The following is a 72,089-nucleotide window of genomic DNA, read 5'->3' as shown; positions in this document are numbered from 1 at the left end:
TAATTTAGCTTTCATCGGGCATAACCTTATTGGAAACACATTTCCTCACATAAATTTACATCTCTGTACATAACACAGTTTAGACAGTTTAATGAAAGTACCAGTGTTACAACTGAAGAACATGTTTAGTGTGTCACATCAACACCTTTAAATTTCCTTTGAACTGGAGAAAATCTTGCACCAAAGTAAAACCTAACACTGAACTTTTCTGTCTAGACCATAGGTTATTACTTTGTGCAAAGACTTTTGGGTTTGTAATGAGAATTCATTTGCTCCCTCCCTGTCAGGTAAAGGAAGAAAAATAATTACCTTTGATGTGTACATATTGGTCAATAAATCTGCTTCTAATGCTTTCATTTCCTCTTCTGAATCTGGGTTTAAAGCAGAAACATATGTTTATTATTTGATCATAAATCATGGACATTTCAATTCAGTATACAGAACTTAGATATTTAAATTATTTTTAAAAAATAAACAACAAACACCAGTGACCTCGAGGGACTGTCGAGAGTCTTCAGTTAACAGCAATACTATTTAAAAATAAATAATCAATACATTTTTAAAAAATGATCAAGCTTATTGAACTGAATGGAACTGTTAATTTATCTCAGTTTCATAGCAGAAAGGCTCATTAAACTGCAATTCCTTCAGTACAAAAAAACTTGCTGCAATATCCTTCATTATTTTCTTAATAAATATTTGTCACCTTTGCTTACTTTGGAAGAAAAAAATTGAATATTTATTTTCAAATAATATTTATTTAAGTAGCAATTATTTAGATAAATGGCAGTCATGATTACTTGATTAATAATCAATATTCTTGATTATCTTTAATTAAATTAAGGGTATTTTTACTGATATGAGGGAACTGAGCATGACCAGTTTATGATACAAGCTCTTAACAATGTATGTACAAAAAGAAATTATTCTAACTGGAAGTGTAGGGATTTTCTTTACTGATTTTATTGACCTTTGATAGCTCAGTAGACTTGCAAGACCTGTGATTTGGTAAATAGACTACAAATTGCTGTGGAAAGAAAAAGCACACAGATACATTTCTACACACAGCATCACAAGATGAAGACTAGAATCACAATGACGATTGGGTTCCTTGGTAGCAGCAATCACAGCTCAAAGAGAAAAAATGTAAGGAATTAGTCAAGACTTTAGGTGAAATTGAGTTCCACATAGCTTTTACCTTTCCTGGAATACCAACAGTCCAAACCCAAATGATTCACTAATATTTCAAACCGTACTAAACCAAAATATATTCCATATTCATATAGGTCATATCTCACTTTCTTCAAAATAATCAGTGCTGTTGGCATGTAGGACTCTACCACTGAACCTGTGCATAGATTCTGCTGATGCCCTCATTTCAGGGGTTGTCACCATGTTGTGTCACTACTTTTCATGGAACATGAGACTGTAAGGGACCACAAGCATGTGCTAATGCATCATAGGTTTCTGTCAGCCACAAGCCACCCATTACAATGCTCTTAAAAATCAGTCATGTTCAGTCTTAATAAATTTCACCACTACTATCACTTTGTTTCATCTTTTGGAAATTCTTCTAAGTATCAATGCTTACTCACTTGCTTCTGATTTCAAGTCTAATTTGTTTCTAATTACAAATGTATCCATTGTTTGTAAATAAATTTCTACACTATAAATGATATCTTCCCATTTGAAATATTTATCCATAATGTATTTATTGAAAGGAATTTCATTTCTCTTCCTAGCTCAGTGTTTTTGTATGTCCTTTCAAGATTAGCAAACAAGTGCAAGGTCACTGTGTCTTTCTGGTCAAAAACCACTGCCCTGGAAATTCTATTAATGCTTCATTGAAAGGCTATGCCCAGATTTATTGGGCTCTCACCTATTTTCCTTTGTTGCAAAGGCTTGTATTCCCCAACTCATCAAAGCAGCCCTCTTCTGTCCCTGATGTGTTCTCAAGAGAGAACAGTTTGTTCCAGAAGCCTCAGTACTTGACTACCTTAGTGCTTACCATTAGCTACAGAGGGCAGCTGTCTTACATATCTTTTGGTTTTGTTTGTCTTTTGTGGCTGAAAACCCCCCAAAAACAGGTTAGATAACAAGATAATGTCTTTTATTCCTCAGATTTCCAACAGTTGAGCTTTGGTTAAAAAGGAGCTTTTAACTGTAATTTCTATTATTTCCTAAGCCACTGCATTTTGTGTTGTTACACTGCTTCTTATTCCTATTATTTAGGTTACCAAAAACTTCTGTGTGTCATGCATATTCCCTTCCTCTGTAGAGAAGGATTCTCCTGTTCACCTTTGCATTACAAACACAACAGATTCATTCTTTATTTGTAGCATCAAAGCTTTTGCATTTAAGTGACTTGCTGTAATGCAGATCTACAACCAGTCTTATTTAATGTTTAACTTTTTCATATTAAATAGGACTAGTTATAGAAGAGTCAACAAGTCATTGGCAACTGGTCTCAAACGTAATGCCTTTCAGCCCTTTCAGCAGGAATGGCAGTCGGTTTTATCAGCTTTACCATTAGCCAAAGTTCTGCTGGCAGCACAAGATCACCTCAGCTGAATTTCTATCAATGATAGCATCTCCTGTGAGCAGGGGATCACACACACAATGACAGCACCATGATTTGTGATGTCCTGGATCACACCAGCTGGGAATAATAAAAGGACTTGTGCTTGGTTAGCACCTGGATTTTGTTTCTATAAAGGATGGAAGATAACTTCCATACATCAAGGCTGGAAGATAGCTGCAGGCATGAAAGATGGGAAGAAAGGTATTAAGAAACACTTGAACTCAAAAAAAGAAATCCAGAGGGCATTATTTAGGAGTCAAGATTCCTAGAGTGAGGAATAAAGCAAGGCTTGGAGAGAGAAAAGAAAGCATATTCAGGTAAATCAGGAATGAAAAGAGATGGATGAGGAGCAAAAGCATAGAAAGAACACTCTCAGAGAGCAGTGTATAAAAAGCTTGGTTATACATTATTGTTAAAATCAGAGAGAAATTCACACAATTTGATGTATTCATGATTCTAATGACAAGAAAAATAGTTTCTGCTCATATATTCACATTTTACAGGAACAATTCCATTCTACAGGTACGTACTTTTGCCTGAAGACAAACATTTCCAAAAGAAAATTTAGCAATCATTTTCTTTCTCATTTACAAATAGTTTTAAATTTTCAAGCAAATAAACCATTGTGTTAATTTCCCAGATAATATGGCTTTGGGGGGGGCATGTTATGAGTCTATTTTAATTCCCACTTATTTTTTTTTTACTTTAGTGGTCTTTCATTCAGGCTCTATAAGGAGTTGAATCTGAAACTGCTCCACTAAAAATACTAGAGAGGAATTTTTTTAAAAACCTTAGAAATACATGGAGAGAAAAAAAAATTAAGCTTTGTCAGTAAGATCATACATTCTCTATAATAAACAGAACAATTATACTTAAATAAAATAAATAAATATTTTATAAATAAAATATATTATGTGGCTTACATTTTTGTTCTGCAAGGGAATACAAACTTCCATCTAAAGTGAGAATTAGTAATTCTGAGTCCCTCCAAACACTAAAGTTGAAAAATGAAGTTGGTTGTAAATTTACCTGGTAATTTAGTGGAGTTAAAATTAATTTCCAAGTTAGTTAAGAATGGATTTTGCAGGTTATTCTGCTTCATATATGTGTTTAACATAATGGCAGATGCTTAAGATGTGTCATTTTTCAAATAAGCAGGAAATACATTTTAATATATTGTCCTCCTTTTGAGCTTTCTACAGCAGCTGCTCTTGGAGAAATGCATTTACTTCAACCTTCTTACTATGTCATCTGCCTGTGCTTCAGCGGTTTTGGTTTTTTTTTTGGTCGTAATTTCAAATTGGTTGTTAGCAACTTTTTCTCCAGATAATAAAATTGTATTTCTCTCTCTAAAAAGTGACTGAATGGCATACATATTCATGTTGATTTGGATTACAGCAGCTATTCACGAGTCGCAGAAATTACAATTTGTATCTTAATTTGGAAATACATGATATTCAATGAAGCACAGCACACCCAAGCAGATTGTCTGCACTGATTTGTATTTCCAATGGCTAGTCTACACTAACTGCCGTGGTATGGATGCTGTGAGGAGGAACGGCTTGTGCGAAGGGAGAAAGTTAGAGGAGTGATATATATATAAAAAAAAAAAAAAAGATGCTGGCCAGAGCCCGTTATCAGAGCCGGCTCCCGGGTGCCTAATGGGGACAGCCGGCGGAGCCCGAAGCGACTTCACTGCCCTCCTTTAGGTGTCTCTTAGGGCTCCGGGAGGGAGCCGGTGCCCAGCGGGGTGAGGGACCGGGCGGTGCGGGGCGCGCCCGGCGGAGCCCCGGCGGGCACTTACCTGAGCACAGGCTGCAGGAGGCCAGGGCCAGCAGCACCACGCACACCAGCTGGACTCTCATCCTTGCCGCTCCACCCTCTAGAAAGTAAAGTCCATAAATCCTAGGGAGAGACGGAGAGAGACAGAGACAGAGAGACAGAGACAGACAGACAGAGCCGCGCCGCTCCTCGCCCTCCCGCACGCGTGCTGACGGGCGGCTGCAGGCACCAGACGGGGGACCCAGACCCTTCCCCAACTATATAAGCCGCGGGGTGATGTCACGGCGGTACCGCCATCGCCTCCTGACGAAGCTCGCTCCCTCCCTCCCTCCTCTTCCCCCTCCTCCCCTGCCCGCTGCCCGCTCCCCGCCGCTCCGCGCCCGCTGACGCCACTCGCCGCCTGACGCACGCGGGGCCCCGCGGGGCGCGCAGCGAGACCCCCACCCACGGCCGCGGGCACGGCTGCTCCCGAAAGGGAGCTATCCTGGCATTTTAGCATTATTTGCATTATTATTAAAAAAAAAAAATAAAAAGAATAAAAGTTTCCGCAGGTGCTCGGTCCCCCGGAGCGGGGCCGGGGGTGGGGAGCGACCGCGCCGCCGTCCTCGTGCGGTTGACGCCCTTTGTCTTTCGTCTGTAGAACCTTTCCCTACAGCGGAACCGCACACGGGTGGCGGCAGGGATGCTAGACCGGGAATGGGCAGGGAACGCCTGACACGGGGCACGGCAGGGATATAACCCTGACCATGGGTAGGAGTGTTGCATTGGGCACGGGTAGCAGGAAAAAGAGGGCAAGAAACAAAAAGGGAAGTCTGTATGTGTGAGAGATGGAGGAAGGTGACGGGAAAAGCCACTTGGTAGAGTGTTTCATAGATGCGCAAAAAATTGAGACCCGACCAGGCGAGACTTCTGAAGAGCGCTTGCCACAGCCACCCGCTGCGCTATCAAGAGAGCGAGCGTTCCTCAGAGGCATTTCTCTCAGGATGCACCTTTCCCTGTTGATTTTTCCACTAGGTATCCTTCCTCAACGACTAGCACAGGACAGGCTCCGTGGCAGCAGCCAGAGGTCGGAACGGAGCGGGACACGGCGGGACCCCAGGCGGAGGCAGGGCGGCGCCGGGACGGGCGCGCTCCGACCCGGGCGGGGTGCGGAGGGTGCGGGGTCCCCGTCTGTGCATCGCTTGCCCTGCCCTCCGGGGCTGCCCGGGAGCCCGCACCTGCTCAGGGCTCCCTTTCTGCCTCCCGGCTCTCGGCTCCTGAGCCGTAAAGCCCAGAAAAACGACCCGAAGGTGAGGGCAGGGTAACCTCCAATGTGTGTGTATCAAAACGTAAAGCTGAAGACTGGCGTCACCCTCCATCGCGCTACCGCTTTTGCTGTGAGGCTCATTTTTGTTTTTTTCTTCTCAGATACAGACGAATGCTCCATATGTTGAATACAGATACAATGCAGAACATTTCTGTCTCTCTGAATACATTTAAGGACAGATACACGTGTCACACGTAGCAGGAACACAGGCTGCGAGTAGATTCTTCTGTCGTGGATGTTCCCTTCACTGCAGAAATTTTCCTTTAAAATGCAAAAGCAGAGATGGGTGTTGTTTTCCTCCCATACCCTCTGTGACTGAATAGGTGTCGCAGAAACACGCAGAATTTTCGAAATCCTGCCGCAAGGAACACCTGGTAAGAAAAGTTTAATTAACTGAATTTTTTCTTCCCTGAAACAACTTTTGCAGCACGACAGAATTTAAATTCAAACGTTGCTTTGGTTTATGGTGAAATAAATACACACAAAAATGAAATAGAGTACACTGCTATGGTATTAGATGTTTTAAGAACATGGATTTTTGCACAGAGCTGGGAACACATCCTTCTGTGCTACTGAGAGAAAATAAAAAACAAACAAAACCCCCAAGTCCCTGAAACACATTTATCACATTTTATGGGCTGTGCTAGTCTACCAGAAAGTTTCAGCTATCATTCATATGCCTGAGAACCAAGGTTAGATGAGGTAGACACTTGCACTTCACTCTAGTCCTATTGTCTATTATTTCCATGATACAGAAAGACCAATCTGCAGCTAATTTTGTTCTGTGGGTGTTCAATAGTTCAGAAAGCTCTATGAATGGGAATCATATTTCATAGGTATTTTCTAGTGCCCACTTTCTGTCACAGAGTTCTTCAGTAGTCTAATTACCCATATTCTTATATAACTGGAATTTAAAGGAATGATTTTTTTGCCCCCTCAGGAAGAGAGTAATTGCCATTTTTCTTGCCATTAAAATCTGTGATCACCTAATTGCTGCCTTTTTTGTTTTCTTTTTTTTTTTTCCTGATCATTTTTATGATAAAAAAAATAATTTGCTAGTCATTTGAAAGGGACAAATACGTGGTATGTTTTGAACCATAATGGTTTTCTGCCATTGGTCTGTTTCCATTTTCTTTTTCTTGGAAACTGACAAGGCAAAAATTTCAGTGTTGAAAATCTTCTTTGCTTTCTTACTATGCTTTATGTTCCTGACATATTATCTTCAAGTTCCCTAGATCAGGCTCAACTGAGCTTGGACATTTTTGGGTTTTTTTCAGTAGAACTCAGCTGTCATCTTTTTCTCAGACATTCCTTTACTTATTTTTTCTACCTCTTTCCTACATTAGCACCTTGTACTGCTTCACAAAGAATTGTATAATAGGAATTTTAACCCTTTTAACAATTAATTTTCTTAATCACCTCAACTTCAAATCATCTTCATATCACATTTATCCCAATAAAGAAGAGAAGCTGTTATAAAGCAAAAAGCCAACCTCTCTCTTTGCAGATCTGTCTCTCTCTCTCACTCCCTTTTATTTTTAAATATTCTTAGCTAAAGAAAACGTCTCTAACTATTCATTAGTGTTGGTCAACTTCAGAAGCCCAGTTTATCTTTACTTGCTCTCAGCATGTGATTTATCCAGCCTGTCCAGGCCTAAAATTCAGGTCAATTCACAACGGTGAGGCACTGGAGATAACGAAACCATCAGGTAAATGGCAGACTCATGGAAGAGCAGATACATAAACCTCTGTTTACTTTGTCATAAAACTACCATCATAGCAATATGGATAACACCAAACACAAAAGCTGTAATCACCAAACAGAGGGAGAATACCATTCTGCTAATGCTCCTGCAGTAGTAGGTACTGGGGATTATAAGGAACTCTCAATATTCCAGTTACCAGCCTTATGCCTTTGGAACAGAAATAAACACAGAATGAATGGAACAAAATTCAAGATGTTCAATCTTGCCATTAAATATATTTATGTCTCAGAAGTTTTTAATGGGTATTTTATATTTTTTTAGCTAAACCTAGCAGTAGTTATACAAGTATGAAAACTCCAAGGGGATGGTCATCAGAAAATGTTTCATACAAACTGTCTAAAGATACTCAAAATCTTATACTTTATTTTAGTTGTGGTGATTAACCTGCTTTGCCCCTACAGCAGTTTGGCCATCAGCAGTTTAGGTTAAGATGCTGGGCAGAAAACTGATGACTAAAATTAATTTCTATCATGTCAGGTCAAGCAAAGCAACAGGACAGACAGGCAAGGGTATTCAAAGCACATTTAAATCATTAATGTAGTCAGACACTGCAGCAGAATTTCCCAGGCATTGTGAATTCTCAGCATCACTTTTCCTGAGCTGAAAAATAAGTTAAGGGGGTTTCTTGTGTTTGGTCAGCACAGTGATGCTCAAAACTTGATGGTGTATTCAACTGTTGAATGTCCTGGAGACCATCTCTGCTGCAAAGGATATCAGAAAAGAATTCACAAGTAAAAGGCAGATGGTGCTTTACACATTAGATCATCTTTAAGTAAGTAAAACATTAAGCATCCTCTCTACTTCAAAGCCAACCTCCTTTAGTCATTCTACGACTCAATTTTTTAGATTTATCAGGTTGTGCACTTTAAGGAATCCTTGAGAAGTAGACTGAGTAGTAAGAGCTTACTGATATAGAAAAAAACCTAAACATATAAGCAACCACATTATTGTCTGCATCAGAAGAATTTCTTAATATGCAACAAATTTCTGCTACATTTTTAAGGAGCCACAAATCCATAGAAACTTCCTGGATGTCCAGTGAACTCATCCTTTGTGTTTTAAAATTCTGGGGTCTGAAACTGTTAAAGTGGCATTCTGTGCAGCTTCTCCATATGAGGTGAACATGCATGGCAGAGTTTGGTTTTTTTTTTTGATGCTTTGGAGTTTCAAACAGCAACACCATCTCAGTATCCTAGGGAATCATGATCCTCAAATCACAGAAAACTTAAAACTATCATTTTAACAGAATAATCTGAAGTATCATTTCTCCTTTTAATTTTTTTCCCATTAAAGCACAGCCAATACATTTCAAGAACTTTGAGATTCTCTAACCCTTCTCATGAAAAAATAGATTCTATAATTATATTGCTATAAAAACAAAGTATATGCATCTATACACTAACAGTTAAAGCAACTGAAAATCCAAAATTTTAGGACACACACATACACACACACACACACACACACACACATATATATATATATATAACTATTTGGAAATTGTTTAATAAAAGTCAGTTTGGATAAAAAAGGTCATAAGTAAAAAATCTTCACTCCTACTCCTAATTTCCATTTCCTTTTAATTTTTTTCCCCCTTTTGCTAAAATCCTTCCATATGAGAAAGCAAACAGTGCAGTTAGAAGTGCCACCACAGTGTGTCATGGGAGTTATGCTTCGGGCACCTCCTCCTTTCTCTCACTTCTTAGCAATTCATTCCCAGGCCAGACTGCATCTTTCTCATTTCTCTGATTACACATTTTCCCCAAATACCTAAGTTAATCAATTTTTCATTTCTCTCCAGTGAGCTATGAATATTTTAATTTAGGTTCCAGGGTATAATATATACAAGATACATGGGTGAAAAGCCTGATATAACTTTGTAGAGTATTGCATATTCATGTAATCCACTGTTCATCAGACTGATCATGCTTTGAAATTTTGTGTTAAATTGATGAAATAGTTAAAAGGTACAAAATTGCTGTTTTAATACTGTTTCTGTTGGACTAATAACAATGCGTATTGACAATACCTGAAAGAGTAAAATGAAATTGACGTGAATTCAGAGGTTTGACTCTGTTTTTCCCATGATATTCAGTTTTTGTCAGCAATTATTCTTCAGCATTCTGTGGAACATGGTAACCGAAGACATAAGTATGCACTGTTATATTACACTGGTTCAATTATGCCATATAAATAGGATTTGGACTCCACACTCTGAAACTATTGAAATCATCTCTCCTGCCTCCTTCACAAATTTCTCAAAGAATTGTGCTTTTTCCTTGAACTCAAAAAAGAATTTACTTTAACTAGTTATTTAAAATCACACAGCCATGAAGGGATTTTGAATTAAAAATACTGAGGAATATTTCCTCTGTGCACAGTAAAGGGGCAATATGTTATTAGTACTGTAAATCACTGAGATTATACTGAGACCTTCAGCTTGATCAGATATGAGTTCTTCCCCAGGAGTCCTTAAGAAATTGCCAGCCAACCAGTAGCCTTTCTTTTTATTCTCTTATTTTTTTTATTTTTTTTTTAAATAAAGGTAGCCTCAGAGTCATGGAATCATTCCACACTTCTTCCAATGCAACATAAAGAAAGACTAATAATCACTTAGAAGTGTGTTCTTTTTTCAGTTTTTAGTTAATTTTCTTCTTCAGAAAATTTAGTTAATCGGGGACAAAACACCATTTTTAAATCAATTCTAAATATACAAAGTTTTTTGCTTGACCATTTATGAGTAAATAATTTAGAAATCATTAAATCTAATTGTTCTGGATTTGGGAGTGATACTCAGAAACAAAATATGGATTCAAAGAAGTGTGGTTTCAGTACTGTGCCAGAACGCACATACCAAGTGTAAACCGCTTCTGCAACTTCCAGCTTTTTTACCTAAGAGGGATGGAAAGCGTTTATGTAATTTGCACATCTGTGAATTGAAATTTGCATGCATAGTATTTAAGAAATTCCTTGGAGATTGAAAAGCAGACATCCCAATAAAGACAAACAAAGTGGTAATAAGTATACATGTTAGAACAGCAAACACAGGCAACCAATCATTTACAACATAAGCAAAAACATCACTGACAAATAAAGAAAGCACCCTTTTTGAAAAATAAAAAGAAGCTTTGCATCTGAAGAATATTTTGCATTTGCATAACACCTTCCAATTTAAGTGCTTTATAAACATGAATTAACTAGAGCCATGTCTAAACTAGAATGCGGCTTATAAATATACAGTGCTCTAGAAAGAAAAGTTTGTCATCTGTGGCAGCTTACAGATGCCTAGATTTTACTGTTAAGGCTTATCACAGGCAATGTTGAAGAGCTGCAGTATTTATCTCTATCCCATATCAAAGCCATCCAGCGCAGCACATCCTCCTGGGTAGATGTCATGACAGCAGTTCCACGTCTATGATCACCATCCGGATCATAATGGCACCAAGCCTTGGTGCACTCACTCCTCTCTCCCCCTGCCCCTCCTCCCAGCAGAAATATGTTACACTGGCAAGAGAACAGTTGTTAAAACTGCAGGTAAACGAAGGGATTCAGCGTGCACAGAGCGCTCACACCCCAGATTAACACGCTGATGTCAGCCATGCCTTGTGCTGTAGACATGATCTCAGCTTCAAATCACTATCCCAGTACATTGATTTGTGCTGCTGGAGCCATGTTTAATTGAGACCCAGAGGGGACTGTTTTCTAATCACTTGATGATGCAGCCCCAATCCTGAAAACACCTCCTTACATGCCTAATTTTAAGAAGATGAGCAGCATGACTCAAATGCTAAAACTTAAGCTTGTCTGTATCTGTAAATTTCACGTAGCCACACTGAAAAGAACATGGATTGTTGATTTAAACTGTGAGGCCTGAATTCTTTATTTTAGTTGAGATACCTATGGAATTCTTTGGACTTCAACAGAAAATATTTAGCAAAGATTACAAGCATATTTGAAAAGCATTATACTGACCTCAAGGTACCCTCTAGCATTTCCTATTGTTGATTTAGCTAAACCTAAAATTTTAAAAATCAGGAATAAATACTTAGTGCAGACATAAACTTCAGCTTCTTCCAGCTTTTCTCCTCACTGTCACCAATATCCCTTGGATGAACAAGTGGTCCAGCTGTATTCGTGGTAACTGATGAGACAGCCTTACATTCACTCTTAGGGCTAACAAATAAATGGTACCTTTGTATTCATGTAGTTACAATGGTCTCTCTCCATACTGCCATATCTGTAGGAGTAAGGTAAAGCATGGGAACTGAACTTCTCTGACCCTATTTCAGTGAATGTCACTAAAAGGAATAGGTTTATTTACACAGATGAGACCCCTTTGTTGTGTGAATAGCCAGCTGAGGTCTTAATGCAGAAAGAATAATGTTATCAACCACCCCTATATACCTAAGAGGATTTAGAAGGTGTGAAGGAGTTAAAAAATAAGCAGATATGGTGTGTTGCCTCTGGCAGGCTCACACAGGTCCATCAGGTAGCAGTAAGTCCCTGCAGCCTAAAGCTTCAGAAGGGGGATGCACATCACAGAGCAATGGCTCACTTCAGAGAATCAACTCTTACAAGAATCCTGGAATCTTTTAGGTTGGAAAAGTCTTCAAGTCATCAAGTCAAGACATCATCATCTCCAACCATCAGCTTAGCACTGCTATGTCAGCCATTAAGCCATGTCTCATATCCATACATCTTTTAAATACCCCCAAGGATGTTGACTCCATCACTTCCCTGGGCAACATGTTTCAATGCTTGACAACCCTTTCCATGAAGAAGTTTCTGTTAATATCCAGACTAAACCTTCTATGGCACAACTTGAGGCTGTTTCCTCTCATCTTGGTACTTGTTACATGAGAGAAGAGGCTGACACTCGCCTGGCTACAACCTCCTTTAAAGTGATTATAGAGAGCAATGAATGCTATTTTCTCAAGGCTAAACAGCCCCAGCTCCCTCAGCTGCTTCTCCTAAGACTTGTGCTCCAGACCCTTCATCAGCTTTGTTGCTCTTCTCTCAGCATGCTCCAGCATCTCAATGTCTTTTTGTAGTGAGGGGCTGAAAACTAAACACAGTATTTGGGGTGTGTTAAGTACAGGACAACACTGACAGAGTTTACCATTCAACAAAGTTTCTCAGGAACCTGGTTTAAACCCAGTCAGCAGCCAAGCCCCATCCAGCTCCTTACTCACTCCCCTTCCATTGGGAATGGGGAGAGAATCAGAAGGGAAAATGCTAGGAAACTCGTGGATTGAGATAAAAACAGCTTAATAGGGAAAACAAAGTCCACACATGCAAGCAAAGCAAAACAAGGAATTAATTCGCTGCTTCCCATGAGCAGACAGGTGTTCAACCACTCCCAGGAGAACAGGGTCCCATCACATGTGACAGTGACTTGAGGAACAAAGGGCATCACTCCAGATGTCCCCCTCTTCTTCCTCCCACTTTATGTACCTTAATATATGGTCTGTAATATCCCTTTGGTTAATTGGGGTCACCTGTCCTGGCCGTGTCTCCTCCCAGCCTCCCATGCTCCCACAGCTTCCTTGCCAGCATGGGAAAAGAAAAGGCAGAAAAGGCCCTGGTTCTATGTAAGCCATGCTCAGCAGTAACAACATATCTATATTATCAACTCTGTGTTCAACACAAATCCAAAACACAGCCTCATACCAGCGTAATAAGAAAATTATTCTTTCTGTGAAGAAAATTTACCTTATCCCAGCCAACACCAGCACACCTAGAGATAAGGAGTTGGCTATTATTTACAGTTTGTTTATAACATCTCGTTTCGATATAATGTTGATTTAATCAGATAGCTTGTGCTGGGTGATCCTGCTCACTATCTTTTTGTGTGACAGGACAACTGTGTTTTGAAATTCTTAGTGTGCAGACACCAGCATCATCATGAGACAGCCTACAGCCCTGATACCAGGGTGAGACTGTGTTTCTAACAGTAATTGAAGCAAGAAGAGAATAGTGCATTTCGTTGCCATGCATGGAAACCATTCAATTTCCCCTTTCCAAAGCGCATTACTGCTAGCTATCATCCATATTTGTAATGCAGAATATGTCTTTTTGCATATAAAATGCAATAGCAACAGTTTCTTGCCAGATCATACTCTTTGTGATTACATAGCTGATTTTATAGCAGTCCTGGTCACAGGTTTATACTCCCAACTGTTGGGGTCAGAGATGCAAGATATATGCCTTTATCTGTGATGCCTAACTCTGACACCCAAGAGAGCACTGAATTTCACATAACACCATGGAGACAACTGTTAAGTAGAGAAACTGAAAATGTGTGTAAGTTAGAGAGTTTTCTTAAGTCACTAGGTAGAAAAGTTAAAGTTTAAGCTAGTTTAGAAAATTGAGGCAAGATGGAGGACTTAAGGCGTTGTCTCTTTTCCTTCTTCCTTCTTCATCTTCTTCTTCTACAGGTTTTTGGATCATAGTAAGTGATTGGATAGAGAATGCTGCAGTGCAGCACACAGGTGTTGGGTCATTGGGTCACTAAATAAATAATAAAAAGAAAAATAATTTACTTGGCATTTGTTAATTGGATAAATAGACATGTAAAAGACCTTGAAGAAGATCTTTGTTAGCCATTTTGGACCTTTCTATCTTAGTGCATGTAGCTCCTTGTACTCTGTATACATGTGATATAGATAAGAGAAGAATAAACAACCAAGTCCTGAACAAGAGAAAACTGCTTCTCTCTCATCAGTCTCAGTCCAAGGGGGAAAGAACCCAGCCACCAGTGTCCCATCCAGACACCCAGCCAACTAGGTCCTTTTGGAGTAAGGCCTTGAAGCCATCACAAAAGCCTGCACAGTCAGCCAAAGTCACAGTCAGGGACTGCCTGGCTTCCATCTAGTGCTACATCTTTCAGCACAGGGGAGCTAGGCTTAAATAGTAAAAGTATTCATACATATTAAAATCAGTGGGAGTTAATTATCTAAACAACTTTGTGGATTTGGACTGAGTCAATACTAAGGTAAAAGTCTTTATACCTTTCACTAAATAACTCTATTTCCTTTATACTGCTTCACGATTTAGGATCCATCAGCTAGCAGAACAGAGAAGAAACCAGTGGCGTACATTCCTTTTATTCTCTAGAGTTTAGGTGCCTGGGCCTCAGGGAATAATTTTGCCAAAGTAATAATTAACAATTTAGCTGTGAAACAATATGTACTTGACCAAGAGGCACAAAAGAGTTTCACAGGAGCAACAGCGTAAAAGGAGCCAAGTGTCCTTCACTGTGAGGGATTATACTCCTGTTAAATACATGAGAATATCTTCAGGAGAAGACATATGTCTTGGCATGGTACCCCTGCTGTGTAAACTGTCTCATTCTGCTGCTTTGTGTTGCTCTATCAGATGCAAATATGCAGCCCACATGGTTTTCTGCCCTTTGAAAATATTTCTGGTGATAGTTGGTCTGAAATGCCATCTCTGGCATCTGCGTCAGAAATATTCAGGCATGTGAAATCCACCTAAAACTTTGATTGGAGACTTACGTTCCTTACTGGAACTAATGTTAAATGTTAATATTAAATGTTAATGTGAAAGATCATATTTCTGAAAGACTCAGTTTTGATTGTATCAGTGTACTTGAAATAACAAAAATTCTAGAAAATACCATATAAAATATTCTGCCTCATCGGGAGAGTAAGCTCAATACAGTTTTTTGTTAGATTTTGTTTGGGGTTTTCTTGTAGGTTTGTTTTTCTTTTTTCATTTCTGTGACAAATTATTTTTAATTGCTTCATTCTGAAGTTAACACCAGGTTTATTCTTAAGTTAATGTTCTGTGCAACAAATCTGCTTTCAGTTAGAATAAAAGTAAGAAATTATTTTGGATAGGAATTAACAAACTGTCTCAATAAATTTGGTTGGTATTTCTTTTTTTTACTTCTAAGGGAGACAAGCCATTTGTGATTCACTGCCCCAGATATCAGTTGTTCCTAACACATTTGCAGTTGTTCATTTGTGCAAGAAGACCTTGATCAGGCAAAAGTGCCACTGGTTTCAATGAAAAAGCTTCAACTAAAGCACATAGAAATGTGAATTTAATTATCTCCAGGTATTACATCATATGCAGATTCCTACTCTGCTGATTTTAGAATTTTATTATTAGAAATGGAGTGAGAGATAGATTTAGAAGCTGCTTCGGCCTAGAATTTATCCTGTATTGTGTATTAGAAGATTCCTTATTCTTCATGATGCCCTTACCACCTTTAAAAGTAACTTATGAACTGTTATAGTGCCCGTATGAGATTAGGAAACAGCAGTGTTTTGCCACCGTGGAACGTTCAGTGATGTCTCCATGCTTTCCTAGATGAGAAAAAATGAGTGGAGTACAAAAATTTGTTTCTGTTCTTCTGAGAAACAGGCTGGAGGGATGGACTTATTCTACCACTTAAGCAGGGTTTGAGTATTTTCCATGCCTGGCTGGAATCTATCAAAGGAAGAGGGCTTGTGTTTTAATGTGTGTCTGGCCCATTTGAGAGACGACATGTGGAGATCTCTGTCTCTCTATGCACAAAGACGAGAACAGGCATGCTGGAAGCTTACACAGGAAAACAATATCAAGGATTTTCGGTGTAAAGTTGCAAAGTGATAGGCTTAATGGGTGCAGGTACTGACAGGATCCCAGGGACTGGCATTAAATAAGAACATGAGTACTCCCTCCAGTAATGACTGGAATAGTGTACACCTCCAGGGGACATTTGTTTCAGATGTTTGTCTCTAAAAGATGTTCTCATTTAACAGATTAACACACTCAGAGGATTGTTTCTTTCTGAAAATCATTTTCAATTGAAAAGGTCAGTTCCTCAGATTTTAAATATTTAAAATCTACTTAAATTACCTAAGAATGAGCTCCTCTCTTGAAAGATTAAATAATGACCCAAAGTTAAACAATGAATCAATGGATCCATCTCAGTTGAGCAAAAGCTTCTGCAATACAGCAATAAGAAAAATGTTTTCTCTGTATGTGTATGTATTTAAAGAATCATATCTGACCATGAGTGTGTCAGCAGTTTAATTCCAGCAACAATGATAAGCAGCAATTTGAAAATATATCTTTCAAGAAGAGATGTAAACTCTATACACAGGGCGTGAAGGCTCCTTATCTTGGAGGCTGTCTGGTGGATAGGGGGTCCTAGTTCTTAAAGCTTGCTTATCTACAAATCCTGTGATCATATTTCCTCTAGTGCTGCAAGAACTCATTGATTATCTTCAGATGTAGGCAAAGTAAGTGGCTTTTCTCAGTAGATTACAGCACATTATGTAAATTTAGCATTTGTCTTTTGAAAGAAAAATATTTTTATATTTTTTATACTAAAGAAAAAGCTTTATTAAAGATATTCAACATCCTATATCATGCTTGAATCAGGAAAGTATTTTTGCCACAATTTTGAAAATAGGAAAAATATTTTCTTTGTGTCCCTTCAACTTCTAAAGCCTTCTAGTCATAGAAAGTTTCTTTGATGTACCCAGTATGTTTTCAGTGTGTCTTTCTCAATGGATGCAATTTGAGCTAGGGCTGCTGGAAGTGTACTCAGACCAGTTTTAGGTTTGCTGATAAATCCTCTACACCAAGCATTGCTGACCCAGGTATGGCAGCCTGGGACACAGCAGTTCATCTAAACTGCTCTCTTTGACTTAGATGCCACAAGACAGGCATTTAACACCAAAGAATATAGCCACAAAATACTATTGTAACATGCTGCAAAAACTATTATGACAAGTAATAGTATAACATATTTCATAGGAGGATTTAAAAAAAATAAAAAACAAAATAGGATATTAGGCAAATCATTTAACCCTGACTGCTGTTTCCAAGATAAATGAGGAAATCTGTAGGAGCTGAGAACTTAGATGATGTCTCTTAACACATTTTTATCAAATTTACAGTTAGGAAAAAGGATCTGCTGGAGAGATGGAGAAAGTACAAAAGGAGAATTAATTTTCATGTTAATTTGCATGTTGCATCCAATCATTAACAGAAGAGCTGCTCTAAGAGATCATCTCAAATACTTTGCTGGCATCATGTCCTGTTTGGTAGGTGAGCACTAGCACATGTTTAGAGAAGAGTGCAAAAGCAAGGCAAACATCAGGTAGGTTTTTTTACTTCCAGCATCAGCTAATCAGCAATTCAAAGATTTTGAGAGCTGAAAGCTTATTTGGACCAATATATCTAACAAACCCAACTACAGACAGAAGGATGTTCTACTCACTTAATTTCCTTCAGCCTTTTACTGCAGACTCTTCAAACACTTAACTGACAAAAATGTCCACCGTTACAGAAAGAGAAAGAATACATAAGGGAGGAGAGTTTTAGAAATGGAAAAATGGTAAATCCAGTCACAGAATATTATCCCAGCACCTAATGAAAACAAGAAGAGAGAAAGATTTGGGGCTGGAAAAAAATGGGCCAACTGTGACTGTGCAGACAAAGAACTTAACTCTGTATCTGGAGGTGTTCTCTTTGCCTATGCTAAGGAGTCCTTGGGGCTTGTAGAATATAAAAAACTAGTTCTGTATCTGCAACACTAAATAAAAATCTGTTTACAGGGGATCAGGGTGGCTGTTTTGTTCACTGTTGTATTTAAAGCACAGGGAAACCCTTACAGGGAAGCCCTCTACAAGAGGGCACAGCAGCCAAGGTGATGTTTCATGTGGACACAATCTGCAAGTCCAAAGTAACCTGTGAGGCTTACTGTACCTTAGGCTACAGTAGCTAGTGAGCTGTAGGGAAAGGAAAGGAAAAAAGAGTTTTGAGATACAGCTGGATGGAGGTGATAAAGACAGCATACAGTGATTTTTCTGACTTCTCTTGTTCTGTGAGATCCATAGTTTTGCCTAACCTTTCTTTTTAACTATTCCTACCTTTTTCCTTCCCCAAATTTGCAGCCAGATGAAAGTTCTGTCATTATTTGCAGTCAGATGGTACTTCTATCTTTAAGTAAAAGTAATTTACTTACAAGTACAATCTTTTTTATGTGTATTTAACTTTGCTTTATGATTGCTTCTTTCAGCAGGCCCTTGTATATACACTGTGAGAAATAATTGTTTCATGTTTATTTTCTGCATGATGTAGATTATCATAGAGTTCTTTTAAATTAATGATATTCACCTTTCTTCAGAGCCAAGTCTTATCTCACTACTTAAGTTTCTCCTCACATATTAAACTATTCTGTATACTAAAGCTCTCTTGCTGCCATGTACTCTACAACCTCTTTCAGATGGGCTACCTGTGTTATTCAAAATGTAGACTCAGAGTGAAAGTTTACAGTGGCATAACAACCTTTTCCAATTCATTCTGCATTCCTTTCTCATTAATTGTTAACTCTCTCTTTTTGTTTGTTTTGGTTCAGTTTTGCTTTTAACAGTATAGAACATTAACCTAAGGCTTTTCATGAACTGTTCCAAATAAATTACATTTCCAAGATGTGACAGTAAATTGAAAGGTTTATTTAGATTCCCTTCTGAGTATATTGCTCGTCACTCAACATGACCCTCACCTGCCATTTTATTATCAGTCACTAGTCCTTTTGAGTTTCTTATGGAAATCTTCTAAATTCAGTTGAGCAGGACAAATTCTCAATCTCTCTGAATACTGATCACCAACTTTTTTGACTTTCAGTGGGTTACAATCCAAATATTGACCTTTCCTTCTTACACTACTGGACCATCTGATCTAGTGTCTTTCATTCATATATTTGTCTGACTCAATCAGACACAAAATTGATGAGGTTTTAAATGAGGAAGCCAAGGCACCTGAATCAGCCTATGCACTGAGCAAGGAATGGGCAATTGTCCTATTCCTAAGGTACGTTTTGCTGTCTCCAGTGCTCACTGCTGCAGCCAGAATAAAGTTACACAATGTGGCTGAGCCAACCTGGCTGCTTGGGGCTGCTCAGACAAGACATCTTCCTCCCACATCTCTCTTCCCACATTCTTGGCCTCATCATCCTGTTTCTCTCCTCACATACCGGGCCTGCCAATTGTCTGATACCTCAATAAGCCAATTTAACTACCTAGACCACAAAAAGCTGTTTATTCATTTCCCTGTATCAAGTCCATTTTCCATCCATTTAAAAAGTTGAATGGTGTGAGCACAAAGCCTGCTGAAAACCAGAACTGGCACAAGGAAAGAGTCAGGAGTCTGTGGCTGGAGAAAGTAGAAAGACCTCCCCACTTTAAAAGACAGTGAGCCATTAGATGAGGTGAAGTCTTTTCTTGTAAACCCACTCTTAGAACAGTTTTAGCTGTCAAACTGCCCTACTGGTCGGCCAAAGGAGGTCTTGCTCCCTCCCCCTATTTCCAAGTTCTCCTTTGTTTACTCTCTTTTTTCTCTTAGTATTCCGTCCCTGCATCTGCTCTGGAAATCACACTGCCTGGCTGAACTTTTCTGATCCTGAGGTAAGTCAACTCATCTCAGCAACCAGCCAAAATAGAATAAACAAACTTTTTTGCTGGGTTCTAATTTGCATAGATTACATCAGTTTACAAGGAGATCAGATGAGATCCTGGAGACTGTTTAAGATAAACACTGGAGCTGAGTGGTGGGTAAGAGAGGTGAGAAAGGGCAAGAGGGAGCACTAGAACACCCATTCTTTGCTTCATTTAAGAAGTTAATTTGAAATTATAGCCATAGACTGATATGGTTAAATCTGGGTTCTAAATCTGAATTAAAGTTGTGGTTTAAAGCATTTCTGTGCTGCAGTATTTTTGCAGAGAAGAATAAAACACTCAGAGTGACCTGCTTTGGAAGATGACAGGTAATACTCTAGTGCTTAATAATTCCCTTTCCTTCTCCTTTAAATGTAGGAAGGAATTGTTGACATGTCTTTCTGAAGATCTCAAGATCCATACACATGTTTGGGGTTTTTTCCAAAATTTTTTCAAAAATTTAATTTTCAAAAAATGAGTCCTGCAAAATAGACTGCTTGTAATTCATTCATTATTTCTCATAGAGAGAAGATACTGTAATGGAGAATGATTTGGTCAGCTTGTGGGTGAAAAATGTGATGTTGGCAGCTAGTCACCTTTTAGATTTTTGCATGCAGAAAGTATGATTAGAAGGTGATCATTCTCAAAACTTGAGTGCTTTTAATGTCAATGTGGCAAGCTGGGAAGTGCCAGGGCCCTGGTCTGGAATGTTAGCACAATATTCCTGGAAGATCAGAGCTGCAGTTTAAAGAAAACTACGGACATGTACATACAGATACAGATAATTTGAGGCACTTTGGAAGTTTAAGGACAAGCTAACTGAACTGTTGTGTCAACACTGCCTACAAAATAAACCTGTCTGTCTACAAAGTTTTGCTACTATTCCCACTCTATCCAGAAACTAGCTTTTGTGCTGGGGAATGGAAATTCAAATCCCTTCATTTAATAAGACCAATATCCATGCATCTTTATGTGGTTTTGTATGTTTTTCTTTAAACTAAGTTGGTCTTTTTGCCCCCTATGTTTCTTTTTTTGGGTTCTACAGATTAATTGAATATTGGAAGAATCTGCTTGTAGTCACTCCTTTATGGTATACTAAACATCCTTTGCTCTTGTTTTTAGGAAAGATATATGTTCCTCATTCTTAAGATTCTCTCCTTCATTACTCTGTAAGACTTTATCATACACTCATGTACTTTCTTCCTGGTTTTAGCTACCCTAATTGTGAAAGTGCATAGACTGAAAGGCCTCTCTTTTCCCTCAGTTGTGGGGAATATGTCTGCATATTATGCTGGAGCCTTTTCTACAACTCTTTGCATAGCTACATGAATGTAACAAACATTTTGATTTACTTGTGTAGAGGGACCCACATTACATTTATTTGGTTGAAATTTATTTTGCATTTGCTAGGGGAAGAGGAACAATTTACATGATATTTTAATTTTTGAATAAATTAAAATTGTGAGATGACTATTCAGAAGTAATAAACCCAGCTACAAATATCTTTGAGTTCCCATTTATTTTCATAATTAAAAGCGAACATTATTTTGTAGATAAAGCTATTTCATTTTAACTTCCTAATACAGTTATTTGAATATTAATTATTCTCTAGGAAGTTCTACACTGGTTTGATTTTTTATGCCAAATATGCCTTGAACATCTCTTAGGGACTGAAAAATTTTCCCACCCCTTTAGATATAAGAAAATCCCCTCTTCGTGCTGTATATAAACTGATTAAAGCAAAAATAAAGACTTCTCTTAATGTGTGCTTATATTCATAATGCTGAAACAAGACCATTTCAAACCTACCCTGGCAGCAGGATAAGAAATCTGAGTAATTTCATTTCAGGTTCCCTATTTTTTGTGTTATTTGAATGAATACACAAACAAGGCTTTTAAGAGGCTCCGGTCCCTCTCTTTGTAGTTACAGTTCAGAGAATTCAGAGGCGTGGGACTGAACTGAAAATATGTGGGGTATTCCTAGAGCTGCCAGTAATAGGTAAACCATGAAATGGGCCTTTGCTTTGTTTTCTTCAGGAAAACTGAATTCTTGAACAAGGGAGGAAAGGGGAAATTTAGAAAAAGACTTTTTTCAGATAAGCCCTTACTTTGGTCGGCTCCTATGTAATCATTGCAGTTAGTTGATAAAACAATTCCCTATTGTGCTGTACCTTTGGGCAGCCACATAAGGAGTCGTCCCTGTGAGGGAAAAAAGAAAAAACAAAATTAAATCACTTACATCTAATATGTACTTGTTAAATTACTGCAGAAAGGAGAGGGCTACGGTGTGGTAGGGCTGTGCACGGGACTTCCCACCTGCCCTGGCACCTTCACCTGCTGGCATCAGCCTTTTGAGCACAGTGGGTTCTCTTTCCCTTGCTCTGCTCCGAAATGGAGGAGGAGGGAAAAAAAATAAAAATAGATTTTCCTTCTGAAGCTCTACTCCAAATCTCTCATTCCCAGAGGGTTGCAGTGAACAGGAACCATGGTGTGTGTTCACTTCCCTTCTGGCAAAGCCAGTTTAAAATAATAACAAGAAAGGTCGTGGAACAGCTTAGTACGAATCCAGTCTTTCGTGTTGCTGCCTCACTTGTTCTCTGCTAGGCCACATTTTCGAAGGTGCGTTTAGCCTGCCAAGCATGCAAATAGCTCTTTTACTTAAAAGTCCAGGGAGAGCAGAGGGGCCACAGCGGTCTTTTTCCCTTCATCTTCCCCTTACTCGTTCAACACCTTGTAAAGCAGCACCGAGGTACTGAAAAGGCAGGTTACTATGCCTTGAGAACTGGTGTGGCAGCTGTAGCTTGCCCTGCATTAATGCGTGTGTTTAACCTGAAGTGGCTGGAGCCTCCCTGGGCAAGTTTTCAATGCTTTTGTGTGTGTGTGTGTGTGTGTGTGTGTGAGTGTGTGTGTGTGTGTGTGTGTGTGTGAGTGTGTGTGTTCGCCTTTACAGAGTTCCACATGGGAGCAAACCCCCTCTTTCCCATTTGCTGCCTGCTGCCCTGAGGGAGACAAGGCTGAAAGTTTAGCGAGTTCTGTGCATAACTTCACATCACAGGAGCAAGTGCGTATTCCCCCCTCCCCTTTCTTTTTCCTGCTTCTAAACACCTCCTTCAAGTTCGCAGCTGGGCAGGACTCCAAAGGTGCAGCAGCAGCAGCAAGCTGGAGTTCAAAGTTAGCAGTAAATTGCACAACTTCCAACTCATCGCTACGCTCGGTGACTATTAACAAGCTGGAAGGCGCTCAGGCAAAAAAAATAGGGGAGAAGGGAACACCCTCGAATTGTTTGGGGATCGCTGATGTTATGCCGCTGGGATCATGGCTCCTTTTGGAAGGAATTTATTAAAAACCCGGCATAAAAACAGGTAAAGTGAGTGGGTATGTGGAGAAAAAGGTAGGGCGCTATGGGATGAATTATTTTTTATACTTTTTGTTTGGCTCTGGGGGCAGGATGTGTTATCCGGACCCTGCCGTTCCCGGCAGCCGGACTCCGGGGCTCACCTGCGGGCGGGAGCCGGGCCGGCGTGGGCCGAGGGAAGAGGTTTTTGCCTTGCTCCCTTCCCCCGGACCTGTCGTGCCCCTCTTCGCTCTGGCTCTTCTGAGTCCCGGGCAGTATTTTCCGTGAGCGGGAGGTACTTTTCCGGACTCGGAACCTTCCCCGGCTAAAGCCAGGCGGTGCCCCGCTCTCGGAAGGTGAGGCTCGCCGGGGCCGGGAGAACCGGCTGAACCCCGACGTTCGCGTCCCGTCGGCGGCCAGGGGGAAGCCGGAGCTCTTCCCCCGCCCCGGGACAAAAGTCCCCGAGTTTCTCACGGGACGGCCGGGCTCCGGGCCCCGCGCCTTAGCCCCGTTGCCCTGGGAGGCTGACCGGCAGCCTGCAACCCCTTCGGATCAATCCCGTCCCTTATCTCGTCCGCTGCTGTCAGCCTGGGAGGTAGGACAGCATCGTGCTCCCAGCGTGGGGGGTGGGATGGTTTTTCTTGTTTAGCCTTTAGTGCGGGATGGACTTGTACTGTATATACTTTTTTGGGTTTTGGTTTTTTTTGTTTTGTTTTTTTTTTTACTTTGAGTAGAAAATTCCTCAGAGGGACTGCTGTGGTCCTTGGGTCTGCTGCTGCGAAGTTTCTTTATTGGGACTTTGCCCCTTACTCTGTACATGCTTCCACATGCCCCACACACGGGCTGCAGAAAGGAGAAGGAGGGTTATGTAATCATGTTAGGTGCTAGGGTGGTACTAGATTTTTTAAGAGTAAATTTTCTTGGACCCTATGGAATATACAGTGGCTGAGCCCATCTAGCTAAAGCTGAACAGTAGCAGGTCACTGAAATTTTGCCTCAGTAAGAAACTAAAATCACTTGTACTCTCATCCCCATTTTACCTAGTGCTCTTCACTGAAATTTAGTTTGTATTTAAAAGAGTGGAAAGGATGATCTTTTCTATGGGGAATATAATTCAACGTACTCTAAGGAGTCTTGTAAAAATATCCCATTTCTTTTCCATGTTTGGCTTTTGGTTTTCACATTTGATTTAATGAAAATTATTTTGTATTTGTTTGGATTTTGTAAAAATATTAAGTTAGCATATTACGTGGAATATAAATTAGATTGTAATAGTTCATTATTTAAAAATTGGATACTATTTTAGAATTATTAATATTGTAGTTTACCAATTAAACAGCATATTTTGCTAATGTGTCTGAACACAGTAAAACTTTGACACAATTCTCATGTTCCCATTTTTTGTTTAGAAAATCTAGAAAGGTGGACGTGAATTTTTCTGTGAAATTGCTTTCACATAGAGCTGGAACTGTATTACTCTTAAAGTAGAAGTTTTGTTCCTGCTACCACTTAGCTGAATAAGGATTAAATAACAAAGCACAGTTCCACTGTGTTCAACGGTGAGACTGTTTCTCTTTTGGGTATTTACAATATCTTCACAGTAATTGCGTCAATCTCACTATGTTTGCTGATGTGCCATTTTATTCCTCAGGAAAAGAAAGTCATAATCCAAAGCTTTAAATAGGCAATAAAAATTAAAATACCAAAGGAACCATTACTGTGAACATCTAAGACTTTCTATTCATTTTATCCTCATATCCCCAAAAATAAATTAATGCCTCAAATGGCTGAGAGGGTTTGTGGCAATAAGAAGGGGCTGTGTGACCGCAGAAATGTAGGGGAAGGGGGGGTCAAGAACAAAGTAAACTACATACTTCTTAAGATGTGTTACTATCTATTCAGATATCTAAATTTCTGCATATATAATGTTAGCTTTGATATTGAATTTTGAGAATTAAACTTTGCTTATGCAGTTAGTAAAATGGTTTTGCAGTATGACTGAAGAGCTACATAATAATTATTTCTCATTTTCTTTGTATCTTGGTGAACTCGTTTGAAACCTTGAGAAGTGAGTTTAAAATCCTTCACTGTGTTTAGGCCAGTAGTTGGAATCAGAACTTGTGGCTCACTATTTTGTCTAACTACCTGTAAAGAAGGATTGAAAAGGGACATAGAGAAATGTGTATCTTTAACCTGCTGCTGCTTTTTAAAATAGGCCTAGTGCTCAGTCACATTTATGGGAAACACAGCTTTTTCCTTTTTCTCTGGAAGTTCTTAATGATCATTTGCTACATGCAAATATAACTCCTGAAAGTCATAAGATAAGCAAACGAGGAATAAAATCTATGTTAACATGAGGACATAAAGCTAAGTTGATGCAACAAAGGTAGGTGGAAGAAGAGCCAGAAGGAAAATGAAGGCGTTACAGTCATTTGCTCAGATAACAAGATGACACCACTGTAATTAGTGCTTGTCTTGCAGCATTGCCCAGAGGTTCCAGATCAGGGCCCTATTTAATAGTAGGCTCTTCACATCCAGGTTGTAAATTGTCAGCCTCTGCCCCTTAGACCTCAGAGTTTAAACAAAGAGGTTACTCCAACTGAGTCTGTGCCTGAGCAAGAGGCGACGGATGTTGTCCATTATGCCACGAGTCTTTTGAGAAAGAAACTGAGATTAAACTTCAGGAAAACAAAACCTGTCCTGAACTACTGTTAGTATTTGAAAGACTCTAGTGAATATTACTCTGTTGGGCTGATGAAGTGTCAGTCCCACAGAGACAGCACAAAGCCCATGTAGCCAATGGATCACTTCAGTCCTGGTTTGATTCAGGGGAGCGGCCTCTAGGATTGTGACTCCAACATAGATTTCTTGGCAAGAAAGATGGTAGTGATATTTTGATATCTTTTTCAAGAGCTCTAAGTAGTTTTTACACAATTCTTTGTCCTTCTGTGACAACCAGAAGTAATCACAGTCCCCAGAATGTGTATGTGCTTGTCACTATGTCCCCAGGAGAACAATACTTCCAAGATGCCCCACCCACTTACAAACCCAAATGTGCACAGCAGGGACAGGTTGTACCCTCTAAGGCAACAAAGGAAAAACGAAAGTTTCCTGCAGGACTAAGGCTCTGCAACATGAATAAACCCAAAGGGATTTTCTTCTTTTTTTTTTTTGATGCAAATCTCTTGTTGCGTACTTTGAGAGTGAGAGGAACGTTCAGCTCACATCACACTTCAGAAGTGTAGTGAGAGCAGGAAATGCTTAGCTGAAGGTGGAGGAAAAGAAAAGGCTCTGAGTTCTTTGCTCATAAGGTCTAGTATTGATCTAACACATTGCTCTGCATGGAGTCAAAACATCTCCCTATCCAGATATGACAAATACAGGACATATATACTTGCAGTGTTTAGGTACCAGGGGTTCCTATTGTATTCAGTTTCCTGGTTGCTAAGCAGAACAGGAATTTATGCTACACTGATTTTCGGTAGGATTAAAACTTCTCTGCTCTTGGGCACTAGATTTGATCACTTTTGAAAATGGGTCTTTAGGTTTGTTTAAATACTTCAAGGATATCTGGATCTGTGTCACAGTGATAAAACTGACCTCATTGCTATTTATTTGAGACCATTTCCTTGGGTTTTGCACATAAGCCTTAGACAAAATCGTTGAATCTCTACTGTTTCATTTGTGTTGTAGCTGGGATACTGAAAGGGAGAGGGTACAGATAATCTATCTTGGTGCTGTAGGGCTGTCCTGTTACACTCAGCACCTTGAAAAATACAATTTGCCAATATACTTCATACTGGTCCTATGTTTACTACAAAAGTTTGTACATTCTGTTGGCATGTAACAATTCTGAACCCAGAGTAGCGTTTCAGGATTAAACAATTGTGTTACAAATCTGTTAATATTTAAATGTGTTTGCTGGTTTTGTTTTTCCTTCCCGTATTTTTTTCTACCTTTTACTTTTTACTATTCTCCACTGTTTTCCACTTTTACTCACTGCCACAGGAGTTAGTGTTTCTCTGTAGGAGGGAAAGACTTACTTTGCCTGCTCCTTAATTCTGCCTTCCTTTCATCAGCTCATCTCTGGTCCAGAGGTAGAAAGAAAGACCATGTATCTCCATTCAATGTTACAGATATAAGAGAGAGTTCTTCCTGTCCTGACAGCCAGAGGCCCCTCCCCACTGAGACACACACTCAATTATTCTCTCAGTTTATATATTACAGTGCAGGGTAGTGAATTAGATTAGAGACTTCCTCTGTCTGATACTGACCTAGCATTTCCATGATCCCTCCCTTTCTCCCTCCCTCCAGTAGTTTCTCATTGCATCTAGTTAGCACAGTGATTTGTGTATTACTCTGAACATCTCTCCTGCTCTACCTACGGCTGAGTACACCGCTGTACATTTTAAACCTTGATGAAGTAAAACTGAAAATGCTCAGCATTGAGGTTTGGACTGGTAAAGCTCTTGGAGATCAGCTGCTTGTCTGAATGAACTGTGTATGACCCACACTGTAAGTCTCACGGGATCATGTGAGATGTCTAATACTTCTCTTGGATGAGCACACCCGGATAAAAGTCTGTATGAAGCTATAAAGGTGCTTTTTTGATACAAGACTACAAGGTATTTGGTATGTATATTGGAGGGGGTAGGTAAAAGTTTTAGAATCAGTGGTGCTACCTGTATTAAATTTTTAGGTTGAAAAGATGGTGCTTGTTTGGTAATGGTAGAACTCATTCTCTTTACATATATTTTTTTTAACTTTTCCCTGAGTTTGAGATGTATTAGTGAACTTTTAAGGAAGTTGTTCCTTTCTGAGACAGACTTCATACATTACAATTTATTTTCTGGTCTGCCTTGGAAGCTTTGTCTCAGGGGTCAAAATGGTTGCATACATTTTTTAATAATCTTTGTACATATTTGTTCACTTCACTTTCAGGAAGAGCTTTTCGTCTAGCAAAACACTAACCTTATTTCTAAAGAGTTAATTATCTACTATTCCAGGAGGGCAGGCAGCAATTTCATCCTGAAGGAGTAAATAAAATGAGTAATAGAAGTGTAATACTACACCATCTAAGAGCATGACTTAGGTTAAATTGAAGTTAATCTGAAACACTAATATAGTGTAGAGTCAGGCTGAGAGATACATTTCAGATGTAACTCCCATTTGTTTAGTAAAATATTAAAAAGAGGAAAAATCTTACTGGTCAATGGTCATTTCCTATTTTACTGTTGAAAATCTAGTATTGTGCATGAAGAAAGACACATTGCTAAATATGTAATTAATTCAGTAGACAGAAGTAAGTTTTCAGAGCTGGGCATTTTTTAGAATTCTCTTAACTTTAATAAAATCAGTGATAATCACAGAGTAGTACCTCCTGATTTACCTATGCTCAGAAAAGAAGGTTTTTGTTTGTTTTATATGATTAATAATAACAATTTAAAACTCTGCTCTGAAAGACTATTATTTGAAAACATTAACATCTCATATGCTGTACAGGCCTTAATTAGTTCGTCCAGCTTCTATATTTAGTTTGTTGGTAAATCCTTATTAATAGTGACAGAAAGGATGATGCAATATAAAAATGTTAAGACCACGCATTAAGTGAAGCCTAGAACCAAATGTTGGACATGGTGGTACCCAGTTGTGTGCATAGGTAACTGGCTATAATTGTCACTTCTGTTGTTCCCCTTGTGTGTTATGATACTCTTGAGATGATGACTCTCTCTCTTCTTCTGTAGAGTGTTTCTGTGCTGGCAGTCCCTCAGGTATCACACAGGACAAAACAGATAAGAGAGTTTCAGGAAGCTTTGTCCAAAAGAATGCTTTTTTTGAGCACGTTTCTGGAACTTGACTCAAATGAGCTCCAGGATTAACCACATTGCCTTTCCCTGGCTTGACCTAGCCAGAAATACACTCAGGGTGCAGGTGTTGCAACAGTGATAACGATACCGATTTGTTTGTGACCTCAAACAACCGATAAGCTTACTTAGTTTTCCTTAGCTGTAATTTGGGTGTTAATATTTACATGCCTCAGGAAAATAAGTAGGACATGACTAGACGGTGTAGAATGTGTAGAAGCGCAGAATGTGAAAGCCAGTTTGTGGGAGAGGCATGAATTGAATCTGTGTGCTATTTTTTTCTATTCCTCATACAGTCCACTAAACCTAGATGCTGTGCAGGAAAGTGAGAATACACTGTGGATTGTTTAGGTTTGATTTTGTGTGGTTTTTCTGAGGAATTTTTCAATGGCCTAGAATTTTCTATAATGTTAAAAATACCTTGTAAGAAGGGTTTTAATATCCCAGAAAGAAAAATAAATAAAGAAATACCATGAGCATCTTAATATATTTTGAGGTGGTTTTGTGAAGTGAGCAAAAGCAAAGAAAATTAATTGCAGAAACTAAGAAAAACAGAAAGGAAGGTTCTCATTGATAATGATAATAAAACTGTCATGTAATTACATTTTTAATGCTATGAAACCCAAGTCCTTATGCCATGTGGAAATGAGCAAAAAAACCATCAAACTTGAAATAAAAAATTCTAGTGCATATTTGGCATATCTCTCATCCACTTTATTTATACCCTTTATGTAAAGATGTGCTTCTGTCACCAACTTTATTGTTTCATTCTCAGTGCTGTCTGCCTGAGTGCATTTTTGCCTCTGTCAGTTTGAGAGGTTTAAATTGTAGTTTAGATGGTTCTAGACATGCATTTTTGAGCATCAGCATTATAAGATGCCAGAGTATGTTGTAATCTTGGAGGTGATGTAAACCTCTGTTTTTCTGGGTTGTGGTTGTTTTTTTATGATTTTTTTCCACATTAATTAGCAAGTTACAGAATAATCATAGGAGAAAAACATGTTTATAGAGACAGTAAGTGTTTGCTGTGAATATAATATATTGTTTATATCAAGGGTCAAAATCATGAATCTGATTAAGTTGCTTTCTTTATTCTTCACTCCTATTTGCTCTCTTTCATTGATGTAAAGAGTTCTGAGTTACAAATTTCCCATCATAATGGTAAATAAAGACATTTCTATTGAAAAGCAGAAGATTTTATTTTTTCCTCCTTTTAATAACACAAAAATATTGAAGCTTAAAATAAATATGCAAAAGCACAATATTCTCATGTTGAACGACAAAATCAGGTTTATGAAAATTTAATAATCTATTAGACCTTTGTTTTGGTCAGGTATAAATATGTTTACCTTACTTTAGCTTGTAAGGGTGTATGACCTCACTGGAATAATACACTTGAGTGAAGACTACTAATTTTTAAGAGAGTCTGCCCTTGGGTCTTGAACATGCAATTTGCTTTGTGTTAATAGATTCCATCATCCATATAGAACATCTTACTTTGCTTTCCCCAGCCTCCTTCAATTCAAAGGAATTGTTTCTACAGAGGTTATTTTCCACTGTGAAAGCACTTTTAACCTACAACATTTGTCAGAGCAACAGTTGGGACACAGTTTTGATGACCTAAAGTATGCCTCATTTGCCATAGGAAATTATCAGATTTTGCTCACTGATCAAAGAGTCATTCAGTGGTATTTATAAATGTGAAATCTTTGCAGATCTTGTTCAGCTGCTGGTGTTTTGGTTGGTAAACTGATGTTCTGAAGCAGTTTTGTTTGGACATCAGCTGTTGACAGACTTCCTCTGGACTGATTGCTAAGGCACTGGGTATACTTTTTAAACTTGTTTCTTGTCGGTGTCTCTCTCAGGGCCACTTCATTGTTAATATCCTACTTTACTGAAAAGCCTTACACAAATTTAGTTTTATAACAATTTAGGATGGGTATTGACTTTACTGCACTTTCCCAAACTCCTGGTACTTTAAGGATTAGGTAGATAACTAATAATGTTTGTTTGTCTATAGAAGTCCCCACAGGTGTCAAAGATCTAAGTTATTTTCGGAACTGCAGTTGTGGATGGCCACAGTACTTTTGCTGACACTCATATTGCTCCTGAGATTCAAGTACAACAGTAAAACACAAACGTCAAGCTCCATCTCACTCTACCTGCGCCACTGAAATTTAGGTATCTAGTCATCTAGGTACTCTTTGTAGTTAATGGATACATCTAAACACTTCCAGAGGGCAATTCATTCAGTCTTAGACAGGCTGTCAGTATGGGATTAGTCACCCTTTTGGAGGTGCCTATTTTATGCCACTGATTACAAGGAAGGTCAGAAAATTATCTTTGACTGCACATCTACATTTTTAAATAGCTTAAGGTAGATGATATGAGCTCCACCCAATCACTTTTCATGGAGCATGCTCAGATTTGTTGGGCAGGTTATTAACCATCTTTTGCACCACTCATTTTGGAAATTAAAAAGGGAAACATGAATGGAGGGGTGAATTACAGGTAGATAATGTATGATTAAGGAAGAACCATCCTAATAGCATGGATGTCTTCCATGACCCTGCCACAAAATTCCTACCTAGTTTTGGGCAAGACACATAAACCACAGTTTACAGAACTGGTTGTTCACTGTGTATTCCTCATTTGCTAATTCAGTGTCCTGTAAACTCTTTCACATAAGGGCTCAGCAAAGGAGGTTTATGGATGTCTTACCTTGCACATGGATATCAATTCAGTTAGACAGAGAGAATTTAAATGAGTGGATAGCTTTGGTTTGTAAAAAGGAGTTCTTTCCCTACAAGAGTATGTGGAGATAAATTCAGTAATGTCAGCCTGAAAAGCAATTGAACATCTGATGGTAAAGGACATATATTTAAAGATTAAATTTTGAAAAGTGTCCTCTAAGGGGGTTGTACCATACCTAGGAGAAAAGATACAAATAAAAATACACACATATTGAACAAAGGTAAGTAATAAGAGCTATTTTTATGGAGGTGCCTAAGTGGAATTCTAGTCACCTAAGATAATCTTTAAGAATTTTTGATATTTAAATTCTGACTGGTAGCACTCCCCAGCCACCTGCACTCCTATCATGTCTTACACTGGTCCTGAGCACTGTGCAATTTGTACTTCCCTCATTATTAATTTTCCAGGAAAGTCTTGTGAAGTTATTCTAAACTGAAATTCTCTCAGTATTTCATGTTGTGGCTGCTTCATTTTGTGCTGGCCTAAGTTACAGTAAGGCAGACAAAGACAAGGGTTAGTGCTGAAAGCTTCAGTGAGAGAAGGGACTCAGGTTTTGGGTTGCTGTTCTAATTAACATTTCTCTTTTTTTTAATGCGATGAACATTTGAACATGATCTAACAGCATCTAAGTCCTTCTCTTTTGTTCATGTTTCTGATTGCTTCAGGTCAGTTTCTGCTGAACTTGCTAGTGTCAGCAAACCCCATTGCTGGGAGTTCAGCTCTTCTGTAGTACTTTCTGTGGAAGTTGAGATGTCCAAGTGAGCATTACGAATTTCAGCAGCAAGGAAAATACTTGAAAGTTGTAACATTCAGTGTCTGCAATACCTCAGTACCTTTTATGTTTCTGACAAAACTGAGTACTATCTCTTATATTCATTTAAGTGAGGCAAGTGACCAGTGTAGCAGAGAATGAATCTTTCTATGGACACACTGAAAACTACTTAAAATTAATTTTTGTTGAACTAAGTAGCATGGAAATCTTTAACAATGGCTGAAATTTCTAAGTACTTTTCTGCATGTTAAACATATTTCTTTGTGCTAAAGCATTTGTGCCTGATAGGCATATATTCAGTATAAAAATGCATTTATGACAGCTTGTGTTGGATGTGATCACTGAATGCATATGTATAGCTCATAAGATATACTGCCACATATGTACAATAAAATATCTTACAACCCCCAAATCATTGTATATATAAACAATACATGCAGAAATAGCCACTTCCATAGATTGCATATTTATGCCTCTACATATTACAAACCTGAGTACACACCAGCCTGTCAGAAGTGACAAACAGAATGTGCACATATCACGGAAGAAAGCTAAATATGTGTATTTCTCCCAACATGACAGAGCTGCTCACATGGCAGAGGGAAGCATGCCTTCACCCAGCTGTCACTGTGGTAACCACTCAGCTTATGAAGTACCTTGTTAAAAGGCCTTTTTATCCTCCCTGAGCTAGGAAGCCATCTGAATGGCTCATATGTTGAAAGGATCCCCACCTGCAAAGACATTTGGATATGTGAAATAAAGAAACATAGGATTAATTTGAATGTTGACTCAGTCTGACTTTCTGTGAACTAAAGAAAACAAGTAGTTTGAAATGTCTTTCTGGTGTCACAGCCTGCTTGGGATAATCATTATCCTGCCATAGATGTGTCTCACAAAACTAACACCATTATTTCACAGGCCTGCCTTGGTCTTGGTCACAGTCACGCAGCCATGCTTAGCTTCAGCTATGCCCATTGCAGATCTTTGGCCTATTCCTGCTCTCCCTGTTCATCACAATTATTTTGCCAGGAATTACCACCTTTTCAGCTGTAATAAATTTTTGAAGTTTCTTCCTAACCGTTCAGTCACATTGGATGGCTATCTTAGATGGTTTAACAAGGCTTTTATCTTTATGGCTTAATTCATCATGACTCATTAGAGATCAGACAAGAAGCACAGCTCCAGTGGGAGGGTTATGATGGACAACTGATGCATTTATGAGCCTCTTCATATGGACCCAGCTGGAAAACAGTATCTGAGCCATAATACCTGTCATCGAACAGGTTTTGGGCTTAAGTCACAATTGTTCAAATATTTTAGTATTCACATGGCCTTTTCATCTGAGTCACATGGAATGTCTTTCCTCTGCAGTTGGCTTTTCTCATCTTCTTACAGCTAAAAATGGGGAGGAGGGGGGAGGCTACTATACACCATTCTCTGTATCTCTCGTCTTTCGCCTTTCTTCTTTGCATCAGTCTCGTACATTTCCCATTACTCTTGGTAATAATCTTTATGATCCAGCTTTAAATTTGCTTCCAGACAGAAATTCATCCCTTTTTGCCTCTCCTATCTGTATTGCTCAGCTGGCTAGAGCTAGTTTTGCAGTCTCCTATGCTCTCTTTAATATCCATTGCTTGGGAAGAGCACAGTTGGTGAGGTAAATAATTTATTTCATTTGTTCAGTAGCTTCTTCAGAGAAGATGTGGTTATGTTTCAGAGACCCTATCAGCCTGTGGCTCACTAACTACATATTGAAGCATTCATTGATAGGCAATTTTAGAAAATTACTTGAAAGCATAAGCTGCACAAATCTCTCAGTCTGATAGTGGACAGTAAAAATGCTTCAGGTTTCTTTTAAAAAAAATCATGTCCACTCTTCTCGTTAGCATAATTATCTAGCTAGTACTCAATTTAGCTCTTTAGAATGAACATTTATATAAGAGTCCACTTCATTATCTCTTTTTTTCCTTTCAGCTCTTCAAATACTAAAAGTAATGGAACACATTTGTCACTGAATTGTCTTTCAGAAAGTTCGAGGGAGAAATTTAAAAGAAAAAAAAAAGAAAAGAAAGAATTTATTGTAAATTAAGTCTTGATAGAGCATCCTTTGAGATGATATTTTTCAAAATGATTTAATGAAAGCAAATGAAATGGGAAAGATCACAATGTAGCTTCAGAGTGGGGTGGTTCATTCTGTAAAATTTATTGCAATATATACAGGAGAATATTAAAGCCTATCCTGTCTTTCTCACTCCTAGACAATCGTAGAGAAATACTCAGACTGGAGTCTATAATAAACAAAAAATCTGTGTTGACAAATCATTAGATTTTCAGAAGTTAGGAGAGGGTAATGATTGATGAAGTTGTTGATGAAGTTGTTGATGAAGTTGTTGAACTGCTCTAAAGGCTTGCTGTTGCACAAAGAACAGTCCTAAGCCCCCTTTCCAGGCTCCTGGGCATTCTCTATCATTTCCCTTGCATTGCTGCTGTTCTTGCCAGACACCACAGAACCAAATGAGTACTTTTTTATTTCGTTTCCTGAGCCTGAGTTTAACCTTAGGATTGGCAAAAAGAAACCAACTCCTTCTGGACATTCCATTCATTATGAATGAGAAGAGAACCTGTCTTGCATGGTGCCACCAAGAGCAGAGAAGAGGTGTAAAACATGCACAGCATATAAGGGTTCATAAGAAGGTAACCATCCAGCCTCCTTCAGATCAGGGAGTATTGGAAAAGCAGCAAGAAGTCTTATTATTTCCCTGTCGGTATTTTACTCCATTATTTAACTTGCCTTATTATCATCTGTCTACATAGTGTGCTTTGTTCGTGTTTTGGCAGCTCAGACCCAACCTCAGAATACTTTGTGTTTGTTTCTTCACTGGGCAAAATGTCAACAAAGGCAGGGGAGGGAAACAGTACACTTTTACCTTTCAACAAAAGCTGAACTGAATTTCATAGAACCACAAAAAAAGGGAAGAAACCCCAAAAAAACAAAAACAAACCAAAAACCAAACCAAACAGAAAACTCTTCATACTCTCAGTGCTTGGAATTCCCCTCACTTCTTTGATCTCAAAAGCTCATAAACAACCAGTGCTTCTAAAAGGCAGTTACAGAAATTCTAAGAGGAGAAGTTGGATAACACAGACTTCTGTAACAGCAACTCTATCATTTAGAAGCCTGTGTTCCAAAGGAGCTATAAATTATTCTGCTTCCTCTATCCTACTGAAAGTGATGGAGATTTAAACACATTCTGTACATTATTCATAGGAGCTCCAAAAAGCTTGTACAGTGTAACCAGTGCTTAAATATGCATAGGCACTTAAATTAGACACAGGAACAATTTAAAGAATTGTATTTTTGCAATGTAGCAAAATTCTTGTGGTAGATGAAAATTATCAGTGGCATTTTCATTTGTTCGCTAGTGACAACTACCCACTGCTCAAAATCAAAATGTAGCATTTACTGTATTGATATTTCTAAACTTCTCATGTTGCTTATTAACACAGAGGAATTTGAAAATGCCTGTTCCCATCCCCCCCCATCACGATCTAAAGAATTACTGTCACTGAATGTCAGTGTTTGTTTTGGCTCTGGAGTTTTTCCTGGATCTTCCATTCCTGTATAACAGCTGCTTCCTCAGTAGCAGTTGCAATATACACATCAAAGCATGTTTTCCCAGTAATGTAAATTGCTGATGTTACTGTTGCTCATCTTGGAAAATATTTTGGTGGAGAGCTATTTCTCCTCTTCTTTTCTCAAGCCTCCACCTCCACTATGTCAGACTACTGCAAATACAGGCCTGGTATGATAAACATGTTACCTGCCATGACATTTTGTGTACACACCATGCTTGCTGAAATTCCAAACATTTTTTTGACTAATATCCACTTACCAACCTTATGACTTTGACTATACAATGGAGAAATGATGATTAGTCTGACAGGAAGGCAGATTTAAAGCAGATGTAATTTATTGAGAATGCGTACCCTTAGGGGCAGAGGAAAATTTCAGAGGTAGGACAGGAGGAAAAGGCAGGGGTAAATTCAGTCTCCGCTGTAGCCTTTGCACTCGCCCAAAGTGTAAACATGGTATAGGACAGAGCTAATAAGTGAAGGGGAGGACCTGATAAACTTTTGGGCAGCTTTGCTGAACATCTGCACTCGGCCCTTGAAAATGAGGTTTTGCAAAATAATATTTGCCATTGTAGCAAGGAAACAGAGTCCTGTCATTATTAAATAGAGCAGCAGGGGAGTGTTCAGTTTAATCTTTCATAACTATCACTCTTATCTAGTGAACGAGGTGTATAAGTTCTCTTACAGTATCTCTTACTTCTGTCTTTCTGTTAGTACAATATCCTGAGCTAGTGAAATTTCCTGGCTAATTTTATTTGTAGTACAAAATCTGCAATCCATCCAATTAACAGATGATAGAATTATTACTGTCAGTCCTTGTTGGTCCTTCTTGTTGGCTGCTTTAGTTTCCTTTTTATCTGTTTTAAGTACTGTCAGGGCTTTTTTCCTTTTTTTATTTTTCTTAACAATTGGTCTCTGTTCAGACACCTGTTTTCAAGCACTACAGTTATTAGAATGAAGCACATGATTTCCCATGGGATTTTTACCAAAGTCTGACACAAGTCAGCAGCAGTCTGGTGTGAATGAGTTATTTGCAGTAAAATAATTATTAGACCATACCTTTCATATTTTTATTCTGTAAAAAAATACTATTCCATTGCAAGTCAAAGCTATTTCACTGAAATAACTGAAATAGAGCACCAGCATCATATAAAGTGTTGAAGTGAGCAGAAATTTCAATCACAGATCATTGCTGAAATAAAATATATGCAATTTTGTACAGTAGCTAAGATGATGGCATTTCTCTGAAGAAGAGATGAAGGACCTACTTACAGTTTTAAGTACATAAATTTTAATTTATATAGAACATAATTTGCAACAGCTGTTTCTAATTAAAATGCTTCATAGAGCCTTCCTGACAGTATGGGTATCTTGTTGAATTAAAAACTTTTGCCTTTAAAAAAGAGCAGAAAAAATGAACATTAAATTTATACCAGGAAAAAAAATATGTTGTAACTAGCTAGTAATAAAAATAGTCTTTCTTTAAATTGTTTTATTTTTTCAGATATCTGAAATATTGCAATTAGAGCATCCAAACTACTGTGTATATGTGTATGTTTGAAATATATCACATGGCTCACAAGATGCCTAATTTTCTTTTATTTTTAGTAAATGCCTATGTACATTTCTGTAAAGGAGGTAGTTTTATCATAGAGCAAGATTAAATGGATACAGAAACAGATGGTAGAGAGAAATTTTTTTCTCTTTATAAATAATAATTATTTTGTTTTCAGAAGTTCTGTGGTGTTCTTTCCAAGTCTTCCTGCAGTGTTGGGACTGCACTGATGATCTGTATCTAGAGCTTTATTCTCACAGTTAAAGTACTAGTTCTGCCTTGCCATGATACCTTTCAGGTGACCTTTCCCTGACTTTCATATGATGCAAAAGGCAGGAGGAATCAAGTTTCTGACGTGTCATGTATGGATTTTTTGTGTCCTACATGACAGGAATATTAACTGTGCCTGCATTATTGTTTTTAGGGACTTGTGAAGGGGAATGGGAAGGCAGTCGGTTAATAGGCTCACTTGAATCCCTAAGGCTTTGGAGTAATTCCAGCTTCACTGGGTAGTGAGAGAGTAGCTACTTCCTCATTGCTGCCCTTAGGAAACTCAGAAGTGAGTAATGTACTTAGGCAGGAGGCATACCAAGTATAAGATTTGGCCTTTATTGCTTTTTGAATAACTTTACAGAAGGGGACAGAAAGTTAAGAGAAAAGGTGGTTTAAATGTGGATAGTCTGAATAAATGTAATAAGGACTTTCAACATGAGCCATTTATTCCTGAAAGGTTGAAATATTTCTGACCCTCGCTTTTATATGGACTGTGTATTCTCTATACATGTAATGTTTTAACTCACTTTCAAAAATCACTTTGGATCAAATTAAGTTAGTTTCTTCCACACAAGAGCTTCAATACATGGCCCCAATAGCTTTAAATTTCACAGATAAAAATCACAAAAAGCCAAAATACGTTTTGATCTTTTCTTTCATAATGATAATCTATTGTCATATTTATATTTATATTTATATTTATATTTATATTTATATTTATATTTATATTTATATTTATATTTATATTTATACACATATACATACATATATATGTGGTAACATGCTGAAATTTTGAAAAAGAAACAGTAAAAACAATAACACAATAAAAACAATAAAAGCAGTGTTACCTAAATGGTATGTGATGAAGTATGTATTTTCTGTGCTTCAGCTTCATATTTGGTTTTTGATTTCATATTAGGTCAGAGGTCTGGTAGAAACAGCATTCCTGCACCATTTCCACAAATCATTGGACATTAGGAAAGGTTCTTCACTGGGGGAGAGGTTGGGAGGAGAGCAGTCTTCCCAAGGAGTTGGTCATGGCACCAACCTGTCAGAGCTCAAGGATGATGCTCTTAGTTATATGGTTTAATCTTAGGTAGTTCTGGGTGTTGGAGTGGATGTTTCCTATGTGACCCTTTCAGTTTGAGATATTCTGTGATTCTGTGACTGATATTTGTCCTTATATACCCTGACATGTAAGAGTCACTGATATCAGAAGCTCTCAAATTACATGTAGCATATGCCCTATGCTACAAATGTAAGCCATTTGTGTCAAGTAGGTATCCTACATTGGCTTCTTATTGTTTCCATCAAGTAAATATCATTACAAAACATCACATTTTTGTTTGATAGTCAGTCTTATCTTTGATGATAGTTATAGCTTAGGTCTAAGAGGTAAAACAGGATAATAATCTTGGCACTAAAATAACAAGATTTTTAGAAATTGCATGAAAACAAGGCAAGTGCTCTCTGGGCCCTTTCACATGGATAAGCCTCTGTGGGTATTGAAGAGAGAGAATACCGTATCACAAATTCATACTTCCCAACAGGCGTTTTTATGTGCCCCAGCAGCACGCTCGAAGACCAGCCCCTTGAAAACACTGGACTATTAAATGTTTAGTGTCTCTTGTTTTCCCAGGATGATACATGCCATTGTGACACAACATTTTCAAAGGAGAGCAAGTGGCTCAGCCACCAAGCAGGCCTGGCTGGGAGGTTGTTCCCCCTGTGCAGTGGGGCAGGTGGGAGATGCGGCACCAAGCCTCTTGTTGAGAGCTGGGAGCGTACGGTTTAAGGAAAAATTTAGGGACTGCTGAGCAACACGGGGAGCAGAGCCCTGCCTGGGTCTCCCTGAAAGCATTATGTTCCTTAGTGGACTCTAGGAAAGCACCTTGATGGTGAACACTGAATCTCTTAGCAAGGATTTTACTGCAAAGATGCAGTAGGCAGAAGCGAGATTGCCTCTTAGAGCCTTTTTGTCTGATCCATTGAAGAAAGTAAATTATTCTGGGTGGTATCTTGGCCTAATGTAGGGATTTGCTTAGAAGTTTAGGAACATTATGATCCTACTTTGGGGAGGTCAGGGCAGTGACATAGCTACATACCTACATACTCTGGTCAGCTGAGGACCCCACCACAGAAGACTGTCAATTATAAAACACAATTATCATCTGATATTTTGCAGATTAGGCTGTATGTGCTATTGAGAGAGATTAGGCTGTTGTAGAATAAAACATGGTTTTCCCAAAAAATTGGTGAAAAACGGCTAAGATATTTTACACAAATGGCTCTCTAGCATGAGATCTGATGGAAAATTTATAAATTATTAAGAGTTCTATTCATTTTCAAGAAAAGTTTAATGTATTGCTTGGTGTGCGGTCTATTTTTGCCAACTGACATTTATTCCATATAAATTATTTCAATGACTGGGAGGAGGCAACCAATAACATTTTTGGTCATAAACATAATCTCGGGATTGAATACCTTTCCTAAGTATTTTTTAGTTTATCAGTTTGATTTATCTTTGCAGAGGGTATGTCAAGAAATATGGTAATATTGAAAAAAGAGATAATTTTTTTTTGAGGGGGGAGAATTCTAGAAAGAATTTATTGTAGCAAAGGGAGATAAGGTTTTTATATATGTTTCCTCAACAAAGGCAGTTGTTGGCAGTATTCTTTTAGTGTCCATTATATTTCAGAAACACTGCATTAAGTTGCTAACAACATGATATGAAAGTGATCTAGTCCCAGCAGAAAGTTTGCAGAAATTAGTCAAGAAAAAGAAGTATCTTGTTCACATGAAGATGAAATTCTAAAAAGTAGGGGGATACCTTTATTGGATTGGCATGGTTTGTTGTAAAACTGATATATTACAAAATTAGGGAAATTGTTTCTGGAAGGCAAAGAATTATGTTTGATATGTATATTATTGGGCCAGACATACATTAAAGTCAGTGAATATCAAAAGTTCCCCTTCCAGCATTTAAGCTATCTCATATTTTGACTTTGTGTGACATAAGTAAATGTTTTTGTTTTGTCTATATGTTGCTGGAATGTATTACCTTCCCCTAGGCCTGAAGAATAAATTAACAAATTATATATCTGACAGACAACAATCAGTTTGTGCTGATGTAATTAAGACTGTGTGAGGTCTAGAGCATGATTGAGACGGTGTCTTGGGTCAACTTGAAGAGAAACAAGGAGCAGAAGGCATGAAAATAGCAGCTGAACCAAGCAAACAAAAAGATTGGAAATGTATTTTGACCATTATTAAGTTTAAATTCCCATCTGTTCCTAAGTTATTAATTAGTGTCTTTGTAAAAAAATATAGACTTGCGTATTGTTGTTGTCATCAATACTTTATAGTCTTAGACGTGTAAGTAGAACATTTCAGTGATCAATTCAAAGAAACAGAATTCAAGCCAGAACTGAAAGATTCAAGGCCTGTTTGCTGCAGCATTTTTTTTTAAAAAAGCCTTAAAGCCTTCTGATAATGTTTTCATAGTTTAGTTACTTCCCCATGAAAGTTCTATAAACATAAGTTGTTTATCATATTCCATCTAAGAAGCATCTTTTGATGGATATTTCTCATGTCCAGTGTGCTTGGGAAGGTGGTAACTTAATTATCCAATCCCTGGTCATTGTTGAGAATCTATAAATACTGGAGTCAGAGAATAAAGGTGCTTCTTTCCTGAAAGGTGAAAGGTGTTCATGTGAAACATTTCATGTCCTTTAGCGACAGCCTAGCTAGTTTTGAAGAAATTGTTATTGTGGTCTTCAGGAAACACTTTGGCAGTTATACTGCTATTAACTGCTAGATTATTAAAAATGTTAGTTCTTTTGTGTTCTTCACAAAACTGCAGGGCACAAAATTCAAAGAACCTGTATATTTGAGAAGATTGTCTCTGTGTTAAAACGACTGTTTAAAAGCAGATCTTGCTCCTGAAGACCATGTCATTTCTAATGACCAAAATTTATTCAAGACCTCTTTCTTAATATTGAAATGAATTCATGGATTTCCTTATAAATTACTTGCTAAATTGAACAGTCAAGGTCTAAACTAAGGTGAAGTTATGACGTGTAGGTCCCACATTTAGTTGTCTGTACTAAATCAACTGCTGCTGTAACCATTCTTGTTCTATTTCTCTCAGATAAACCAGAATCTGGATTTATCTCACCTGAATGAATCTCATTGGAATAATCTCACCTGATTTTATTTACCTGAAAGTGAGCTAATTGATTGAAGGTGGTCACATAGGTCTATTGTAGTTAATGAAAGAGAAATAGCTTCCTCTGATGATAATTCCCAATGATCGAAGATGGGCTAGGCAGTAGGGATTCTTCTTGGAGATCTCCTCTCTTCTCTTTATGAGGAGGAAGTTTTGATGGTAAATTTATACTGAAATCTTAATTTTCATATTAATTCCACTTCATAAATGCAGAATCTGCTCTTTGCTTTTTATAACAAATGCATGGTTTAACAAAAGATAATTCCTAGTACTGCCATCTTCTTGCCTCCTGAAAACAAGGTTTTATTAATTGTTATTTTGTGACTGACACAATCATGCTTCAGTTTTGTTTGGAATGACCTGAATTAACGATGAATAAAAGAATTGTACAATAAATTTTACTTGAAAAGTCCATGGTGAGGTTCCAGTTTACCATTTTTAGTGAAAGATAATGAAGAGCTACTTTTGATATTTTAGAATATATTAGAATTTCATGGTAGTGGAAGATTATAAGCATTCTTTTTGCTTAGATCTAAACATCAAAAATTGAGTGAAGTGACTGAATAAAAATTAAGATAATATATGTTGGGACAAACACATAGAAAAATTAAGGATTTTTTAGTTTATCAATATAATGATATGTATAAAATGTATAAAATTAATTTATACTTTCTATGCCACTTTGATCCAAGAATTACAGAGAAATTCAGAATTTCTTTTAATTTCTTCTCTCCTTTTCTGTAAAATGTGGCAATATAATTAAAAGAAGTAGGGTACATACATTATATGCATATATATTTTTTTCATGTGTAAGCTACTTGATTTCTTTTCATACCTGGGTGTGCATACATTATCCAATTGTTCTACAAATAGTTATATACTATAGACAAAATAAAGAATAATCCTTCCCCAAAAAAGCTGAATGTAGAGCAGATAGGTGCATCATAACTGAAAATGTTACAGGGGGCAATAAACAGCTAGGAAAGGGTTGAAAACAGTAATTTAAAGATGTTATTTTTGTGTCCATATTGTTTTCAGGGATCCCGTAGAGATTGCTTTGCAATATACAGTGTGTTTCCATCAGAAGTTTGCCTAACTCCTGCTGAACTCTGTGGGAATCCCGTATAAGACAGTATAGTAAAAGTATTTATCAATACAATAATGATGAGATGTCTAGGGGTCTGTAGATTTATCTGAAGATTTGCTGGTAGCACTGAGAGAAACTGCTTTCATAAAGAAAACTTTAAAGGAGCCCGGAATAGAAGAGACAGTGGGCTTCTGCTTAATCCACATAATCATTTACATTCTGAAAATATTGACTAGGAGAAAATATGCCAATCAAACAAAATCAAGGAAAAAAATACAAGAAGAGTTTTGATTTGAAAACAAATTGTTTAAGACACTTAGAAGAATGCTAGAGAAGATGACATTCCTGAAATGTATTTCTTGATTGCAAAAGAAATCAGGAAAGATATAGCCTGAATTTACTGCCTCAGGGTCCCCAGTATGGGATTTCTTATATTTTTATGCTTTTTTTTTTTTTTTCCCAGTACTTTTATAAATTTAAATTCAATGGCTGGTAATACACTTATATTTGTAAATCAATTACTAAGGTATCGTTAGTGAACGTGGTTTGAGACACTTTATTTTTCCTTATTCATTTCACATAATTTTATGCATAATAAATTACTTGTTGCTTTTTTTCTTTTCATATCTGTAGTGTAAAGCAAATACTGAGTTATTTTAGTCACAGCTGACTTGGGTTGCAGCTGGCTATTTACCTGAATTTCACTTTACTGTCAATCTGTCAACAGGAAAAAAAAAAAAGAGCATTCTGCATATTGTAAATCTCAAAGGACTTAGAGATATTGATTTTTTAGCATGTGATATACTTCCCAGTAATGCCATTTAATCTAATATCATCCTCCATTCTTCCCCCCACCTCTTAAACTTGAAAATCACCTTTTCTTTGTGCATTTTAGCCATTTTCTGTGTCTGTGATATGTGCTTTTTTATTTTGGGAAGTAGTCTATGGAAACATTATTAACTTTTTGAACATCGGTTTCAAAGAATAATTACTGTAAAACTCTGGTCTATGAGGGGGAGCTATTGGAGAGGGAAAATGATGTTATTACTCAGTCATCTACCAAAACACACATTTTACAGAGAATGTTCCAAGACCTGAAGCAATGTAGTTGGACAGAGCTCTTCTGCGCAATAATACTAATAAACTTACACTTGTCAGTTTTATTAGTATTCATTTGCAGTTTCCTTTCTTTTAAGGATTTTTGCCTCCTGGTCAGAATGGCACCTAGAGCTGAGTCAGTCATAGTTCAATTCATTGGATTGCAGTGTGTCTGTCAAGTTGTGTAATAATTAAGAAAAAAGAACAAGTTGGATTGCTTTACTAATCATAGGGTATAACTGTAATTAAGCCAAATAAACCTCCATGCTTATTACAACTCAGAAGACTAAAAAAGTTCTGCTAGTAAATAGTCCTAGATAGAAACATATGCTCTATTGCACCCTTTGAATATAGTCTGAATAGTTATTTTCTTTTTCAAGCCTTCTCTGTCAGACTAGGTTAAACCTCATTCATTCAAATTAACAGCAAGGGATACCAGAAAATCCAAAGACATTTTTCCTCAGGGAATTTGCTGTTTTATCATTTCATGCAAGAGGTCAAATCATCAGGTCTGGGCAGGAAGTGGAGTCTTTAGGACAAGAATATCCAGGCAACTCTGCCAACGTAGGCCCACAGCAGCCCAGGGACAGATGGGGGCAAACTGAAGAATTAGCTGTAAAGCTAACTTCTACCTTTGGCCAGCTGCATTGCTGTCTAGGCACTAGTGATTGTTCTGGAGCTACAGGAGCCAAAATGGGATCTCAGACACCTGGAGTTAGGTATCTCAGTGCATAAGGAGGTACCAGGTTAATAGCAAATTAATTATAATTCATAAAAAAGCAAGTAAATAAACAACTCAATAAAATAACTTTTTTTCCTTTTCTTGCATTTCATATTATTTCAAATAACAAAATAAAATGCAGATGCATTCTCTTGCAGCTGGTATCCTCTCACAAGTCCCCAGAATTCATGCTATTTGGTACTTCAGGAAGAGCAACACATATCTTGATCATTATTAGTGAAAAAAAGAAGCAAGGAAAAACAATTGTTTATATGCTTTTGTGGGTGAAGGTGTGGCAGAAGAGCTGCAAATACAGTTTCATTGGTGTTGTTCAGTCATCTTTCTTCAGTCCATACATGCTCATTCTTCCCTTCAGAAGCCATTTCTAAGAGCTTAGAAATGTCTGTGCAGTTTTTGTAATGAGAACAGATATGAAGATCTGAAAGCTGTGCTGTCCTTGGACAGTCTAAAAGTGTAATGCAGATTTCCAAACTTTATTATTGTTTATTAATACACTCTTACTATGTATACAAAGCCAAGATTTGATAAAAGACATTTTTAGTGAGATTGTCATTCAGCTGGACTAGTAATAATATTAAAACCACTAGTCAGTTAAAGCTGTTACTTAATCCAAAGACATTTCTTCATACAATTTAAACAAGTATATTGTCTTGTACAATACAGGAGTTTGTCAATGTGTTAGCCACATCAGAATTATAATAATTATCCATACTGTCTCTGCCATTGATATGTAATTTATACTTGGTCCCTTGTTTTTCAGATCTCCCAGCAAGGACATGGCTTCAAATGAAAGAGAGATTGTGGTTTGGGTTTGCCAGGAGGAGAAGATTGTGTGTGGCCTGACAAAGCGCACAACTTGCTCAGAAGTGATTCAAGCACTGCTTGAGGAACATCAGACAACATTTGGAGAGAAAAAGGTCCTTTTTGGAAAACCTAGTGATTACTGCATTGTAGAAAAATGGAGAGGCTCGGAGCGAGTACTGCCTCCCTTGACAAAGATCCTGAGACTCTGGAAGGCCTGGGGGGAAGAGCAGGCAAATTTGCATTTTGTATTGGTAAAGTCAGATGCTTTCCTCTCATTTCCATTGTGGAAAACGGCTGAAGCCAAGGTAGTACAAAACGTAGAAAAGCAGTGGGACCTCAGTCCAGCAAACTACATGAAGATGTTGCCAATAGACAAGCAAAAGAAAATTGTGAGGAAGACTTTCCGGAAACTGGCCAAGCTTAAGCAGGACAGTGTTCAGCAAGAGAGAGATAATATGGAGACACTGATCCATCTGATCATTTCTCAAGATCACACCATTCATCAACAAGTCCTTAGAATGAAGGAACTAGATATGGAAATTGAAAAATGTGAAGCAAAATTCCATCTAGATCGTGTAGCAAATGATGGAGAAAATTATGTGCAGGACTCCTATTTAATGATCAATACAAGTGAGGCTGAGCAGCAAGGGAGTAGGCCAGATGATCAAAAAGAGATGCATGACTATCTGAGCAAAAGTGAGGGAATTTTACAGGTTGAAGAGAGACTGAAACATCACAAACAATTAATAGAGAACCTCTGTGCTGAAATTGAAAGAGAAGTACACGGTATATGCGTAGAAAAAAATGGAGAGGATGTTCACACAGAAGGAGCAGCTAATGCTGAACTGGAAACCTCGGATTTGGAAAGTGTGAAATACGAGCTGGAAAAAAGTATGAAAGATGGTCTGAGAATTAACTCATACCTGAGCTGCATCCAGAAAGAACTTACATACAGGGACTCACTGCTTCAAAAGAAGGAAAAAGAATATGAACTTCTTACAGAAGAATTTAATTTACTACACGTTAAAGACAACATTGAAACTAGGCTTCAACCAAATGAAGAGCCATCCAAGGGCAGTGGCATCTCCAGTAACAGCATTGCTGCTCCTGACTTTGTTCATAGAGTGACTAATCTGGACATAAACGATACAGACTCTGACACTGGAATCAGCTCTACACACAGTCAGGACTCTGAAATAACTGCAGGGGACATGGTACTGCTGTCAACATAGTTGAAAACAGTTATGCATTTTTAAAAAAATTATTTTGGAGGGTATTTATAAGAAGTAGTAAATCTGATGTCTTGAAAGTTAAGCTCTTCAAGGTATTGAAGCTGTGGCATTGCTTCAGCAAAGTAAAGAGTGTCTATTTATGACCTTAATAGTATACTTGTGCTCGAATGCTACGTGCTAGAATGGATTAACTGGTAATAGGTGTAAAGCTATTGGCTGTGCTACGTCAGGACAGACTGTTCAGACTTCGTAATGCTGACACTCAGTGAAATGGGAGCATTCTGACTGGCTTGGACCTAAAGTTTGGAGATTTCTTATCATTTGGTCTTTGGGTCCACTCCTGTATCTCCCTAACTTTTTAGGAACGAGAAGTAGAGACTAGAGAAAGCTAGACCAAGAGCTTGATTTTCTGCTCTGTTACATTAGCTTTATGCAGATGGAGTTTACTTGCTATGAAGCTGCTGTAAAAGATGATATAATTGAGCATTTAAGCTGTTAAAAAATAGTTTTTTATGATAATGTAGAATAGAAGAAAAGTAATTGCATTTATGCTGTATTTTTAAATTTAGTTTATACATATCAGGATTATATTTTTAAAAACTCCTAAGTCCCATTTAAAAAATTACCTTCCACACATGGGTTTTTAATTTTGATGCTCTTTCAGCAGCTTTTATCTGCGTTTAAGATCCTTAAACCCCCTACTTATCTGCTGTTACCCTGTAGTTGCCCCAGTGATGTTTCAGTCCACAGAGTTCGTGCCAGCAGGCATGTCAGAACTGCTTACGTCCTGCTGGTGCGAGACGCTCAAATCCCAGGCTCACACCCAACCCGAGAGGCATTTTCAGCAAGACTTTCTCCTGCCTATCTCACTGGTTGGATCCAGTGTCTTAAGCCTCCTGAAATCATCACTACCGAAAAAAGCATAGCAGAAGCAACAGGTAGGAGCCAGACATTTTAGTCTCTGGCTAGACACTGTTTCCCAACAGCCATATAGCAAGTTGGTTTTCAAATCCCATCTCATACTGTTTTGGAGCAGGAACCTGTAAATCCTGCTTCCTCAGTGAGGACTTTGGGATACAGCTAAAACTGATCCACTTTCTATAGTTAATAAAATATTGGGCTCTAGGTAAAATAAAAAAAAAAAATTAAAAAAAGGAATGCAAAACCTGAGAGTTTTACAACTATGTGGTTAAGTCAAATTTTTTCATTTTTTCATTTAGGATGTTTTTCTCATGCCCTTCTCCAGTATATTGCTGTAAGTCCAAAACAAAGCTGTAGAATTGAACTGTCTCAATTACCAAACAAGACTTCAAACTGTGCTAGAGGCTCTGCTAGCAGAGAGCATGTACATAATTTCTGGGTTGCCATGTTCATATTTTGCAGATCAATCTGTTTAGTACTTCAGATTAAAAGAATTGAATGGACAAATAATTAAAACATTTCTGAATAAAGTTTAGTTCTGCAAAATTCAAAGCAATCCTGGAATTAACAGCCTACAGAGTAAGCAAATGGACAGTACCTAGAAAGTGTAAATGTAAAATTCTTTCAGATACACTGCTTTGTTTTTCTATAATTTTCTTCTCCTAAGTGTCTGTCAACCATATGTTTTCTAAAATGACCAAAGTGCTAGGACTGCTGAGTAGCACATATTTAATGCAGAAAAACAAAACAAACAAAAAAAAAAGTAAAAAACAAAAAGCCTTTTCTAAAAATAAATTTTTTGTGGTTTATTTGTTGTGGGTTTTTTCCCTAATCCTGGATATTATAAATAGTTTCTGTTTCAGCAAAGTGTGTTAGTTGCCTTAATATATTTTATGTTGTATTTTTTTTCATACAATGTTATTTGAATGCTTCAATAATAATGTGTAATATTTAGACTCATCAGCTCCTGATGGAATCACATGTATGAAATATATTATCTTATCTTTGTAATAATTTATTAACGCAACTCTGCATCTTTTGACCTCTGTGGTATCACTGACAAGTAGTTAAACCCAGAGCTCTGAATGCTGAGAGTAGACTAATGTGTTCTATGAGTTTAGTTACCAATAGCTGCAATTTCTATTGAGTCATTTTTTTATACATAAATACTTAGAGGCTAGAGAATTGAAACAGAGTAATATACACAGCTGTGCAGGCTAGTACAAGACCCATCAGGGGAAAAATTAATTTCCACTCATAAGCTACCAGGTTTATTTTACTCATAGGAATTTGTGTGGGTTCTCTCAACTGATCTTTATCCACACTTGGTGGTTGTGCCTCCCCTGTGACTGGTAGGTCTTAAGGGTATTACTGTGTTTTAAGAAGAAAATAAGAAAAATAGGTTGAGAGAGAGTATTTCTTTAAAAATAAAACAATATTAAAAATCCAGTGTTTTGAAGCATTTTTTTGAAGTTTATACTACAATATCTCAAATAAAATTATTTTCTTTCAGAATTTAGAATGTACAAGGTGATTAAAGACTGTGTGCACTCTTTGCTGTTTATCTGCCTCTAGACTTCCCATATATTTGTTTGACCTAGTTTTAGGATGCTAAAAGTATTCTTTATGAACCTTTATGCCCCTTACTTCCTCCTTTTTCACAGCTGTCTATATTTTATTTAAATTTTAAATGTCCATAATTTAAAATTCACAATGAAAATCTTTGTATCGTTTCCTGTCATTCCATTAAGCGAGTTACATATCCATCTTCAAATCTGGTTTTATTTTATAACATTTTACGTGGACAATGGAACACTTACTTACAAAAAGGCAGATCAAGTAAGTCCTGCATAAGAGAAGTGACAAGTTCTACTCAGGGAGTGGAAACGTGACATTTCAAAGTAAAATGAAATCAGAAGGGCAGTTATTTCATAGAATCATAAAATTATTTGGGTGTGAAGGGACCTTAAAGATCATTTTGTTCAACCCCCAGCCAGTAGGGATGCCTTTCTTTACCCCAGGTAGCACAAAGGTTGCATGCAGCTTGGCCTTGAACATTTCCAGGGATGGGGTATCCACAGATTCTCTAGGCAACCTATTCCAGTGTCTCACCACTATCACAGTAAAGAATTTCTTCCTAATATCTAATGGAAACCTACCTTCTTACAGCTTCAACGCATGCCTCTTTATCCAGTCACTACATGCCTTTGTAAAAAGTCCCTCTGCAGTACTCTGTAGGCTCCAATTAGGTCCTGGAAGATGCTATAGTGTCTCCCCAGAACCTTCTCTTCCCCAGGATGAACAGCTCCAACTCATAGCCTGTCTTCAGCCCAGAGCTGGACACAGCACACCAAAGGGTCTCACAAGAGCAGAGGAGAAAAAGCCCCTCCCTTTGCCTGCTGGTCACCTCTTTTTTGATGCAGCCCAGGATGTGGTTGGCTTTCTGGGCTATGATTGCTCATGGCCAGGTCAAGTTGAGCTTCTCATCCACAACCCTCACCAAGTCCTTCTTTCCATGGCTAGTCTTGGCTCCATTCTCTGCCCGGCCTGTATTTGTGCTTGTGATTGACCCAGCTTAGATGCAGGACCTTGCAGGCTTGGCTTTGTTCAACTTGGTGAGATTTACATGGGCCCAGCTTTCCAGTCTGTCAAGGCCCCTCTGGATATCATTCCTTCCCTCCAGCATGAGCACTGCACCACAGAGCTCGGTGTCTCTTGGTCAACTTCTCATCTGTCCCCAGGCAGTCAGAGCATCGTGCACTCCAGCTGGTCACTGACATAGTGCACAACATTCCCTCCTTTGTCTCCCCTGCTAGTCCTTCCTAAAAAGCCTGTATCCTTCCAGTCCAATGGTCCAGTCATAAAATCCATCCCACCACATCTTTGTGATGCCAATAAGATCACAGCACACATCTCTAGTTCTTCTTATTTCCCACACTACATGCGCTTGCATACAGGCCTTTAAATTAGCTTTTGATGAAGACTGTTTTCTGACTGAAGAGGCAGGAATTCCTTTGTGCTGCTCTCCTTCCTGACCTGTGATCGCTTTCCAGGCTCTGGGCATCTCTTGCTGGCACTGGCATCAAACTGGTAAGAGTGGGGTGAATGGAGGTTCCTCTCCCTCAGCAACTTTAAAATACAGCCCTTTTCACCAGCTTGGCAAGCCAAGCCAAGGGTGGTCTCCCACTTCTCTGACAAATGTTCCCTGTCAGCCCTCAGCAATTTTCTCAAAGTTGGTCCCATGGTATAAGTAGCTGAGCCCTGGCTCACCACATTTGACTGTCCCTTTCAGATCCTTGCCCTCTGAGTGGGAGGACTCATGAGAAAAGTACCTGTTCTCCAGATTCCATTACCACCACTCCCAGAGCTCTGTAATCCTTCTTGATTGATGCTCGGAGTGCTCCAGGCTGCATCAAAGGTGAAACATTCCCCCACCTGAGCACAGCTTTTGCAGGCAGGTCTGTTGCCAGTCCTCAACCCAGCAGAATGGTCGAGGCTGGGTTAAAGTCTGAGATCTGCAATGCAGCCTCTCCTTCCAGCAGCTCGGTCCCAGGGCAGGCATTGGCCAGCACCGGGTAGGTGGTGCAGCCCTTCCAGCCAGAGCACAGCCTTTAGGGGCAGGTAGTGCCCTTGGCCTGTGCAGATGGTTACAGAAGGGTGCCATTGCCTGGGCTATGTGGACATCAAATCTCTCCACACAGCCAGTGGAATGCAACTCCTTCAAAGAAATGTCCTTCCACACACACCATTGTGCTAAATGCCCCATTTGTCTGCCCTGGTCACAGTGTTTCTGCTTTTCTCCAGCATTAGAGAGGTGGTGAAAGGTGCCAGACAGCCAGACTCAGACTGGTTTGGGGTGGGATAGGCTAGTCCCCCATATAAACCTAGGCAGAGACTTTCAATGACTGTCATCTGGGCTAACATTCCTGAAGTTCTCTGGATTCTACATACATCAATAGTCTCACATGTATATTTATAAACAACATAATTTAAGCAATTTCCAGGGAACAGTGTATACCCCAAATTACCCCAAATTCATGTTTCTGATAGACTTTATTACGTACCTTTACAAATTTGATGAAAGCGGATGAGTCAATTTAATTACTTGCTTCAGTTCCTTGATGACTATTTCAAATATAAAATATAATTATCATTTGGTCATATAGAAATTTGCAGTATTTACTATCCTTTTATGGTCAAAAAAATTACAATATAATTAGAAAATTATTGTATTTCTTTTCCTGCAAAAGTGAGCACTCCCTAAGAGTTGCTATCACTTCAAACTTATAGACTATATATTCAGACTGTGCATTCAGCAGTTGTTCTACTGGCTGGCTTGTGTTCTATACATACATAAATGCTTATGAATTACTGACACAGATTCAATTGTATGATACTGACAGATTGAAATTCACAGTTTAGAGCTTTAACTTACAACTTTAGACTGCTAAGATAGGCTTTACATTCCTCTACATGGGCAGAATCATTATTTTATGCATATTTCCAATGGTGTAAGGATATAAATAAATGCAATTTAACAAATCAGTATTTCAAAGTCATATAATTTCTATTTCTGATAATCTTTGCTTTGAAGAGAGGTTCACATCCGTGCACCTAATCCAGCAAAGTGCTGCTGTATCTAGTGTTAAGCAAATAGTGATTTGAATGATTTTGTGTGATTGCATTAAGTTTGTGTGCCAAAACTTCGGCAATGGTGGGACTACAAGGGTGGCTTTTGTGACGAGCTGCGAGAAGCTTCCCCCATGTTAAACAAAGCCTATTCCAGCTGTTCCCAAGACTGCTACAAGGCCATGGCTGGCCAAGAAAAACTGCTAGGCAGCAGTGGCTGGAGAGAGGAATGAGAACACATGAGAGAAACAGCCCTGCAGACACCAAGGTCTGGGTAGAAAGAGGGGAAGGGGTGCTCCATGTGCTGGGGCACAGATTCACCTGCAGCCCATGGGAGGGTCCATGGTGGAGCAGATACTCCCCTGCAACCCATGGAGGACCCTGCTAGAGAGTAAGTGGATGCATCCAAACAGGTCAGTGTCTCCTTGGGATGTCTGGATCAGGCATCTGGCAGGACCTGTGGCCCTGTGGAGAGAGGTACCTGTGCTATAGGACTTGGGACCCCATGGGGGACCCATGCTGCAGCAGGCTGTTTCTGAATGACTGCAACCTATGGAAGGCTGCAACCAAACTGGAGAAGTTTGTGGAGGAGTCTCCCATGGGAGACACCCCATGGTGAAGCAGGGGAAGAGTGAGAGGGAAGAGACAAGCAGAAAACACGTGTGATAAACTGTCTGCAACCCCCATTCCCTGACCCCTTGCACTGCATGGACAAGAGGCAGAGCCAAATCAGGAGTGATGTTGGCCTGGGAAGAAAGGAGGGTGGAAGGAAGGTGTTTTAAGGTTTAGGTTTTACTTCTTATTACCTAACTAGGATTTGATTAATATACAAATATTATGCTTAATAAATTAAAATAATTTCCATGAGTTGAGTCTGTTTTGTCCACAACAGAAAGCTCTTCTTGTCCTTCGCCCAGCCCAAGAGCCTTTGGCTGTATTCTCTCCCCAGCTCAACTGAGAAGGGATAGAGCAACCTTGGGCAGCTAGTGTCCAGCCAAGATCAACACAACACAGTGGGGCATATATTTTCTTTTACCTTGACTGAACATTTCTTGTTAAATTTCTAGTATTTCTGTGACTGTTCATTTTGCTAGAAAAAAGAAAACAAAGCAAGCCTAAGGAAAAAAAACCAAAAAAAACAACACCCCAAACAACCAAACCAAAGTGTATTAATTTCAATTTTCATCCCATTAAACTCTGGTTTTGTAATAAAAGATCTTTAGTAATTATAAGCATTTTCATTTACACTGCAAGTGAAATATACATTTTAGAACAGAATTCTCAAAGGACTTTTTCTTTAAACTTACCTTAGACCATCTCTTTCTGTCTTACCAGTTTAATTACCTTGAACATAAATGACTATTTTTCAACAGGGGCATGCTCAAAATTATTACACACAGAGTATTTTTCTTTTCCTGGAGCTCTGGTGTTTATCTGGTGTAAAATCCTTCTGGGTATTTTACTATGTCATTTAAAAGACATCTACATTATTTTGCCTTTTATAACTTCCAAAAAAGATTGCTACTTGGTATCTTTCTCAGGGCCCTATCTGACAACATAAACACAGTTCAAAACAAATATTACTAAATTTTCAATGTCTGTAACAGAATGTTTTTTTCTATATATTAAACCCATTAATATTTCCTGAAAGGATTTGAAATGAGTATAAGGGCAGGTGTAATATTATACTGCCTTTGTGATATAGTATTTTGTAAAATGTAATAGTCTCATCCTGAAGGCTGCTGTTGTTGTTTGCTTCTTTTTTTAAAAAAAAAATATTAAGCAACACAGAATATATTATGCTATGTCAAAATCTCAAACAAAACTGTCTATGACTGAAATTATTGTCTTCCGAAGACAGGACTGACAGTGTTTAAAGTACAAACACCAAAATTTTCTTCCTAATACTTAACAGATTCTAATATGCCTTACATCAAATATAGCATTTCAGACAGATGATTACAGACTGATTTTCTGAAATTAGTTTTGTAGCTGCCTTGCATTGCTGGCAGATCAAGTCTGACTGGAATCCAGTAACTAATTTCAATGGGAGCTGTGCATATGTTTTACAGACCTCCAGGTTTTGTTCGAGAAACCTTCACAAGAACCTCTGGCTACTTATGGCTGGGTAGTGTATTGCTTTTTTTGAATTATTAATTATATGCTTACATTTTTTACTACATATATTTTTCAGGTTAAAAAAATCTGACTAGTATTCTAGCCAGTTTTCTATGATTCATCTGGAATTTCAGGGGATTTGCATTAATTATTTGTTTAAAAAGCATATGATCATTAAATTTTCAAAAATCTTTACAGCAAGAATTTTGAATTTGCTGTTCTTGTCAGCTGAATGCCACATAAGGGTGGGAAAATGTAATCTTTGTGCATGCAAATGAAGGTTTTTGCTTATGCAATGACCATATACATTTGGCTCTACTAGCTTGTTGGTTGAAATTTTAAAATATTTAAAAGTTGTGATGTTCAATCCATTCTTCAACATCCATTTTAGGATGTTATCCCATTTTAGGGGATAATAATTCTGGGTAGAGAGGAATTATTTTGTTGAGAACAAAACAGTGATTGTTTTGTTAGGATGCAGTTAAAATAAAAAGTTTAGCTGGTACAAGAAGTTCATTTCATTAACTCAGTGTAATCCTAAGCAGCATTGAGGCTGGATAAATAACATAATATTAACTATGGAGAAAGTCACACAGTCACTTGCTATGATTGTTCCACAGTGTAAAACTGTTCCACAGTGCAAAAATTTATATCCAAAAGTAATTGAGCCCTTTACCTGTGCATTCCTAGGAATAATACCTGCCAGCAACTCTGTTACAGATTATAGGGGACAGAGTTATTTAGGAAGTTATTTACTATGAGGAAGTAGTTGTTAATACCTTTCTATCTGTATTCAGAAGTTTTTCTAGGCACAGAGAGGGACCTTCTGATTTAGAGAGCTTTTTTTATTCATGACCTAGAAGTAATGTGGACTTCTTTTGTATTAGACTATAGTGACAGAAAAATACACATGGTAATTTTAATTTTTTTGCAAATTGCAACTGATTGCATGAATGTAAACCTTATTTGCCCATTTTTTCCCATTCTGATTTGACTTTTCTCCATAAACTACCTTAAATAACTGCCTATCTTAAGTATTTTCAGCTCCACACAACATTTCATTATGTTTCTGTCTGCAATTTTTTGAGTTATTCAGTGGTCAGATCAGATTTTATTAATAATTTCTTCCAATATCAAAAATCATGCTCTTTTCTGTTATGTCCATTCTTATTTTGCTTCAGAACAGCTATATTTCAAGTTCTTCCTTCTGAGTTCATGCTTTTGCTTTAAACTGTAGATTAAATAGCTTCATATCTTATTTGGCTCAAGTGGCCACAAAATAGATACACATACTATCTTGGAGAAGGATGTTACTACTTAAATCTCAGTTCACCAAGGTGAACTGACTTTTAATAGTTTGTATATAGTAAATTGCCTTAACTCTTGCTCATCTTTATGTGTGAAAAAAATAATGTGAATCAGAAGATGATCTTATGTAACATAGGAATGTCTTCATTAAAATATTTCCAACATTATCTATATTTATAAAATAATGAATTCTGAAAGCAGAGGAGTTATATGAAAAAAAAAAAAAAATTGAACTGCTATTTTTGTCTGGTATTTTCATGTCAAACAGGGCCAGGTCAATCATAAACCCAGGACTGTACTGCAGTCACACCTTTCTAGAATTATGGATTAGCAATACAGTTTGGCTAAAGTTCACTAAACTGTTTTGGTATCCTTACAGCTGAGACCTTGTAAGAGTTGCTATGAAACTGTTACTGATGATGACCTCAAGAAACATGGCCCTCATCTTAACATTTACTATTTTCAGGATGGGTTCATTTTTGCCATCTGGATGATTATTTTACTATGCAAAAAAATTTGGTTTCCCTTTTCTTTGGGAAGGACTTAGCCTTAACAAGCAGATCTTGAGTTGCTTTTCATTTCTTTTTTTTTTTGAAAAAGGAAAAATTATATAAATGAATTTTAGCTCAAGTGTTCTTTAAAAATATTATTCCTTTCTGTACAGAATAGTCACTTATGCACTATTGCTGCTTTCAGTGTTTTTTCCCTAAGACATATTTCACCTATTTGGTTTTGATGTCTAAAATTACAGGCTGAGGGTGTTTGTAGTTAAATCAATATTTGAACTACGCAACATAGGCATTTAGAGAAAGGCCAAGTCCTGTTCTTGTGTAACTGTTTCATTGCTGTAAATTCCTCAGTAAGTGTTGCACCCCATATATCGAAACAGTGATACAGTAATTCACATTTGTGCTATAAGAAAATTCGGTGAACTAAAAGAATATTTTCATCTGTGTTCTAAGAGTAGATTAATATCCTGATATTTCTGCATAAAAGCACAACAGTTGGTTGTGATTCCCTGCTAATTTTCCACAATTTCATAGCATTAACTACCTCATATCCATTTTCTTATTTTAAACATACTATGGGGTTTCATACACTACATATTAACTAATGTTTATGTTGCTAATAATCTTACCATTTGTTTCAATATGTACTTTATTAATTAACATTTGGTTTTTCTTCTGTTTAGACTTTAACTCTCCAAAAATAGCATTTTGACCCTCATCAATGCACACAGATTTAGACACTTTGGTTTGTTAATACAGCTACTACACTACTGAGATAGACTTAGTAGCAATACTTTAAAACATCTTTTTCTAAGGCAAATACATGATTTTGCCAATTACAGAAAAATAATAATGAAAATGGAAAGTCACCAACTCATAAAGAGAATAAAGAAACCCTATCTGTAGGATTTCATCGTGAGAGAGTTTAGGGGATTTGTTCCTTTCTTTTTTAAGACAGAAAAGAATATGGAAATAGATTGGGAATGGATTTGTTATGACTGTTGCATTTGGATGTATCTTTTTCAATTTGAAGTTTCCCTGTTACAACACGAATAATTCTGGAATCCACCGTGTTGAGACAGTGCTGCTCCGTGACCCCCTGTGTCTGATTCAGTCTGGCAGGCTCAGAAATTACCAGTTTTGGTAGTTGAAGTCCCAGTGTGATTACGCAGAAGTCAGAAAGTTTATGTCTGGCAGATGCTTGGCTCACAAGGCAGATAGCTGCCTTGTGCTACCATAGTTTTTCTCCTAACACATAATCTTCTATGAGTAAAATACCATCATCACACAGTGCACTGCCTGTTACATCCCATGACATACCAGATAATTCCTGCCTTCTCTTTCCTATGATCTGGGACCACTTTTGTGAGGCCGGAGAAAGGAATGAGTTTAAGTGTGGTTTAGCATTAAGCAGGATAAAAGTAAAGTAAGGGTTGAACTGGAGCCAACCATAGCATAAAACCCTTAAAACAGTTATAAAAGGCCAGCAGACAAAGGACATATGCAGAGATAGACAGCAGAATATTTTGTTCCTTTTTGTGGGTGTGACAAACTCTCAGGCCATATTCACCAGTATCATATGGAAGCCCTGTATTTGGTTTTGGTTCAAGACAATAATTAGAAACAACTGGTTTGCAGTGACAGTAATCATCCATTGCCAAGGAAGAAGGAAATCCATCATCTCCAGGATTCCTTAAATTGAGACAGGATGTTTTTATGCTCTAGTAAACCACAAGTTATTGGGCTTGACAGTATTCACTTACAATTTAAGTGAAGATGATATGTTCCACTACAGGAATTATTGGTGAAATTTTATGGCCTGTGTTAGGCAAAGATCAAACCAGATGATACTTATGTCTTAAAATCTGTCCTTAAAATTTACAGCTGCTCAAAAAACCCCTTGTAAGCAAAATTATGAAGGGAAAGAGGAGGACTGAAATACCAATCTGAAATCTTTTCCTTATAATAAAGCACCATTGTTTCCAAGAACATAGGGCATTTCTGTCTGTTTGGAACTATTACGTCCCCAGACTTGTTCACAGAGAGGGCTTAACTTAAAATTTCATGAACACAAAAAAGCAAACTGTGAGTTCTCTGCTACTTCTGGCAGTTGAAAGAAATATTGCCTACACCTCCGCAGTGTGCATCACTCATGTCAAGCCATGTAGAGATTTACCTGCCTGTGCAATGACTATCTATGCAGACAAAGAAATAGTGTCTGCTTACATATAAGAAACTAAGTTCAGGATGACTGAGTCACTCAAAGTTGTGAAGTTTCTGGGAGAGGCAAGGGATAAATAGAAATAGGCATGAATCTATCATGCTACTAGTGTTAAGGCACTCCCTCCTATCCAGTCCTTGCCATTCTGTCTCACGTCTTGGAGCATTCTAAGAGAGGAAGAGAAGAAAAAGGATCCTAGGGTACTGGACTATCAAAGTCCTGGCACACAGTAAATCTTTTCTACTTCCTCGTGCTGAAACTGTGGTGCTACACAGTGCTCAGAGAGTGGGAGTATGCTGTGTGCAACACTAAGACTGGTGAAAAGAAGATGAGGACAATGGATGAATGCAAAGGGAATTTACAGGGAACATGGAACAAGAGAAGGGATGCAATTTCTTCCTCTTTTCTGAACCAGTGAAAAAGATAGAGAAGGCAAATACCAAAGCCAAAGGCCATTAATTCTATCTTCTGCTTTAGCTTTTAGCTGTACTCCTCATCCTTTTTAGAATTAATTGTAAATTTTCAAACTGGTGCAACTTTAATTCTCCATTCACTATTTCTGTTTAGGTTTGGGACAATTCTGATGCATGAAAATGTAATACATAAAATTCTAAAGGTAAATCTTTGTTTTATTTTATTAGGGTTAAAATCTGAACTGATTCAGTCTATTTAAATTTTCTTTCATGTAATCATGGTCAAGTTGCTTTAACTTATTCCTACAAAACTGTAGTTGCAAAAATGACTTTGCATTTTTTCCTTTATACATTCACATTAAGTCATGAAGCACACAAACAGAAATGCTGCAATTATGTTTTGGCTTGCACTTCCGGTTAGCATAGCTTAGTAAATTCTCAGAAGTTGTTTGTAAGAGGTACATTACATGTACTTGGAGCAAATGACAAAAACATGAGAACACACTCTCACAGTATTGACATATATCCTTTTATATCACAAAGTATTGATCTGCTCTCTCGAGCTTGGCACAGAAAAAAAAACCCCTTGTGTAGGTAAGGAAAAATGAGTTTTTAATCTTTTTCAGAATGTTTCCAGAAGTTTATACACAATGGATCCTCCAGATGACTGCACCCCAGAAAACTCTAGGAAAAACATCCTTCTGTCCCTTCTTCCTTTCAACTCTCTCTACATCACACACTGGTCATGACTGGAAAAGGATCTAAGGTATTTCTCAGAAGAACTGAGTGAAAACTTCTCCCTAAATAAGAAAAGTGGCAGATCAGAGCATGTAAAAGACAGTATATCTGACCTAATGCATGGCTATGGCAAAAAAACTTGAAAAACTAATATAGGATGAGAAATCTGGGGTGTCTGATAATCTCTAGTCACCAAAGCATGAAGTTTTAACAACCCCAAAATCAGACTTCAAGATGCTTAATGAGACTGTGGACAATGCACATTAGCCAATGAAAAGATTGAGAAGGATTGATCTCTCTTAATTTATTTAAACAGAAATATTCCCTCCTACATGGCATTCCTCACTCATAGTTTGCCAAACATTTTGTGAAAATTATTTCATCTGTCGTTACTGAACTGAAACTCATTTAGCATCAGTACCAGATCTCACTTTCTTTGTCTTATCTGCTGATATTTCTTATATCTGTCATGGAAGAAAAGAACATTTAGTTAAAAGAGTCAAACTGAAGCAAAAGAAAGCAAAAGCTTTTCCATAAAAGTATCACTTTTTTGAGCTCAAAAAACAGGTGTTACCAGAGCCTAGTCATCTTTAAATTATCCACAGAACTTCACTGGGACAGCAGGTTCAAGTTCACTGAGTTGCAATTCATCGTGAGCGGTTCAGGTTATAACACATGAAGGTCTCGATACAATGACAGTTCAGTCTCAGAAAGTTGAGTATAATTGTGTTTACTCTGATTGACAAAAGTAAGATGAAGGATCTCATTTAAGGTGTAAGATCACAATAAGTAGGAATGCTCCTGTGAATTTTTCTCCTTTAGTTTCAACAAAGACATCAGCTAATAAAATTCATATCATCCTGTATGAGACATCCTCTAATTGCTGCACTCCATCAGTTGTAGTGGAAATTGGATAATTTACTATACAACTAAATTTTTAGATTATTGGTGCAAACTTGATCTTTTGATAACACCCTCTGGAAAGTAATTTTTCAAATAGCCTTTTATTGAATAAACTTATTTGAAAACAGCCTGCTTTCCTGCAGAACTGTGGATCTCTGAATACACACACCCATGCTGAGAAGCAAATGACATGTGAAGGTAGAAGAACATTTGCAATTTAAGCTCAATTTATTACTTAGAGAATGGATATTTCATACAGAGTTGCATGACTTTTCTCACTATTTAAATACACTTTTCCTTACCTAACTTGGCAAATGATACAATATTCTTGGGAAAAGAGAAATAAAGACCAAATGAAGAACCAGGATTGTTGCTTTGGTAGTCTCTCAAAGCCTAGATGCACTTAGAAACTGTACCATGAAGCCTGAAAAAGCCATGAGATATTGAAAAAAAAGGGTTTGCTCAAGGGCTATCATTGTGGAAACATGATTTAACTTCATGTAACTGGCAGGGAACTTGTTACACTTAGTTCTCAAATAGGCAGGACTGAAATTTTGGCAAAGATTATGTTGAATCTTCAAGCAATTTCAAGGCTGATACAGCAAATATGGTGATGATGAAATGCTATATGATGCTACAAGCACCAAAAAAGCAATTTCTCTGCTATTCTGTGTGAAGGTATCGTGTTTATACAGGATGCAACATAATGCTTCTGTTTAGGATGCAAGTAATCCACAGCTAGTAATTTATGAAATTGTGTAATTTTCAGGCCTATGCTATGGACCTTTTGCTAAAAATGGGAAATTATGGTAGCTTCCCCCTCCTCCCCTTTTTTATTTATTTTTTTTTTCTTTTAATAATGAGCTCCTTCTCTTTGCATAGGCTGTTTGGATTTTTTTAATAAATCTCAGAAAATTTGCATGTGACTTAGAAGTGTAAAATTTTGCAGGAACATTGACAGTGAAGTAATTTGTAGCAAACTATTTCTGTCAGGGGAAAGAATTAAGGAGCATAAGGTATTTTATAAATACATCAAAGGAAGAAAGTGCTAGAGAGAAAACTGATCTGGGAATAACTATTCAAAACTAGTTATGGCAATGCAGATTTCTAAGAAAACAACATTTCACAAGAGTGAGAAGAAAAAATGGTAAGATACTGAAAAATACTCAGTCTTAAAGTCTGCCTAATCTCAGTTGCTACTCGCTTTAGATATACTGATCTCAACCCACAGAAGGAATTTTTTTTAAAAGAAGGTACTGTGCAAACTTTTTACATTACAAAATCTTGCTCAGTTGCAATCCAGACATCCAACAGAGCAGGTCTCCTTTGGACTCCTTGGGAATGGATTTTTATCGCAAAGAAGAAATGAGCAGAGGTAAAGGAAGTTGCATCAGCACTGAAATTCTGTACTCTCTTGCTAGCACTAGGATGTGGGAGAGGAAGGGGGAAAAGGGCTCTCTCAGCTCACAAAAGAGTGAATGTGGATGGGAGTGCCAATGCCCAGGACGGAGGATCACTCTCAGGTCTGTTTTCTTTCTAGAGCTCAAGCTGGCTTTTCTCCATCTGTGGAGACTTGTACTTGCTCCATGGCTGCTCATGGACCCCAGGTAAGCTGAACATTGAGTACTGATTGCATCTGGAATAAAATAACCCTCAGATTTACAGCCAGTTGTTGCTTCCTCATGAGGAAATCTCTATTGCACAAAAATTCTCAGTGTTTACCAACTATCATTTTCCAAACACAATAGAAGAGGTTTTGCCAAGAGCACAGGGGTTATGCAACAGCCTCTCTACTATATTTGTAGTAATGTTTAGTTCTATACTGTAAAGTAGCTATGGGTACTGAGGTAGGATGAGCATGTAGGATTGACTTTAAATTTTCTGCCTTATGATGCATCATGATCTGGGGTATGGTCGGGAGTTTCCTGCCACAAATGACACAGGATCTGCCACTGCTTCCAAACATAATAGGTTCTCATGGCATTTGTTACCAACATAAGATCATGTCTTGAAACATTTTCCAATAAAAAGCAAGAGAGAAAGTCACTAATGTCAGTCATTGACACTTGTGACCCATGCTGGGGTCTATTAGGCAGTGACTAGGTATATGTTCTGAAAACTTCCCTTCTTATATGCTAGCTGAACAGACATCCCATGTTCAAATGCCTGCTTAGAGGGCTGAGGTCTCTTGCAGGTACATACTGAAGAGGCCAATGGACCCAAGCATGGCTTTAGATACACAAAAATCATGTGTGGGTATTTACTGGGGAGGGTGAATAAGGAAAAACAAGGCAAAAATGAGAATGCCTGTATTTCATAACACGCAGCGACATTTTAATTACATCTGACCATTTCAGTGACAGCTTTTAGGAAAGCATGGCTCTTTACTCGTTTTCATCCTGAGACAACACTGTACAGAACATGTTAGTATTACTATTTCCTAGGTAAAGCTAGGCAGAAGAAGGAAATGGAGTTGGCCAGGATCACTTAGTCATTCAATCAGCGGGAGAATTGGGATTTTTAATGGGGACATTTAGTTCTAGAAGAGTCTTCTGCTCATTATTTTCTACCCATTCTCATTTAGGTGAATGAAAACATTCTCAGTAATAGTTATTGCTGGGAGCAGAGGTTTTTAACTCTGCCTTCTTTCAAGAAGATTTTCTTCCATCTAATCCAGAGAACACAGTAAATGGCAAATAGAATGGCTTTTTGGAGATTTCTGTGATTGTATAAAATAGTAAATTTATTTGTAAAGGAGCCCAGCATTTCAAAGATATAACTTCCTTTTTAAAATAGTAAAAATATTTTATCCATTTTTAGGTACAAGCCTATGTTAAATGATCATTTATAACATTTATATGGAAAAAATCTCAGTGCTGTCCTTTCACTTCATCAATGTGCAGGTACTGTATGTGAAAGAAGATTTGTGAATTTTCAAGTAAGGTAATAAAAATAGTTCTTCAATCATTAACATTTGGTAGATTTAAATAGTTTCCTACTTTTTTCATATTTGTGTTATATCTGCATGGAGATTATGGAGGCATAATTTTTATTTTAAAATACACTATTCAAGAAAAGCACTTTAAACCATGTTATTTTAATGAAAAATTAAGCATGCCAGGGTTAGTTTCTTTTCACAAAATTAATTCACTTCCTTTGACTTCTTCAGTTCTGCTATGCAGGCACCAATCACATTAACATACTATTTTTCAGCAGGACCTTCCTTTATGCAGTGCAGGTAAAGTTCTTACCACATCATGTGCCCCTGTTTCAGATGTTATTCTCTGCTCTTCCCTGTGTAGCCACCTGCTCTGCACATTGCACACTGTGCAGACAATTAAAAAACTTATTCATTCCCTTTCCTTCCATAGTGGGAAACATCTGTGAAATCAATGACACATAAGATTCCCAAATACTTACAAATTTCTTCTTAAAAGCAGCTCTTGGAAGAGGGGAAGCTGAAGCAAAAGGAGCTTAAGGTCAAATATTTCCATTAATACGGCATGTTAAACACGAGCTCAGCTCTTGACTCACAGCACTAATGTACAGCCCTCAATGACACAAGGTCAATGCCAGGCACAAGCTCAAAATCCTGCCCTCCAGTGATTTGATTTACATTTCGCTGATTCTCAGGCATTAGGTTGTCAGGAGCAAACATGGTCTAGCTGGAGGGGGAGGGAAGCAATGCAGCTTCAGCACTGCAGCCACAAGTGATGCACACCACAGGGAAAACACGGGATGGTACTGTTTGTCAGAAAGACAGAAAACATGTCAAACTTCCTCCTGTGGAACCTCTGTCTGTTTAGGAGTCAGGAAAGCAAGATCACTATCTGCCCTTGAAACATCTATTTCATCATCATGTCAGAACCCCAGATTTTCTTATCTTTCAGCCAATGGCTTAGATCATTTACTTATGGTGAGCAACACAAGGTTTTTACAGTAAAAAAAAAATAAGAAAATAAAATAAATCCAACCAAATCAAATCTTTCAAAACAACCCTATCAAATCTGCAGCTAATTTTGGATTAGAAATTACAATGCAGTCAAAAAGAATTAGAAAAAGAATAGCAACAAAAGAAGTCACACTTGCCTGTCCACTGTGTCCCTAAAGACAGGTCCTTGCTGTCTGCCAGTCAGTTATGCAGTAAATGATGCAGTCCCTGCTGGTCCTTAGGTATTTTCTCTTTCCATTATCTTAGTGACATCCATTCTCTGATCTTTAATAGTGGTTTGTGATCCTAACTCCTTGCTGTGGTTTCTGTTTCTTATTCTGCTTTTCTCTGCAGTCACCCTCACCCTCTGTGACAGGAAAGAAGGTATTCAAGTTGGAAGAAAATAAATAATACACTCTTTTCTTCAAAACTTTGTCAGAACTTCTAAGAATAATCTGGTCTGTTATTAAAAATTTCAGTTCTCTGTATTTTTCCTAAGTTTTCCTGCTTGGTTTGCAAAAAATCTCTTCTATTTTTTTTTTTTTTTTATTGTTGGTCTCTCACACAATTCCTAGTCCTCATTGTCAGAAAAAGTTATAGGCGGCAGCAGCAATCTCACGGTCAAAAGGGAACAGTTTCCAAGATCTGCCACTAAACCTGATATTTCACAGCCAAAATAACTTACTTTTTACCAAGGGAGTCAGAAGGGCAGTGAAAATTTTTTGAAGATGAAATTGGGGGAAATGAGTTCTGTGATGTGGTTTCCTATTTATATCCCTTATTTAAACCAATGGAATAAGAAACAGGTTTTAAGCTTACCAAAGCTAATGAAATCTCTTCATGGACAAGTCATAGAGGAGAATGAGAAATTTTGCCAGTGGCTTTTATGTCCATTTGCCCACAAGAGGAATGAACAATGAGTTTATGGAGCTCAGGGCTCCTCTCCAAGCTCCAGAGAAGGTGGTGCTGTGACAGCGCAGGCTGTTCCAGCATTATAGTTCATCCTCATGTCCCAGCTTCTCTCTTTCCCAGATCTGCATCTTTTCCACTCATGGTTTCTTGTACCAGTCATATTGTCCTATCCATAATAATTTTATCTCCAGCTAATCAGGCTTGTCCTTTTTTAAGGACATTAATTTCTTGAGTCTCTCTCTCACCCTTTCCTTGTAGTCCAAGACTGCTTTGGCCACTGCCAGTCTTTTCTCATCCAGACATTCCCAGCCCCGCTCACATTCCCTGGTTTACCTGTCCCAGCCTTCTTGCCAAGTTAGTCCTCACTCTTGAAAAGAACTAAATAGTTTTGTTTGGATTTTTCCAGAAGAATTCAGCCTGAGGCAGCTATGAAGCATATGGAATTTCAGCCTAAATGGTTAAAATCTGGCAAAGTTTTATGCAACATGAAAGAAGGTTTTTAATAACAAGCAGCACCACTAGCCAAGTCTGTATAAATCCTAATCTGGTTCCCTTTGAAGTCAATGCAAAAAATCCCAATGGGACCATTAACTTTAAAACTTTAATGCAGTAATCAAGTAAGCACATGCTTAAAGTGCTTTTGTGGATTGGGCAGCAATTAAAAATGAATATGTACCTTGAGTTACTATGAACATGAATACATTATTTGCATTTACTACTTTCACTTCCGTTTTATGAATGTATCCAATGAAATCTGTAAACTTTCTCCTTGAAATTATTTGTTGAATAATGTGGTCACAAGGGCTGGGCTTCCAAGCTCGTGGAAAATGAAGAAAATTGATAAAGTGATGTTTCTGCATAATTTCTGTAAATATTCCACTACAGCTCTTTGTTGTGGCTGCTTTGGGTAGCAGTATTTCAGTCTGTAAGCATTTGGAGCATGTGTTCAAAGTAACATGGGAGAGTGGAACATGATCTTTTCCTTTGTTTTCATTTATTATTCCAAAGAACATGAAGGACTCTTTCATGTTCTCCTATGTAGTGCAATGCTTTTGAAATTCTTATGCAGGGCATGTTGCAGTCTAGTAGCCTTTGGCAATATGGCCAGGATACAAGACCTCACAGAAGAAAACAAATGTGAAGAAAATAACTGATGAGGCTGGGGGAAAAAAAAAAAGACATTGGCAACATGACATAAAGTTGTGACATCCAGACTTTTTCAGAGTTCAAAACAATGAAGAGCTGTGTGTGTCTCATATATTATGAAGATGCAGTCTTCTTTTGATGATAAATTGCTCAAAACCCTACAATCACCTCTACAATCATATTTCCCAAACTAACTCACAGGCCATGCATAATAACAGTCAAAATTTCCCTGTTTATTTTAATAGAGTTGTGAGATCTCGAGCTGTGCTATCTATGAAGTTTGGCTATATTACCTAGAAAATCATCTTCAGCCACATCACTGCAGGCTGTTCTGGAACTTTCAAATAAAAGCAAAACAAAGCAAAACAAAACAAAACAAAACAAAATAAGTAAAACAAACACCATCTTAATTTTGATTCAGTCATATTTAACTCAGATATAATTATTTTATTTATGAAAGTTAACATATCCTAATCAAGGTAATCATGAGAAATATATTATGTGAAGGTGGAAACAGTGTAAGTAGCATCTAATATTTTTTATTATTTTTCCTTGCTAGGAAATTCAGCTTCTCTGCTGCTCTTTGGAAATAATGAACTGTTTTTATTCTTTATTCTAAATTCCATAGTGATTCTTCTAAGTAGCATAATTTGTAAATAATTTTCTTTACTGTTCACCTCTGACTTCTTCCAGGTAAATCTTGAAGGCTGAATGACTTGTCTGTGATGTGACTTTCTCACTGGAAAATGCATTAGAAAGATTAGTCTTATTCATATTGGTGTAATTAAAATCATAAACTAGGTCGAAAGCCTTTGCTGCTTGTAAAGTGTCTCAGTTTGTCATTAATCAGAACCCAATCCTCTCCAGAGCTTTCAATAAAGCATTGGTTCATTCTTTTCTGCCAAAAGAAATTGTTTCCAGGTTAACTTGACCTAATTATATTTATAATTATAATGGAAAAGTTGTTAATTCATTCTCTTGTTCCAGTTTCTCAAATGTCAGGGTACAAATTGGATTACTACCTACCTTCTCTAAACTGACCAGCTGATTTCTGATATTTGCACATATTTTTTTAATATATGTAAATTTCCTTCTCGCTTTTTAAAAGGATTGTCTTCTCTGTTCTGTTTTGAGGGTTTTTTTCTTATTGCCAGTACTTTCATATTCCCGCAAAAAATTGCTCTCTCATTCTGTAATAGGCTTCAAATTATTTTCCTAGCCATGTAATAGCTCTCCTCAGAAGGTAACCAGCCCAAAGTTGAATAATGTTGTTTTCTTCTTTGGAAAGGCACTATTGGGATTCAAAAATGTTCACCTTCTGCATTGTTCCCAACAGTATTTAGACAACGGTAGATTTCCAGCAAGAGTTTTCAGTCATCATTTGCCCCTGTGGTAGAACTAAATGAAGTAGTTAAAATAAACCCCAAATTAAAACCCTAGAGCCATCCCAGCTCATTTCTTTGCTCCCTCCTCTCTCCACCCATTTTTTTTTGCCCTGAAGCTTTTTCCCAGGCATTATGATCTTCTCATATTGCTGTGATTCTGCATGTATCTTATCCTGAATAGGAAGAGGCCTGCCTTCCTTACCCTTTTATCTTGCAGGGATAAAGCTGCCTTCTGAAGTGATTCATCCTGGAAACAACATATGGGGAAAACATAAATTCTTACACCTTTAAAGGAAAGTTTGTCCAAGCAACGGATAAAGACAATCAATTAATTCTCATGGCAATTTTAAATTAAAATCTTTAATCATATATTATACAATATTATACAATAACTCAATAAGGAAACATCAGTAATATCAGAATGTAGTAACACAAATGCAGGTAAATATATAGAAATTTCTTTCATATTTACTGTCCCATTAATTTGCAGGACATTTATTGCAATGCCAAGGATAATTGGCAGAGAATTCATGCTCTGGGATAGATATTGTGGAGGCACCTTCCCTTTGGCCTGCTGTGCACACATATTATTGCAGAATAGTTCTAGCATCTAATGAAGCCAACCAGGGTTCATAAATTCACTTCTGTAGAAGCAAAGGAAGGCCCAACATGGCACATATAGGTCCCTCAAAGACTGTATTTAATATTAGAATTTTAGAAAGGTAGAAAATAATGTAAATCCTCTAGTAAGTTACTCTATTAAAAATATTTATTGCTTGGAAGGACAGGAAACTTGATCTCAGAGTAGTACTCAATTTAGATTCTTGAGAGTAAGGAAACAAAACAAATTTAAAGTCTTCAAAGCCCCAATCCTGGAAGAAGATATTTAGAGAGTTAAATTGATGGAAGCTAGGCCCTGAAATACTGTTTAGGCTAACTTTTAGCTGCTTACATACCCAGCTGCCTCCAGTTTCAACACACATACCTCTGAGAAGCAAGGGCTATAGGTCTGTAAGACACATATCCTACATTTCCAAAAAGTTTCCAGCCATCTATACCCGATAAGGTACGTGCAGACTCGCCAGACAGGCAGGGCTAGCAAACACAGGCCAAGAGAGAGCAGGTTCTTTGGAAGCTCCCAGTTTTAGCAGGATAACAATGCAAAGATGAGTGCTGAAAGCATCAAAGTAATGTCATTCTGGTGAAAACAGAAATACCTGCATAATTTTGCTTTTTGTCTCAATGGGAAGTTGAAATGCATTTAGATTTTAAAATCTGTTTGAGCACGTTCCTCATTAGAGATATTTTCTGGTTAGGAAAAATAAATACCTCAGGAAAAACAAATGAGGAAAGAAACAAAAAAATAACCCCACATTGTTTCTTTTAGTTATCTGAGCTTTAAAAAATGTTTTTCTTTTAAAATCTGTAAATTAGGAAGACACTTAAATGATATAATGAAAATTTACACTATAGAGAGGATACAAAATTGGGTCTGGACCTTGTTTGGTCTTGGTTATGTCTCAGGAATAAAAAAAAATATATATATAACTAACCTAGAAACAGTGTATGAGTTGAAAAGGTACCATGACCAGAAAACAAAGGCAAGAAAAAAGAAGTTGAAAATTCTTCAGTGAGAAAAAGTGATGGGTTTATGTGTGTATTCCGTCCTCAGAGACTGAACTCTTTTCTACTTGTAGAGTCCGTGTACATCTGTATATTGCAGCCTTTATTCAGCTTATTTACATAGCAAGTCTGGGGGGTTTTTTAAATGTTCTATAAGCCGTCATTAGAATGTTGTTTAAAAAAAACCTATATATATGTATATATATATATATATATATATACATATTTTAAAAAAATACGTTGTCAGTAAAGCTCTTTATTGCATGTCAATAAACACAGCATATTACCCGTCCTTGGTGTTATATTCTGCTCTTATACTGCGTTGTCTGAAGTTGAAGTAGTTGAAAGGGAGAAGAATATACTAAATGAAAGTGTCATGAATGTGAATATACTAAGAGAAAAGAGAAAACTGCAAAAAAGAAAAAAAAGTTGAAGCAATAAGAAATCTATATCTCAAGAATAATGGGTTCCCAAATGAAATTAATTTTAGCAAGTTATTTTAAACATAACAGGAATTAGCAATATGCACTTAAATGGTTCAATAACTATTTCAGTTATTGGCCAAGTTAATCCATATTCTAACAGTTATTTTTCTTGATATATACCTAAAACCACTCTTACAGTTCTTATTTCACAGTAAAGTTAAAGTGATGTTAAACATCATCCTAACTTTACAGTCTGATATGAATATTTATACTATTTCTATACAGTATTTCTCATATATGAAAGAAAGAGTTTTGTGGTAACCTAAAGTATGCAGTCTCAGCTTAAAAACTGTCATGTGATACTATTTTTCTTGAGCTATCATTATTGTTATTATATATGTTACAGATGAGAAATTCCTGGAAAGTCAGTAGATCAAATTCTGACCACTTTGGCAGTGTTTTGCCCTTCCTGTGACATTCGTGTATAAAAGAGTGAGAAGCAGCACATGCAGTTTCCTAATGCTGGGTTACAAGATGCCTGTTGTCTGTATGAATATGGAGCAAAACAGTCAAAACTTCCTCTTCTAGAAAAGTTAGTGTAAATATATATATTAACAAATTATATAATACACAGCATGTATAATATATATGATATATGTACATTTCTTAATATAAAATATATTACTGTTGTTATTATTATGAATTATTATTGTTGATGAGGTTTCTGTATATGTGGCCTTTTCCATGGGACAAAGCAGCCTGGGTGCAGCACCCTTGGTCTTGGTTATGTCTGAGGAATAAAAAAAAATTCCCATGTGAGCTGTAAGCTGATGGGCTCGGGGGAGCTGCAGGGAGCCAGGGAACTGCGGCACTCTGAGTGAGCTGTGAGCTCTCCAGCCTCTGTAAACTCTCCTCCTTGAAGATTAATATTTTCAGGAGCCCTTGAGGAAACCTGCCAAAAATGACTGTCGTTAAAACTCTGTCCAACCCTAGCAACTCTCTGGAATATTTCGATCAGATCTCAATCCAGATATCAGGGAGAGGAGCTTCCTTTGACTAACAATGGTAGGACTTTACATAATCTACAGCAGGAAACCCCATCCTTTATTTCAATGCACAAGTAAACAGAGCAGCAGCTGCTGTTATCAGCAGCTCATGGGGCTAACTTTTTAGCAGTGTTTTAATCCAAAGTTTTCCAAACAAGTCTTCAGTCACACAGCAATAATAAGGAAAATAGTACTGTGAGACAAAGTTTAATGTTAGGAAAAAGAAAATCAATACAATTACTGTTTTCTGCTCTGTTTTAGAATTTTCTCAACCCCTACAACATGGATGGCTAGAAATTACACTCTGTGGACTTGCTTGTGTTTATTAATTTAATTTTGAGAAGTAGGTGTATTTTAAGATATTGTCCTATTACAAATTCTAGCTTTTCTAAACAGCCTAATTCTTGGATAAGGCTCTTCAAACCATAGAGCTCTAACATCCTGCAATGTGGTTGCATTTCACCAATAAGTTTTATTGTCCTTACAAGTTATTTTTCAGGTTTCAATGCAATAATTGTCTTCTCTTAGTTCTACGCTTTTTGTAACTATTCTTTCAAGAGATATTTTATTAGCAATGTGCTGCATCAAAATT

The 72,089-nt window shown here is 37.6% G+C and overlaps 2 protein-coding genes and 1 long non-coding RNA gene across 6 annotated transcripts in view; 2 read left to right on the top strand and 1 right to left on the bottom strand.

Moving 5' to 3' along the window:
* The window catches only part of NTS (neurotensin), a 12,446-nt gene extending 7,756 nt beyond the window's left edge, over positions 1 to 4,690 (bottom strand). Inside the window, exons 1-2 of the mRNA XM_015629244.1 lie at positions 4,386 to 4,690; positions 310 to 371 (exon numbers count right to left, since the gene is read on the bottom strand). Coding sequence (XP_015484730.1) covers positions 310 to 371; positions 4,386 to 4,446 — 123 coding nt within the window. The 5' untranslated portion in view covers positions 4,447 to 4,690. The remainder of the gene's footprint in view (positions 1 to 309; positions 372 to 4,385) is intronic.
* Positions 4,691 to 22,996: 18,306 nt separating this feature from the next.
* On the top strand, positions 22,997 to 49,705 carry RASSF9 (Ras association domain family member 9). 4 transcript variants are annotated; one of them, XM_015629272.1, is made up of 2 exons: positions 22,997 to 23,255; positions 45,994 to 49,705. In XM_015629272.1, exons 1-2 carry the CDS (start codon positions 23,209 to 23,211, stop codon positions 47,267 to 47,269), a joined length of 1,323 nt encoding a protein of 440 aa, XP_015484758.1. In that variant the 5' UTR covers positions 22,997 to 23,208; the 3' UTR covers positions 47,270 to 49,705. The 4 variants fall into 4 exon arrangements, with proteins under 4 accessions (XP_015484758.1, XP_015484761.1, XP_015484759.1 ...); XM_015629275.1 differs by having other exon boundaries at positions 23,247 to 23,268; XM_015629273.3 differs by lacking the exon at positions 22,997 to 23,255 and adding an exon at positions 23,452 to 23,822.
* Positions 49,706 to 62,269: 12,564 nt separating this feature from the next.
* On the top strand, positions 62,270 to 64,000 carry LOC117244477. Its single transcript, XR_004497667.1, has 2 exons — positions 62,270 to 62,404; positions 62,570 to 64,000. It is a non-coding gene; the product is annotated as an uncharacterized LOC117244477 (long non-coding RNA).
* Positions 64,001 to 72,089: the final 8,089 nt, after the last annotated feature.

This window comes from Parus major, chromosome 1A (assembly GCF_001522545.3).
Source record: "Parus major isolate Abel chromosome 1A, Parus_major1.1, whole genome shotgun sequence".
Lineage (NCBI taxonomy): Eukaryota > Metazoa > Chordata > Aves > Passeriformes > Paridae > Parus > Parus major.
This window is presented reverse-complemented; position numbering and strand designations above follow the sequence as displayed.

Bases quoted from the DNA above. Each gene is read 5' to 3' on its own strand.
- RASSF9 (XM_015629272.1), top strand. From the start codon at position 23,209: ATGGCTCCTTTTGGAAGGAATTTATTAAAAACCCGGCATAAAAACAG. The intron at 23,256-45,993 runs GTAAAGTGAGTG...CTTGTTTTTCAG, and splicing joins AAAACCCGGCATAAAAACAG to ATCTCCCAGCAAGGACATGG.